The sequence below is a fragment of the Muntiacus reevesi genome, chromosome 11 (assembly GCF_963930625.1).
Source record: "Muntiacus reevesi chromosome 11, mMunRee1.1, whole genome shotgun sequence".
In the NCBI taxonomy this organism is placed as follows: Eukaryota; Metazoa; Chordata; class Mammalia; order Artiodactyla; family Cervidae; genus Muntiacus; species Muntiacus reevesi.
Window position 1 is genome coordinate 11,785,615 of NC_089259.1, and position 72,089 is coordinate 11,857,703.

A 72,089-nucleotide genomic window follows, 5' to 3' on the forward strand; every position below is an offset into this window, starting at 1 on the left:
TTCTTCCAGCCCAGCATTTCTCATGATGTACTCTGCATAGAAGTTAAGTAAGCAGGGTGACAGTATACAGCCCTGACATACTCCTTTTCCTATTTGGAACCAGTCTGTTGTTCCATGTCTGGTTCTAACTGTTGCTTCCTGACCTGCATACAGGTTTCTCAAGAGGCAGGTCAGGTGTTCTGGTATTCCCATCTCTTGGAGAATTTTCCACAGTTTATTGTGATCCACACAGTCAAAGGCTTTGGCATAGTCAATAAAGCAGAAACAGATGTTTTTCTGGAACTCTTTTGCTTTTTCAATGATCCAGTGGATGTTGGCAATTTGATCTCTGGTTCCTCTACCTTATCTAACACCAGCTTTAACATATGGAAGTTCACAGTTCATGTATTGCTGGAATCTGGTTTGGAGAATTTTAATGTGGGAGGCCTGGGTTCAATCCCTGGTTTGGGAAGATCCTCTGGAGAAGGGCATGGCAACCCACTCCAGTATTCTAACCCGCTCCAGTATTCTTGCCTGAAGAATCCCCATGGACAAGAGGAGACTGGTGGACTACAGTCCATGAGGTTGCAAAGAGTCAGACACTACTAAGCGACTAAGGCTTTCACAGGGACAAAATTTTAACTTTAGGGAGGTGGAATCCTAGTACTGAAAGCACTGGAAGTTCTTCAAGAGCATCACAGATGTTTTCATGTTTTATTTTTTAATTGCACCCACAGAAGTTTTACAACAGCCTACTTTCTACTTTGACTAAATTCACGTAGTTCAATTCAGTTCAGTGAGTTCAGTCACTCAGTCGTGTCCGACTCTTTGCCACCCCATGGACTTCAGCACGCCAAGCCTCCCTGTCCATCACCAACTCCCGGAGTTTACTCAAACTCATGTCCGTTGAGTTGAGTTGGTGATGTTATCCAACCATCTCATTCTCTGTCGTCCCCTTCTCCTCCAACCTTCAATCCTTCCCAGCATCACAGTGTTTTCAAATGAGTCAGTTCTTTGCATCAGGTGGCTAAAGTATTTATATATTCATGGAAAACTCACTAAAGAGGTGAAATAAGATTACCTTTTTAACGGCTGAGTAATATTCCATGGTGTATATGTACCACAGCTTCCTTACTCAGCCGTTAAAAAGAATTCATTTGAATCAGTTCTAATGAGATGGATGAAACTGGAGCTCATTATACAGAGTGAGGTGAGCCAGAAAGATAAAGAACATTACAGTATACTAACACATATATACGGAATTTAGAAAGATGGTAACGATGGCCCTATATGCAGGGCAGAAGAAGAGACGCAAAAGTACAGAACAGACTTTTGAACTCTGTGGGAGAAGGTGAGGGTGGGATGTTTCGAAAGAACAGCATGTATATTATCTAGGGTGAAACAGACCACCAGCCCAGGTGGGAGGCATGAGTCAAGTGCTCGGGCCTGTTGGGCTGGGAAGATCCAGAGGAATCGGGTGGAGAGGGAGGTGGGATGGGAGACCGGGATGGGGAATTCGTGTAACTCTATGGCTGATTCACATCAATGTATGACAAAACCCACTGAAAAATTAAAAAAAAAAAAAAAAAAAAAAAGATTATCTTTTTGTTACAGGGCTTTTTAGGCTTTTTTAAAAATAGAAGCACACTAGCACATCCCTCCTGCCTGTTTTAATTGAAGTATAGTTGATTCACAATATTGTGTGTTAGGCGTGAGGCAGTGATTCAGTCATACATACATATATTTATGTATTCTTTCTCACATTCTTTTCCTTTATGAGTTATTAAGAGATACTGAATACAGTTCTCTGTGTTATAAAATAAATCCTTATTGATTATCTATTTTATATATAGTTGTGTATATCTGTTAGTCCCAAACTCCTAATATATCCTTCCCCTTTCCCATTTGGTAACCATAAGTTTATCTTCTATGTCTGTGAGTCTATTCTGTTTTGTATCATTTTTTCAGATTCCACATATAAGTGACATCATATGTTTGTCTTTGTCTGACTTACTTCACTTTGTATAATAATCTCCAGGACTGTCCATGTCACTGCAAATGGCATTATTTCATTCTTTTTTTAAGGACTGAGTAGTATTCCATTGTGTATATATACCACATCTTCTTTATCCACTCAGCTGTCGATGGACATTTAGGCTGGTACCTCTCTTTTTGAACATCCTAAAGGCATCTGCATATGGGAGCTTGTATTTGGGAAGAAGGAAAGACTTGAAGCAATTATTTTCCTCCTAGTATTCCTTCATTTTTCTTCATATTTATCTATGGATTTATTTTTAATTTACAGAAAGTATTCAATACACATTTTACGGTACCTCATTATTTTCATTTAACAATTCTGTCCATATGAACATATATAACTCTATGTTATTATTTTTGATGGTTATAGAGTTGTCTACTATATAGCTAATCACCAGTTGTTAGACCCAAGAGAACTAAAAAGATACGTTCATACAAAAACTCATACATGAATATTCATAACAGCATTTTCATAATAGCCAAAAAGTGGAAACCACACTAATGACCATCAACCGACAAACAGGTAAACAAAATGTATAATATCTATACAATGCAAAATCATCTGCCTCAGAATAAAAAAAAGGACAAAGTACCAATACACCCTGCAACATAGAAGAACCTTGAAAACTTCATGCTAACTGAAGGAACCCAGACACAAAGACCACATATTTTAATGATTTCAAATTTACATGAGAGGCAAATCTGTAGTGACAGAAAAGAGATTAGCCTGCCTCACTCTTCACCCTGGTGGCTCAGATAGTGAAGAATTTGTCCACAGTGCAGCAGACCAGGGTCCAATCCCTGGGTTGGAAAGATCCCCTGGAGAAGGGCATGGCAACCCACTCCAGTATTCTTGCCTAGAGAATTCCATGGACAGAGGAGCCTGGTGGGCTAGAGTCCATGGGGTTTGAAAGAGTCGGACACAGTTGAGCAACTAACACTTTTACTTCACTTTTCACTCTTAGAAGGCCCACCTTTCTCGGCTTCCACAATAGCATTCTCTTCTGGATCTCCTTGCCTCTCCGACTGACTGGTTTCAAGTATGTCAGCCACCACCAGCTCCTTATGCACTATGGTCCTCGGCGACCCTTGTATTCTCTCAATATGCTCTCTTGCACAGAGCTCAGAACTTCTGCCACAAGTTTGCTGACACTGTGACTTCCAGATCTATTCCTCCTGCCTTTTCCTCCTCCCAAACTCTAGACCCTCTTGCCATCCACCTACTAAGCACTTCTCCTTAGATGTTCCTCAGGTTCAAAACAGACTTCATCAGTTCCCAAACCATGTCTTTATGCTTTTGCATATGCTTTTTCGTCCACCAGAAACACCTTTCCCACTTCTCTGCCATGTGAATTCCTACTTATTTTTCAAGACTTAGCTTCAATTTTACTTCCTCCTGAAAGCCTTCATGGGTTACTTGGTTTCGATAATTAGCTGCCCTCTGGGTTCCCAAGCACTTTACAGATGACTTTTTTGCACATTTGCCACATTGTGTTTAATTATTTTGTCCGATTGATCTCCTCAACAGGCCGCCATTTTGTTTTATTTTTGTATCTAGCAGTTAGCACATTTGCATGGGAGAAAATAATAACAATCACAGCTGACACTTCTATTGTGCTTACTAGACACCAGACACCAACTTCAGTAATTTTATTCATATTAATTCACTTAAGCTTCCCATTTGCCCTTTGAAGCAGGCATGTTTCTATGCCCATTTCTCAAACGGATAAACTGGATTATGAGTTTAATGAATTTTCCATGGTTGCATGGATACCAAATAGCAGACCTGGGGTTATGCCTGAGACACTCTTGCAACAAAGTCTACGTTCTCAACTGTTATTGTAAACTGACAGGGAGAGGAGACTTGGGTATTCCATTCTCCTCTCCCAAGTCCTCAAAAATCTCCAAATTGCTGAGATCTTTCTTTCACTCTATCTACAGAAAATTACTTTCTTCAAGGTTGTTATAAATCGTTTATTGCTTATGCAAATTGACTGTACTGCCTAAACCTGACCTTTTACACAGGTAAGTATTGCTCTCATGTGAATTCATTCACAAACCTTAATTGCGTTCCTTCTCTGTCTCTGTGCCAGGCAGTCTTAGGCATTGAAGATAGATTGGCGAGTCACACAGGAACCCTGTCTTCTTTAGGCAGAGCTTGGGAACAAGGACTTGTCTACTTTCTGTCTAATAATTACCTTTTGGTTAAAGGAGAGTTGAGAGAAATCTGAGAATGCTGCTTCTATTAGGCAGGGTTCTCCAGAAGAGAGAACCAATAAGACAGTAGGATATGTGTCTGGGGCAGGGGGCAGGGGGTCAGGAGAATAGAGACAGATTTCTTTAAAGGAACAGGCTCACCCAACTATGGGCACTGGCAGTTCTGAAATTGACAGGGCAGGCTTAGCAGGCTAGAAATTTGGTGAGGAGTTGTTGTATTCCTGAGTCCGAAATCCACAGGGCAGACTGCTGTGCTGTGCTTAGTCGCTTGGTCATGTCCAACCCTTTGCCGCCCCAAGGACTGCAGCCTGCCAGGCTCCTCTGTCCCTGGGGACTCTCCAGGCAAGAACTAGCAGGCTGGAAACTCAAGCAGAGTTTCTATTTCACAGTCTTAAGGAAAACTCCCTTTTATGGGAAAGGTCAGCCTCTGCTCTTAAGACCTCCTGATTGGAAGAGAGCCCCCCTCCCCGCCCCAAATCATGGAGGATAATGTGCTTTTCTTTAAGTCTACTGACTGTAAATGTTAATCATTTCAGGAAAATATTTCAGTATGAAAAACACTCTCATAGCAACATCTAGAGTAGTGTTTGACCAACAACTGGACACCAGAGCTCAGCCAAGTTTGAGATTAACTCTCACACTGACTGCAGTCATAGGTGTCCAAGGTTGGGAAGCCTCAGAGACTGAATATATAAGCAACCTCCAGCTGAGGAAAACTTTTAACTTAGGGGCCACGGTGCATGCCATGGTCTGAATTTACTGAGAACATGCTTAAAGCTGCCTTGCGTGCATGCATGCTCAGCCGTGTTCATCTCTCTGCAGCCCTGTGAGCTGTAGCCCTCCAGGCTCCTCTGTCCATGAGATTCTTCAGGCAAGAATACTGGAGTGGGTTGCCATGTCCTCCTCCAAGGGATCTTCCCCACCCAGAAATTGAACCCAAGACTCCTGGGTTGGCAGGCAGATTTTTTTTTTTTTTTTTTTTTTACCACTGAGCCACCTGAGATGCCCACTTTTCTTCCATAGAGGGTCACCATAGATTCTGATTTGTCTGAGAAAGTCTGTTTTCCCAGAGTAATGATTAATAGAAATCTTATCACTGTTAAGAGTTCCCCAGTTGGGACCGTAAATTATCTGGTCACCCATTTTCTAAGTTTCTTTTGCTCAATATCTATGCTTACAGAATATAGAGTGCATATGATTTCCACCATTTGCGTATTTCAAACCAAGGGGGAAAAGTCGTGTCCCAGAAGGCTTTCCTGCACCGTACGTCAGAATTCCATGACTTGTGAATTTGTTTTTCTTCCTTACGACACGACAGGCACTTGGCAAGGGCCTTTGGGTCCAGCCCTCCCAAGACGTGGGACCCTGGGAAAAAGTGCTCACTGTTTGTTTTGTGGTAACCGGCAAACTCACTTGGATGATTAAAAGCTGAATGGAAAAATACCTCCTGGATGATTTTCCCACTTCCTACTCTCACAGAATCAGTGTCTGAATATACAGTTCCTGAGTCCAGGGGCAGCTCCTGGAGTGAACTTGTGAGCCTAACTATAAGCAAAGGCCTGTCTGAAGACACTGCAGAAGGAGGGTGATGGCCCCAAACTGCAGATCCACCACCTGCTGTTCATCCAGTCTGCTTGCAGCTCCCCTCGAAAGACGACATTCCTGGAGGCTTCAAAATCAGCCTGAGTTACCACCTTCTATAGTGGCCTTTGTTCCTTTATTGAGCCTCTAAATAAATATTCATTAAGCGCCTACTATGTGGCAAGACAGGATTATTTGGCAACTGAAATTAATTAGTCTGTAGCTCTTAGTCCCTGACTAAAAGAAAAAGGGGAGGTGTTAATGGAAATTGGAGGGATAAAATGTTGGGTCTTGTTTTCTTTTTTTTGTTTTAACAATTGATTCAGAACATAACATCCTATGTCTACAAAAGGGAAAAAGAGACAGGGAGTAAACAGGAACCACTAAAGCCAGCTCCCTGCACACCTCTTTCAAGTTTTTGCTTGAAGGATGTTGGCTCACCGAGTCTTCTTGGCCACTCTATTTAAAACTGCAACTCACCCTCTCACCCAGAACTCTAAATCTCTGTTCTCCTTTATTCTATCCACTACACTTATCTTATAATATATGATACAATTCACCTGGCTATGCTGTTTATTGTCTTTCTTCCTCCATTAGACTGTGTGCCTGATAAATTCGTTGAATAAATGGCTCAGGCCTGAAGAGTGATGTCAGACAGGCAAAATTCTAGAATGAGCTGAAACTTAAAAACAGTGTCAGAACCACAGAAAGGGATTTTTAAACTGTGAGACAAGAAGAGTAAGAATCAGATAAGCACACAGACTGTTGGGAAATGCTGAGTACAATTTAGCAGATGACAGAGAATAAAATTATTCAACTCTTATTTTGCTTCTGTCTTGTCCAATAAACAAAAGAAAATGGTAACTTGAAAGGGTAGGACAGGAGAGAATTGCAATTCAGGAAAAAAAAATCAGAAACATTCAGATAAAAGGGGGTAATTGCAATTCAGAGCATGTACTTGTATGTACTCATATCTCCAGACCCAGATGACTGTCATTCCAGGTACTAAAGGGACATAAGATCAACATCAGGACCACTATTGGCACTCTTGAACAGGAAATGAGAAAGATAAAAAAAGCATCCTAATTTTCAAACAGTAATAAGAGTGGACTACTTACCAGGCATGCATAACGTGGTGCAAAATTTTGACACAAAGTTGAACAAGACAGCTTCACCCAATACAGATCTGTTATCTTCCTCTATAGAGACATCATCTAGGTTGACCTAAAGTCTTTTTCATCAGCAGTTTTTGGATACAGATATTCATTGAACTATGAATTCCCCTAAGACATACTGTCCTACAGATCCTACTTCACATCTTTATTCACAGCAATATCATCAGAGCTTTTGTCAAGTACCCTGAAGAAATTTGTATATGGCTTTTCTCTGAGTCAATGACTCTCTGAAAGGAAATGAGGTTAGCCTGGAGGGCTCATGATGGCTGTGAATGATCATTATGGTTTTTTTTTTCTGTTTGTTTTTCTTTAGTTGGAACTCTAAACTTCTTTCATTCTGACCAAGAAGGGGAGTTTGGGGTACATCCTTGGATATTAATGATTGCTATTTATGTTTGCCACAACTTATAATAATTGTAGCTTTTTGGGGGGTGTTGGTTAACACACGCTAGGCAAGATGCCCAGGACTTTATACATATTATCTAATTTAGTCCTCACATAATTATTATGCCCATTTTATAGATAAGGGCACTCACGTTTAGAAAGGTGAAGTGAGTGACTGAAGGAACTGAGGAGGTCCTCCAACTTAACTCTGTGTGATGGCCCAAACCCACATTTTTTTAAAAAATTGAGGTGTAACTGACATATAACATTATATTAGTTTCAGGTATACAACATACTGATTCAATACTGGTGTATATTGCTAAGTGATAACCACCATAAATCTAGCTAATATCTGTCATCATATATAGTAATGAAATTTTTTTTCTTGTGATGAGAACTTTTAAGATATACTCATTTAGCAACTTTGGAATATACAATACAGTATTATTAACTATAGTTACCATGCTATACATTACATCCCATGACTTATTTACTTTATAATTAGAAGCTTTTTTTTTCCTTTTGGTCTCCTTAACCCATCTTCTTTTTTAAGATGCTAATGACCTAGTTGTGTGCCACGAAAGTCTAGATTTTTGCTTAGAACCTATACCACATACATAAGAATGTCAGATAATGTAAACATTTGAAAGTACCTAATATAAAAGACAATATAATGCATAATCAAAATTATTTTGACAGAGTTGAAAGCAAGTGTAAAATTAACAAGGAGATTTAGCAGGGTTGAAAGTAGCCTATGTGGCTCAGTGGTAAAGAATTCACCTGCCAATGCAGGAAACATGGGTTTGATGATCCCCTGGGTTGCAAAGATCCCCTGGAGAAGGAAATGGCAGCCCACTCCAGTACTCTTGGCTGGGAAATTTCACAGACAGAGGAGCCTGGGGCTATAGACCATAGGGTCGCAAAAGAGTTGGACATGACTCAGCCACTGAACAACAAAATAACAACAAAAAAGGTAGCAAAGTATCTATTTAACCACTATAGAAAGATGGTGGTCATCCTTGGGAAATTATCTTTGATTGCGAACTTGGTATGATTCAACGTGGTTAATCTAGATGTAGCTTCTAAGGGAACAAACGCGTCCTAGGGAGGTAAAAAGAGGAGTATAATATCTGGGTCATTGGAAGTAGCTGGGCTTGTCAGAATCTACTGTGGTCATTTAGGTGGTATCTAGTTCAAGTATTTCAAATGGCCCCTGACAAACCAAGGTAGACCAGAAGACCACAATGAGGGTTAGAAAGAATTTAGAAACCTCAGAGAGCCTGTCTTTAACCAGCCATAACCTAGAAGCATGTCAGGTTATGTGTTGCCAGGTGCTAAAGCTAAATTAGAGGCATGGAGTGACAGAGGAAGTTCCTAGTGAGGTAGAGATGAAGGAGAGAGCGGGGTGTCACAAGCAAGGCAGAGGGAAGAGGATGAAACTTTATCTTCTGCACAGAGAAGGAGAAAGGGGAGCCCATGCTGGTGACAAAAGAAAGCAGGATGAATGAATTCATGCAGAAACGGGAGTGTCAGTCTTTTTCCAGGTTCGTCTCTCAAGGTTATGTACTAACACCCTTGGTCAGAGTTAGTCATGAAGAGTCAGCATAGCATGGCAGTCAACAGGACCAACTCTGGAGTCAGCCAGCCCGAGTTTAAATCCTGGGACTATTACTAATAACCACATAACTTTGAGCTGTTAAACCTCTCTGTGCCTCTGTTAAACCTCATCTGTTAAGTGGGACTATAGTACTTAGCTCATGGGATTGATGTGAGGATTAAAGAGGATGATGTATGTAAAGTTTGTAAACTCATGTTTGACAAGTGAAGCACTATGCAAGTTGGTCATAGACCAGATACTTGCTGTATCTCAAGCTACTTTATCTCATTTAATGGTCAGAACAACCCAAATATATAGACTCTATTGAAACAGATTATAAATGTGGAAGCTAAAACTTTGAAAGGTTAGAGAACCAGTCCAAAGTTACAAGGTAGAATGCTGTGGAACCATTCTGCCAACACAGTTTTTCCTGACTCAGGTATCAGAGATGTTAATCTCTGGGCTTAAATTGATCTCAGAATAACTAGGGAGCCCAGAACACATCTGGACAAACCACCAAACTAGAGAAGGTGGTATTACCTGTGGGCTTTGGAGGAGCTGAAGATAATACCCAGTAGGTCTAATCTCCAACATCAGAAAGAGTGGGAGGCCACAGTTTTGATGATCCTGTCGGCAGTTAAGGATCAGAGTGCTGGGGAGAAGATAGAGGAACAACTATAAAGGGCAACATCATAAAAGATTTCCAGGACAGCTTCATCAAGGTGAGCTGTTTGGATAGAACTTGATCACTAGATCCAAATGCAGCAATGTCAGGGAGGCATGTGATTGTGAAAAGCTCTTCCTCGTTGCCTGCAAGAAAAAAGATAATAAAGCTGGGTCTCATGAAGCTCCCCTTCTTCAGGGTGCATATTGCATAACTGACAAAGGGTTATGAGACCAAAACAAAGGATAGAAAAGCAGAAGAGTCTCTTGATGAAAGTGAAAGAGGAGAGTGAAGAAGCTGGCTTAAAACTGAACATTAAAAAAACTAAGATCATGGCATCTGGTTCCATCACCTCATGGCAAATAGATGGGGAAACAATGGAAACTGTGACAGGCTATTTTCTTGGGATCCAAACACTGGAGATGGTGTCTGTAGCTATGAAATTAAAAGACATTTGCTCCTTGAAAGAAAAGCTATGACCAACCTAGACAGCATATTAAAAAGCAGAGACATTACTTTGCCAACAAAGGTCCATCTCGTCAAAGCTATGGTTTTTCCAGTAGTCATGTATGGATGTGAAAATTGGACCATAAAGAAAGATGAGCACAGAAGAACTGATGTTTTGAACTGTGGTGTTGGAGAAGACTCTTGAGAGTTCCTTGGACTGCAAGGAGATCCAACCAGTCCATCCTCAAAGAAATCAGTCATGAATATTCATTGGAAGGACTGATGCTGAAGCTGAAATTCCAATGCTTTGGCCACCTGATGTGAAGAACTGACTCACTGGAAAAGACTCTGAAGCTGGGAAAGACTGAAAGCAGGAGGAAAAGGGGTCAACAGAGGATGAGATGGTTGGATGGCATCACCAACTCTATGGACATGAGTTTGAGCAAGCTCCAGGGGTTGGTGATGGACAGGGAGGCCTGGCATACTGCAGTGCGTGGGGTTGCAAAGAGTCAGACATGAATGAGCCACTGAACTGAACTGTACTGCTAAAGTGAGAAAGAAGGAAAATAAGCAACAGACTTGATGGGACGTTTGATGGTAAAATAAGATTTCTGTCTAGTACATCTGCAACCTGGGCTGCAAGGGACATTCCTTAGGCCTTTGTTAGCAATTCCAAGAAACATATTTTAATGGGAGTTCTCTGAACCAGTTTTATTTTTGTGGGATCTCCTGATTAACAAATGGTGTCCTCAGTTCTACTGTATACTTTTCAAGTCTGTTGAGTATTGCATTTGTTAATTGCAATCTCATTGCATGATTTTATTAAGCATTACACATACTGATTCTACAAGAACTAAGTAGAATGCTTAGAAAGCATTAATAAATGAGCCACCAAAAAAAAAAAGTGCTGTCTGGTTAGATATGGGTAAGACAAGAGGCAATGATAAAAAAAAAAAAAAAAAAAAAGCTAGGAGGATTCTGTATCCCATATGCTTCACAAATGTTTTCTAAGAACTCCCTCAAGTTTAAAGAAACAAGATTGGAAATCATAGATACTTTATTAGGAGCTTGCTTTATTTGAGTTAACATACAAGTCCATCAGCTAAATGACCCAAATCTTCTCAACAGGAGTCTTACTGACAACTTAGGTTAAGAGGTTGTCTTTTGCCAGACTACACAGCGTGAGACATTCAGCATCTCTGATTCACACCCACTAAATCAGCAGTTCCCAACCTTTTTGGCATGAGGGACCAATTTTGTAGAAGACAAATTCTCCACAGACCTGGGGGTGGGGAGATGGTTTCAGGATGATTCAAGTGCATTACATTTTTTGTGCACTTAATTTCTATTATTATTGCATCAGCTCCACCTCAGATAAACAGGCAATAGATCCCGGCGACTGCGGACCTCTGCACTAAATGCTCTGGTGACCCTCAGTCATTGTACCATTGAAGGGCCCTCCGTGCAGTTTCAAATGCTCCTTAAAATAAACATAAGAGTTTCAGTGCCCCCACCAAGAATTGCTGCTTGTATTAAAATGAAGGGCCTTGGCTCTACCGCAGAAAGTTAGAATGTACTTATATATTTTAAATTTAAGAATATATATGTTTAGGGCTTCCCTAGTGGTTCAGCAGTAAAGAATCTGCCTGCAATGTAGGAGATATGGGTTCAATCCCTGGGTCAGGAAGATCCCCTGGAGGAGGGCAAGGCAACCCACTCCAGTACTCTTGCCTGGAGGATCCCATGGACAGAGAAGCCCGGTGGGCTACAGCCCACGGGGTCACAGAGTCTGACCACTAAAGCTGCTGAGCACAGCACACAGTGTATATACATTTAGACACGTGTCATTTTTAGATGATTGTTTTATTTCAATTGCCTTCCTCTGATTAGCCAGGCAGCCCTCAGTCCTGACCGTTTTGGTAAGAGTTTTTCTTCTACCTTTGACTGCCTAGGGGCCTTCTGAAAAAATGGGACTATTACAGGGCTTACACATATAATAAAAGGAATTATTGAAGGAACTATTTTTTAACCTGGAGAGGCAATGACTTTAGAGAGACAGAATTATTGATTCTACACATATAAAGAACTATCTTGTTTGAGGATAATTAAGTTTCCTCTATGAGATGCCACACAGAATATTCTAGAAATAGCTCTAAACAAATTGAACAAAATGTAGAAAAGACAACACACTATAATAGAAAAACTTTATAGCCTTAGTGCCAAACAAACCTGGGCATAAATCCTCACTCCCCCTTGCATGATATATATAAATTGTCAAGTTACTCCTCAAAGCTTCATTTTTTTCCTCCATAAACTATGTTAATAATACTTATCTCAAAGCATTAGGAAGAATAAATAAAATAGTCTATATTAAATTCCTAGCACTGTTTTTGGTGTATATTAGACATGTAATAAATGAGTTTCCCTCCCCATCTTCTTCCCCATCCCTGAAAGTGTGAAGCAGAAAAAGACAATCTGTTTAAACACGCTACCTCTGAATACTTTGATAGTTTAAATTGTGGATAGAACTATAAAAATTCCTTCTGGATCAAATCCTCTCTTTTGTGGCAGACACATTGCCTATCTATTGATAAAGACCACTTACATTTTTTCTTTCTGGATAGCAGCCCTCCATACATGCTGAAGATTGGATATATATCTTTCAGCTTCCAGGAAGGTAATCTCAGCCCATGGTCTAGGAGTTGGCCTAAATCCAGACATTTTATGGCAGATCACATAACCTTTCATCAAATATTCACTCCTGCTCCATGACCTCCTTGAGAAAAGTATCCTTTCCTGACTCAGTGATATTGGACTTGGAATGTGGCAGAAGGAAGAATGTGCCAATTCCAAGCCAAGGCTTGCCTCTCAGGAGCTTCTGCCACAAGGGGATATGTCATGGATAGCCTGAGTCTCATAAGGAGAGATGCACAGAACAGCTGCCCTGGTTGATGAGAGAGCGGTCAGTGTGTGTTACTGTGTGTCACTGAGATGATGTTCGGTTGTTTGTTCAGCAGTAATTGAAGCAGCTGATTGATAACAGCTGACTTACGTGGTATTAGGCAAGATTAGCAGAGAAGCTTCTGAGAAGGAGTTTTCTTCTCTGATAAGAAAAAGGTGCAGGAAGATCAACCTCCACCTCAGTGCCACATCTCGACTCTGATTGAAGTAGGCAGCTTATGGCCACAAGGGGAAGGCCCAGAGAATCACAGACACTGGCCTAGAATTCCTAAACCAGTGCCACCAACCATCTTGATTCACTTCTTGCAAAGTAACAAGAATAAATCTTTGTTTGTTTATACTAAGATTTATTGGGCATCTCTGTTACCTGCCATTGAATGTATCCTAAGTGATACTTAACTCTAAGATTTCTAGCTTTTGTAACATAAGCTAACATATTTGACATTCCCAGAATGATTTCTGGTTTGTGAATGGATGTCATGCATTACATTGCTATTTGTGAGTTTGGTGGCTCAGTGGTAAAGAATCTACCTGCCAATGCAGGAAACACAGGAGAAGCAGGTTCAGTCCCGGGGTGGAAAAGATCCCCAGGAGGAGGAAATGGCAACCCGCTCCAGCATTCCTGCCTGGAAAACCCCATGGACAGAGGAGCCTTGTGGGTTACAGTCTGTGGGGCCACAAAGAATTGGACATGATTGAGCACACACTGGTACTGGTTGTGAGTTGGGTAGCTCATACAGCCAGCATTACCAGCTAATTCATCCGATGCCCAAGCATTTAGGATGCCCCTCTAGAGAACCGTATTCCCCATAACCACACTGATGGGTACAGAGCTTCATTTACCTCAGAGAACCTTCCTTCACTCTCAGCATACACCTACTCTCCACAGTGAAATATTCCATGTGTAGTAGAAGTTACTTTTTGATTTGGCCACCTTCCGAGAGTGCTCATGACCTCCTTTCTCCTTACCAGCCAAGATGGAAAGCAGTATGGAGGACCTTTAAAAATTAAAAATAGAGCTACCATATGATCCAGCAGTTCCACTTTTGGGTATTAATCCAAAGGAAACAAAAATACTAACTTGAAAATCTACCTGCACCCCCCATATCCACTAAAGCATTATTTACAATAGCTAAGACATGAAAATAATCTACATGTTCATTGACAGAATAGATAAAGAAGTTGTGATACACACACACATACACACACACACATATGCAATGTAATATTATTCAGTCAAAAAACACAAGGAAACTTTGCCATTTGAGACAAAATGGATGGACTTCAACAGTATTACAATTAGTGAAATCAGTCAGATAGAGAAAGACAAATACTGTATAACCTCACTTATATGTGGAATCTGAAAATAAAACAAAAACACGGTAACAGAAAATACCAATCAAATGCATAGAAAAAGAGATCAGATTTGTGTACTAGAGGCTGGGGGTGTAGGTAGGGGGGATTGGAGAAAAGTGGTCCAAAGGTACCAACTTCCTATTACAAGGTAAAGAAATACTAGAGATGTAAAATACAGCGTGATGACCACTGTTAACACTGCTCTACGGTACATGTGAAAATTGGTAAGAGAATAAACCCTAAACGATCTCAACACAAGAAAAAAAAATTTTTTTTTGCTTTCTCTTTTTATTATATTTTTGTGAGATGATGATGCTAACTAAACTTACTGCAGAACTGTTTCATAATACACCTAAGTCAAACCATTTTTACAGTGATGTATGTCAATTATACCTCAATAAAACCAGAATTTTTTTTAACGTGTGAGCCCTTCAAATATTTTATGCGGCATTATTGATGGAGCCCACAATCTCCCTAGTAGCCTCATTCTGCAATATTTTCCTATGCGTAAACTGCTACTAAGCTCCAAATTTCACTTCTGTATTCTTCCAACTAGAAATGAAACTGATGCAGAATATAACTTTCATTGCTATTCCATCATTTTAAAGTCAATCCACATGTTAACTTGTCAAGATCTTTTTGTGTCCTGATTCTGCCATCCACTATGTTCTTCATCCCACCTCTATTTCTGTCATTTGAAAACTAAATCTTTGTCATCTGAAAACTTAACAAGCTTGCCTACTATGTCTTCATACAAGACCTTGGTAAAACTGTGGAACAGATCAGGGTATGCCACCAAAGTCCTATCCAGGTTGTCACTGACCCTTTAATTGGCACCTCTAGCATTAATTTTTAACAAGTTTCAAGTTTTGTCCATGAGAATTTTACAAGGCACCTTGTCAATTTCAGAAATACCAGGTCTACAACATCTAAAAGCCACAGAACTCTATCCCTAGTAATAACAGAAAAAGAATTGACTATTTCAAGACATAGCTGTCAGTATTGATCTTTTAAATGTTTATAAATATTTACAAGGACAGATATTAACTAGACTTATTGTTGTGATTATTTTCCAAAATATACAAATACTGAATCTAAATTATGTCAGTTATATCTCAATAAATAAGTTGCTCCACTAAGCCATTGTCAAGTGGCAGATGGTATTTTTATTCAGTTCACTTAAAAAAAAAAAAATCAGAATACATGCAGAGAGTATTTTCATGGGTAAGGACCTAAGCTTTACATTCACATTTTCTGTGAATTGGGAAATGCCTGGGAAATTTATGAACTGATGGGAATGACCTGTTAGACACTTGCTTGCACAAAGCCTTCTCAGGAGCCTTGTCAGAAGGTCAGTGACTTGGTATAATAAGACCCATCTACTCCAGAATTATGACCATGAGTCTTTGTGAAACTAAAGACTCCCTTGCGCAACTAAGCAGTATTCTGGATGGAAATGAAGCGTACCCCAGTGACAGAAATCATCAAGATGCATGAATTCTGTGTGCCTATAATGGCTCCCTAAGAGGGGCAATTTTCTATTACAGCAACAGGTATGTTGCTTGAATTCCTTTTTAGTTCCAGAGTCTAAGGGGAGAAATCATAGACTTTGGGTTTGAGTCCTGGCTCTAGAATTACCTTTGCCATAGGATCTGTTTTCAGAGGACCAGCACTAATTCCCAGTGAAAAATACTTTTTAGTAAATTCTTACAGTTTTAAAAAATAATCTGCCCTTGAATCTAGAATTACTTACAAGTACCCAGGGCACTAGCTCTATTGCCTTCTGACATCTTACCTTTTTATTCCATAGAGTAATTTGAGATTATAGAGTCAAAGTTAAATCTCTGGGCATTTGAGTTATATTCCATTTTAGACTATTTTCTGAACTTCAGGAACCTGTTTTCCAAAGTCTTTGGCACATATATGACCTACTGAGCTTTCCCTTTGCTACTAATCACTGCTTTTAAGTGTCTAAAGTAGGATTAAAACTGGGATTCTTCGATTTCTCACTTTTGAGATGAGTGATCCTTAAGGGGTTGGTATGTGTAGAGCTTTTGTTTGGGGAATCTTGAAGAAACAGGAATTTTCTGTGAAGAGATGTGAGAGAGAAAAAAAGAGAAGATAACAGAGGAATAATTAGACTCCTGGTCCAACCCCACCGAACAGGATAGAGCCTGATGAACTCTACAGCTCTTTGTGAAAGTCCAACAAAGACTGAAAGCTCTGGGACGTCCCTGGTCGTGCGGATCGGAGTCTGCTTGCCAATGCAGGGGACATGGGTTCAATCCCTGGTCCAGGAAAATTCCACGTGTCTCCGAGCAACCGAGCACCGGAACTACCAAGCCCACGCGCTAGAGCCCGAGGGCGGCAATTGCTGAGTGTGCGTGCTGCGACCGCCGACGCCCCTGCGCCTGGAGCCTGTGCTCCTCGAGAATGCAGAGTTACCCCATGGAAAGCTCCTCGGCTCAGAGGGTCCTAGAGCAGAGCATTGTTGCTCAGCCACTCAGTTGACTGCTTTCAAACCCACGGACTGCGGCACGCCGGGCTTCCCTGTCCTTCACCAACTTCCGGAGTTTGCTCAAATTCAAGCAGAAAGACACGAGTGCATAATTTCTTCCTGGGTTCACAGTTTTCTAGGCAAGTACTTATCTCTATGATATACAGTGAGACTCTTATTCTAGCAGACTGTATTCTTTAAATTACGGTTTAATCTCATTGTGGATTCCAATCATGGGTCGCTTTTTCTCATTTGGTAATGCCCATGAGGTCATGTACACCCTGCTGCTGCTGCTAAGTCACTTCAGTCGTGTCCGACTCTGCGACCCCATAGACGGCAGCCCACCAGGCTCCCCCGTCCCTGGGATTCTCCAGGCAAGAACCCTGGAGTGGGTTGCCGTTTCCTTCTCCAATGCTTGAAAGTGAAAAGTGAAAGTGAAGTCGCTCAGTCTGTCCGACTCTTCACGACCCCATGGACTGCAGCCTACCAGGCTCCACTGTCCATGGGATTTTCCAGGCAAGAGTACTGGAGTGGGGAGCCATTGCCTCTCTGCATGTATACCCTACTATCCTATAAAAAAGTTTATGATCCATGTTCTGAGAATGGAACTTAAACATACCAATGTCTTAAGCATTGAGCCCCATTGATGTACTGATGTTTCAACTATGAAATAGTCTGCATCTTCATCAATAGTCAAAATGATATTTTCTACAGTAATTTGATGATGAGGTTTTTTTTTTTTTTTTTGTAGTTAATTTAATAAATTCTCTTTGAAAAGTCTAGCTGTCATTGGGAAACATTTTCTTTGTCCAAAAGTGATACTATACATTTTTATAATTCCTAATTCTTATTGTCCCAAAATGTATCTCTCATTCTTTAATACCATCTACTGTTGCTGTTTTAGTCACTAAGTCATGTCTGACTCATGTTGTGACCCCATGGTCTGTGGCCCACTAAGCTCCTCCATCCATGGGATTTCCCAGACAAAAATACTGAAGTGGGTTTCCATTTCTCTGTCCAGGGGATCTTCCCAACCCAGGAATCGAATCTGAGTCTCCTGCTTTGCAGGTGGATTCTTTACTGCTAAGTCACCAGGGAAACCCCAATACCATCTACAGAGCTAAGTAATCATCTTTTATTGTCTCTTCTTATAAAATTCCAAACTTCAGTGGTATTAGGCAAACACTGGCTGTATGTCAAAGTCCTTCATCCTTCTACCAGACTTCATAGATCCCCGAGGTACCTCTTAAATTTTTGTTGACGGCATTCTCATATGCAGGGGTGTCTTTTATCTCTCAGTTTCATGCTTACCCTTCTACACCCTTCTCTTTACTACAGCGAAAGTGAAAATGTTAGTTGCTCAGTCGTGTCCAACTCTTTGCGATTCCCTGGACTGCAGCCCGCCAGGCTCCTCTGTCCATGGGATTCTGCAGGCAAGAATACTGGAGTGGGTGGCCATGCCCTTCTCCAGGGGATCTTCCCAACCCAGAAATTGAACCCAGGTCTCCTGCACTGTAGGCAGATTCCTTACCATCTGAGATACCAGGGAAACTCTTACCACAGTAGTGAGAAGACTGCAAAATACATTTTGGAATTCCTCACCAGTTGGCATCCACTGGGATGCAGGAGATGGAAATCTGGGGGAAAGGATAAGGGGAATGACTGCTGCTTGCAACCGTAACAGCGGCAGCTTTAGTGACCATGTTAGCAAAAGTAGCAGCCAAGCCAGTGACAGTAGTGACAGCAACAGTAATAAAGTTTCAGAAAGAACATAGAAGCAAGACTAGCAGGTGAGTACCAGGTCCTGGGGTGCTGTTTCGGCAGCAATGGCCCAACAGAAGCAGCCACTGTGGCCCAGTGTTCATGGGCTCTGGCTGAAATCATTTTTCCCTTGGACCCCCAGCTCTAGGTGCAGTAGTAGCTTAATGCAATTGCCAGTCTTTGGATTAGCTAACCTTTCTTGTTTTGCTACCATGCAGGCCATTCCCAAACTTTTCTATTTCTTATGTTCAGTTCCCTCTCAGTCAAATGCCTAGATCTGTCTCTGTTTTCCTTACCTGGCAGGGAGTGATGCATGCTGTTATGAATCAGCATGTGTATGTAACTGTCAGCAGATGTGGTGAGCCCTAGAAGGCATTTCATCACATCCTGGAAAAACATTCAAGGGAGACTCAACAGACAGTGTCAACTCTGCAGACAACTGATCTTTCTCTCTCAGTAGAGAATCATCTCTCCGACCTGGATCTGAGAGGTTTAGGGGTATTCACCGGCATTTATGGACTCTTGCTTATATCATGTTTATTCCCCAGAAGGTCTGCACTTAAATTATTGTGGGAAAATGCAAACTATTTCTGTGTGTTGAGTCTTTTCTCTTTTAAGCTATACAATTCATCACTTTTATGTCCCTATATTTTTCTTCCCCTTAGTCTCTGAAGAATCTTGAATTTGTGGTTTCCTTTTTTGCTATTTTTTCTTCCATTTTCCCTTGGAACTCTTCATTTTTGCAGACAATCTGAAAGAAAGTAGTCTGTAGTCAAAACGGTAGCCCAGAGGAAGTGATAAGATTGATCTCATGAGTCAGGTTACAATGGGAGGCTCACGCTGATGACGTCAGTGTGGGCAAGAATCTTGTGCCATAAGTTCTCCATCATGTGGCCTCAAGTCAAGATCAAACATGGAGAATAGCACATTCCTCCAAAAACTGAGAATGGAACATTATCTTAACATATGGGACCACTCCATAGATTGCCACAAGTTTATGCCTGTACCTCTATCTTTAGGAATTATTCCTTCATCCTTCTGAGCAACAGGGATGGGGGTTACTGATTCCAAATCTGAGAACTACACATGCAACTGGCTATTGCCCTGATGGATTTCTTAACCTTTAATATTCAGTCTGTCTCCAAGTACTTGTCTCACCAGTGTCTGCATTGAATGCAGATATGGTAGATTTAGAAGTTGACACTTAATTAGATATAAAATTTGGGGGGAAAAAAAGATAAAAGATTAAACTGTGCAACTGCATGCTGCCTAGAAGCAGGGAAAGGCGAGCAGCCAAATCTCCCAGCTCTTTGTTTCATCACATGATGTCGCTTGGATATCAGCTTATCAACAAACAGGACTGTACCGTCACCACCCCATGAAGACAGAGACCTTGCAGGAAAACTACACGGAATATGAATGCCAGCTTTTTAAAGAGGGGAGATTACAATACAGGGTAAGTTTCTTTTAAGCAAATCTGTCTTTTTGTTTCAGATGTAAGTTTTTGGGTAGATATTTACTCCCTGAGCTCTGCAAGCATTTTAAACAAACTTTATCAAGTGGAGACCACTTGATTAGGTAAGATGGATTTCCTTAGCAATAGCCCAAGGAAAGCACACATAAATTGCTGCCCTAAGAAAGATTGTCAGTCATTTCCTGATGCTATTTGAGGAAAGAAAAAAAAAATCTTTCCAGCTTTGAAGAATATTTATGTTCTGCTCTACAGACCTGGAAAATGGGAGGAGAGATTTGGAGGTGATTTGATTACAGGATAGAGTGAAGGCGTCTATCACCATCAATATTAAAAGAGTGTATCTTGGTTGGGATACCTTCCAGAGAGCACATGGAAGGAAAGCAGTATTTAATAAAATACTCATAGTTTAAAGTATAAGTTTATACTGAGGAAACAAGACACACAAAGATGCCAACATTTCCTTAGTAACTTTCTCTTCTGGAAGATCTGAGCCTTAGCTCTGTAAACTTGGAACCAGAGATTTCTCACATGTTAAAATTCTTAAGTGCGTGTACTGTGGTGCACATGTGTGTGAACATACAACAGGGTAGAGGAGAGAGGAGGAACTGGCCTAAAGTGAGAGCATTCTATTTTCAAATCTCAACTAGTCATATTATATATAGAATGGATAAACAACAAGGTCCTACTCTATAGCATAGGGAACTATACCCAACACTCTGTAATAAACCATAATAGAAAAGTATATGAAAAGGAATGTATATATGTGTACAACTGAATCACTGTACTGTAAATCAACTATACTTCAGTAAAATGAATTTTTAAAAAATTTCAGGTAATCAAGTAAACCAATGAGGTAGACACTGTTGACAAGGGCAAAGGAGGGAAGAGAGGAGAAATGCTGGGATTTCTACTCTGGCATGTCAACCCTGCTCCAATATGTTTATTCTTTCTTGATGGTTAATTTTTAAATTATTCTATACACCTCAGATTCTAAACCCTGAATTGCGTGGAAACAAAATGAAACTTTATCATAGCAGCTGTGGCTCCTGCATTCTGTATCTTTGTCAGGTTAGAAACATGGCCAGATTTAACAGCTTCTTTTATAGTACAAGGTTGGAAAAACAGCAAATCTGAATGTGCAAGAAATGGAAAATGATGTAAAGATATATATACTGCCATGATAAATCATATTTTCAAAGGTTATTAAATGTGCTGGGAAGGTGCATAACATATAGTGATCTCCCTGTTCTAATGTCACAGTGGATGTACACAGGAAAAAAATAGTAAAATGAAATCAAATGGCAACAATAGTTATGCACTGTTAAATTATGGATGATCTTATTTCCTCTTCTATTTTTAAATTTTCAAAAATGATATATATTACTTATAGAATCAGATAAAGTAATAACTATTATTTATAGTTATCAAGAAATAACTGTTAAGACCTAGTGTGGTTTTACGACCCACCTGTTCCAAATGATGCTTTTGAACTGTGGTGCTGGAGAAGACTCTTGAGAGTCCCTTAGACTGCAAGGAGATCTAACCAGTCCATCCTAAAGGAGATCAGTCCTGGGTGTTCATTGGAAGGACTGATGTTGAAGCTGAAACTCCAATACTTTGGCCACCTCATTCGAAGAGTTGACTCATTGGAAAAGACCCTAATGCTGGGAAGGATTGGGGGCAGGAGGAGTAGGGGATGACAGAGGATGAGATGGCTGGATGGCATCACCAACTCTATGGACATGGGTTTGGGTAGACTCCGGGAGTTAGTGATGGACAGGGAGGCCTGGCGTGCTGCGATTCATGGGGTCTCAAAGAGTGGGACATGACTGAGCGACTGAACTGAACTGAACTAAACTGTTCCGAATGCAGAGTAAGCAGAAAGACAAAGGACTCCGATTTATTCCCTCGGGCTGGGTCCCGTGACTTCATGGCAAATAGATGGGAACAAGTGGAATCAGTGAAAGATTTTATTTTCTTGGGCTCCAAAATGACTGCGATGGTGACTGCAGCACTAAATTAAAAGACGCTTGCTCCTTGGAAGAAAAGCTATGATAAACCTAGACAACATATTAAAAAGCAGAGACAACGCTTTGCTGACAAAGGTCTGTATAGTGAAAGCTATGGTTTTTCCAATAGTCACGTAAAGATGTGAGAAGTGGACCATAAAGAAGGCTTAGCACCAAAGAATTGATGCTTTCAAACTGTAATGCTGGAGAAGACTCATGAGAGTCCCTTGGATAGCCAGGAGATTAAGCCAGGCAATCTGAAAGGAAATCAATCCTGAATATTTACTGGAAGGACTGATACTGAAGCTGAAGCTCTAATACTTTGGCCACCTAATGTGACAAGCCGACTCACTGGAAAAGACCCTGATGCTAGGAAATATTGAGGGCAGGAGAAGGGGGCGACAAAGGAAGAGACATTTGTATGTCATCACCGACTCAGTGGACCTGAGTCTGAGCAAACTCTGAGAGATAGTGAAGGACCGGAAGCCTAGCGTGCTGTCGTCCCTGGAGACAGCAAAGAGTCAGACATGGCTTAGCGACAGAACAAGTAAGGGATGAGAATTGGGAAAAGTGCAGAATTAAGAAGTCTGTTGAGGCCCAGTTCCATGGAAACATTTGAGAAAATGTCTTTTCCCTTGAAATACATAGCATCTGTCTGTTTACTTATTTACTTGATTGCTTACTTACTTAGGTACATCCCCCAAAACTGTTTGAACAACATGAAAATTTATGTTGCGCTTTGTTGTTCCTTCGAGGTACAGAATAAAGATGGGAGAAAAATGGAAAAGACAACAAAAGCTGTGGCATGTGCCACATATCCCTTGCATCCGAGTCCCTCGCTCTGCCTCTGACACGCCATTGTTGAAGGTACAGCATGCTATTCACAGATGGAGGAGCCTTCTCTGTCTCTTCTTCAGGGCGTGGGGGTTTCTTGGGTCCTTGTTTACCTGGCATTAGGGAGAACATAGGGCTCGATGCACACCCTCGGTGTATGTTGACAGTGTGTCTGAGAGAATGAAGGAGCACTCGGATGGTCTAATCCTACATCCGTCCCCCTTTAGGAACTCTTCCTTCCCCTCAAGGAAAGCTAAGCAATAGGGTAACAATATCAAAAATGTCATCTGCTATCTCATGGACTTAGAGAACGAACTTATGGTTGCCAGGGGGAAAGGATGGGGGGAAGGGATAGGGAGGGTGTTTGAGACGGGCAGGTACACACTGCTGTATTTCAGATGGGTAACCAACAAGGATCACTGTACAACACAGGGAACTCTGCTCAACCTAATGGGGCAGCCTGGATGGGAGCGGAGTTTGGGGGAGAATGGGTACATGCATATGTGTGGCCAAGTCCCTTCCCTGTTCACCAGAAACTATCACAACATCCTTAATGGGCTATACTCCAGTATTAAAAAAAAAAAAAATTTTTTTTAAACCCACACCTCTGTGTTCTGGGCTGTGTTGGCTATACCTCAATACAAAATAAAAAGTTTAAAATAAAATCAGAAAAAAAAAAGCATTATCTATTACTTCTCATTTAGGAAGATGGTATTCTCCTAAGGAAAAGAACTATGCTTTTTTTTTCCCCCTTGTAAAATAAAACTATAACTTTTAAGGTTTTATCTTATATAATGGAAACTCCCATTGCACTTTGGAGCTTTGCTCTTGAAACGGCTTGCAATTTTTATGTTATATAGTTCTCAATCATTTGAAAAGGCTTAATTAGGGATCTATTCTCTTCTTCAAATATATTATCTTTTAAAACATCTAATTCGGAAACTGTAAAACTGAAATAATATCTCAAAGTGTGAAGTACTTGGCTCAGCTACTTTCTCTCTGAATATATTTTTAATATCAAGTTTAAGGTCTCTAGATCTTAAAAAAAACCTGACAGATTTCAATGCCACACAAAATGTTTTTGCAGATAAAATTCACTTAGCTTATATATAAGTATCTTAAGTTTATTTTTTACTACATGGTTATCAACTGGTTTTGAAATTATGTCATTGCTTTGAATTTTTTAGCCAAGGGTGAAATTATTTTGAGTTTTGCAGGTGGCATTAGTGATAAAGAACCTGCCTGCCAATGCAGAAGATGTAAGAGACATGGGTTCCATCCCTGGGTCGGGAAGATCCCCTGCATAAGGAAATGGCAACTCATTCCACTATTCTTGCCTGGAGAATCCCATGGATAGAAGTACCTGGCAGGCTACAGTCTATGGGGTCACAGAGTTGGACATGACTGGGCAACTTAGCACACACACAGACACACACACAGACACACACACACACACACACACAAACTTATTTTATCTTGATTTTTCTAAAACGTTGATGCCACTTTCTCTGTTTCCTCATCTCTATATATCAGGCAGGTATATAAAAGTAATTGTAGTGCAGCTCTTCTTGTTCTTCCCTCCAACTAGATGGTAGCTTTCCAAACGGTCCCCTTACCAGCGGTCTGTCTTCCCTTAAGGCCATTTTCCATAGCAGGTCCAGAGTGGTCTCTCTATAATGCAGATCCACTCAGCTTAAAGAATGGCATTCGGGCCTGGGTAATTCTTGTCTGGGGGCACTGGGAGGCTGTCTCGTGCTCTGTAGTATGTTCAGCATCCCTGGCCTCGAACTCCTGAATGCCAGTGGCATCTGTCTTTCTTCCCACCATCTCTGACAACCAAGAATTTCTTCAGACACTGCCTAATGTCCCTTGAGGGTCAAAATCACTCCTGTTGAGAACCACTGCCTTGAAGAAAGACCAGTGTTTCTTCATAGTAAAGATAGTCTTTAATCTCTTAGTGTAGCATAAAAGGCTCCCGTGATCTTCCGCTGTCCCACTCTAAAGGCTTTTCCAGCTCAGACTCTATATCCTGGTTAAAGTAATTTTTTTGCAATTGCACTGGAAGTGTTAGTCGCTTAGTTGTGTCCTACTCTTTGTGACCCCATGGACTGTAGCCTGCCAGGCTCCTCTGTCCATGGAATTTTCCAGGCAAGAATAGTGGAGTGGCTTGCCATTTCCTTCCCCAGGGAATCTTCCCAACCCAAGGCTTGAACCCGAGTCTCTTGCACTGCAGGCAGATTCTTATCTGAGCCACCAGGTTAAAGTAAAAAAAAAAAATGCCAAAAGTCTGGTTCCCAATATATATTCAGATATTTTGTACCCCAGAAGAAAATCTGTACCACTTTCTCTCTCTAATCAGCCTTTCTTTTTCTTCTGGTTCAGTGGTTCCCAAATTTTACAGCACGAGTGTCAAAAACCACCCAGAGGTCACCAGAGTCCTGGGTCCCAACCCCCTCCCCAGTGTCTGATTCTGTAGGTCTGGGTGAGGCCCAGGAATCTGCATTTCTCGCAGATTCCTAAGCGATGCTGATGCCCTTTGAGAATCCATATTCTAGCCCCTTTAGGGACTCTCTCCTGACAAGGCAGACTCAGACGTGTTGGTCTCTTTCAGGAAGCTTCCTTGACTCCTTAACACGAGCTTATATTCCTTCTCTGTTTTCATAGCACTTTTTCACTAATGACCTCAAATGCTTATCACATATCCATCCACTCATCTACCTTCTCTGCTTAAGCTGAGAGCTCTGAATGGAAAGTTCTTTTCTCTCCAGAGGCCTGGCACACCTCAGGCCCTGTGCAGATTCTGTTTACCTTCCTTAACAAGGATTACAACTGATCAGTACACATTGTTGTGGTTTAGTCGCTAAGTCGTGTCTGACTCTTTGTGACCCCATGGACTGTACCAGGCCAAACCTCCCTCTCCTTCACCATCTCCCGGAGCTTACTCAAACTCATGTCCATTGAGTCAGTGATGCCATCCAACCATCTCATCCTCTGTCATCCCCTTCTCCTCCTGCCCTCAATCTTTCCCAGCATCAGAGTTTTTTTCAATGAGTCAGTTCTTTGCATCATGTGGCCAAAGTATTGGAGCTTCAACTTCAGGATCAGATACTGAAAATCCTTGGATCTCCCTCAGCCTAATACCGTGACCTACTTACCCAGAATCTTTTCTTTTTTTAACTCATTTTCACCATTACAGTTGCCAGTGGAAGACGGTTTAAGTAAACTAAGGGAGGTGAAAGGAAACTCATTGAGAGAGGGACAGGGGAGGGCAACAGTGGGAGAAGCATCTTATTTCTGTACAAGTCAGCTTTGAATACATCACACTCTGATCCTCAAGTCCAGCAGCTCACCAGAGTCTCCCCCTCTGCTCTGGCAGGACCTAAGCCCAGGGCAGCAGCGCTGTTTTTACAGCATCATGAGGATTTACAGTCCCAGGCCCCAGTGGGAGGCCCTGCAGACCCGCTACATCCACAGCCTTCAGCACCAGCAGCTGCTTGGTGAGTTTAACCACCTGACATGAACCAGGCGCCTCAGGAAGGCGGACACCTATGCTACAGCTGGAAGTCGGGTTTCCAGATAAATAATTCAAGAAGAATGGCCTCCTGTCAGCCTGCTGTTTTATCAACACGGTTGACAGGTCAATTTAAAAATGATTTTCTCTGACAATAAAAAGCAAGGCTTTATGGGGAAATTAAGAGGGCTTAAAGAAATTGGAGTAGGGTTTGTTATCAAATGTCAACAACTCTCTGAGATTTATGAGCACTTGATCTAGTAGAAGCGGCAATGGGCTTGGGCAGACGATCCAGGCTCAACCCACCGTTCAGTCCATCGCTGGTCGTGCAGACTCACTGGCTTGTTTGAGTCACAGCAATAATGCTTATGTTCATTAAGTATCTATGGTGTTTCCAACACTGTGCTATGAGCTCTACACAGAACATCTCATTTTCACCCCCACTCTAATGCTGTGGCAAACTGTAGCTCAGACAGGTTATAGGACTCGACCAAGATCACACAGAGAGTAAACATCAATGAGGAGCATCACACCAAAGATCACGCATCTTCACCCCAAGGTCTGCCATCTCTCTTCGTCCACCAACCACATGGGATTTTATGAACCAAAAAGAATGGCTGTGAAAAACCTTCATATATTGTAAGCAACAGTCTTTGGAAAGGTAGTTATTATTAAAATCCTTTTCTTCCAGGAGATGTTCTCAGTCTCTGGCTCCTACTTATTACACTCTCCTCCTAACTCCAACAGAGACTTTCTTCTGTAACACTCACTTGTGTTTAGCACATCTACCTTATTAGTGTTGTTCCTATATTTGCACAAAGGGAAAGCATGGTTTTTGCAAATGATTTACAATCAAGAATAACCAACAATAGCGTTTTCCTTTTGTGCAAATACAGAAACAACACTAATAAGGAAGAAGTGCTAAAGACAAGTGAGTGTTTACAGGAGATCTTTTATTAGCTGCCCAGATAGCTCAGTTAGTAGAGCATGAGACTCTTAATCTCAGGGTCGTGGGTTCATGCCCCATGTTGGGCAACATTTTGTTTCCCAGGTGGCGTTAGTGGTAAAGAACCCACCTGCCAATGCAGGAGACATAAGAGACACAGGATCAACCCCTGGTTTGAGAAGATCCCCTGGAGAAGGAAATGTCAACCTGCTCCAGTATTCTTGCCTGGGAAATCCCATAGACAGAGGAGCATGGTTGGCTATAGTCCATAGGATTGCAAAGAGTTGGACACATGAGTAAGTTAAACAACTTGACCAGGGTCATGCAACTAGTAAATGGCAGAGCCAGAATTCAGCCTGATCCCCATGCTTGACTGAAAGCATGAGGATTATCATCTGGTAGCCTTATTTGTAGAGTAAAACTGCACAGAAGCCAATGACACCAGAAACAGAGATATGCAATGTTTAGTGCACATGAGACACTTGTCTATGTTATTAAAATACAGTCTTCCAGGGATTTCCCTGGTGGTCCACTGGTTAAGACTTTGAGCTTCCAATGGAGGGGGCATGGGTTCGATCCCTGGTCTAGAAACTAAGATCATACATACCTTGTGGTGGGACCAAATAAAATATAGACTTCCAAGCCTAATCTTCTGTGTTTCTGACTCAGAAGTTCTTTGAAATAATGTCAGAAACCTGCATGTTTAAAGAGCATTATTATTGTGGTCTCAACCAAACGATTTTGTTGTGCAGGGTCTGCAGACTGCACTTTAAAAACACTGAGACTGAATGTATCTGTTTCTATCTGAAGCAAGTTTGCTATTAAAGATAAGCAACTCTTGTGAAGATTTCTCATGGCTCAAGTCCCTCTCCAAATATTTGTCTATTTGTCAATAATTACAGACTATTATTTATTTAATTAATTTATTAACTTATTGAATGAGAAATGTACCAGAAGAAAAACATACCTCATAGCCTGAAAAACTGTACAATCTGAGAATGCTGAACATAATTGTTTCTACCCTACAAAGTAGAAGGTATTTTGTGCCTATGTGAATATTTGCAGAATTGTTTGCTTTGTAAAGCTGTTGACTTTGAAGTTTATCTCCTTTCTTCCCTTCAGGCTACATTACTCAACGGGAGGCCTTGGCCTGTGCGGCTGTACTAAGAGATTCAATCAAAAGAGCCTCAGCCAAGGCATGTCCTCATAGAACCATCCCCCAGAGAGCCGCGGGCAGAACAAGAACTCAGCCCTCAGCACGACCTGTGTGTGTGATTCCACTCAGGGCCCAAAGCACAAGGCTGCCATCCCCCTGGTCCAGGGCTGCGCAAAAGCTCTGAACACGTGGGCGCCCATGTTTCCCTGGCATCTAGTGAGTATTTTGTACATATCTGTTGAATAGGAATAAATAAAAGAATAACATCTAACACAAACCCCACACCTGGAAATAATCTCTCCCATTCACATCCATTTTACCAGCAAGAACAAGCAGAAAGGTTTAAGAGCAACGGAGCTACGAGGAAGCGAGCCTACAGTGGGAGAAGGAAAGAGTGCGATGAATGGAGAAAGCAGCGTCCACGTATACACACTACCATGTACAAAACAGACAGCTGGTGAGGAGTCGCTGTATCACACAGGGAGCCTGGCCTGGCGTTCTGTGATCACCCAGATGGGAGGGGCGGGAGGGAAGCTCAAGAGGAAGGGGATAAATGTACAGTTATGGCTGATTCGCACTGTACGGCAGAAACCAACACAACGCTTGGTAAAGCAAGTTTCCTCCAATTGAAAAAAAAAATTTTTAAAGAGTAAGCAAGGCTTTCATTCCAAATATAATCTGTAGAATAAAATGACTCTTAAAGCTTTTGGAGTAAAAGCTTCCTTTGAATTAGAACATTCCAGAGAAATCCCAAGAACACTGGAAGAGGGGACCAGAGGGTTCAGGTCCCCTGTGACCGGGTGGACATATTTTGCAAACCCCCTGCTGTGCACACTGGCGGTGGGGAGGGGGGGGGGAATAAGCAGATTGACACAGAGGGAACACTGGGCTTGCAGGGCTTCTGGACCACGTCGTCTCAGCAGTGGCTGGGCTGTGCCTTTCCATGGGCGCCTTCCTCTAGACTTCCCCATCAAACAACAGCATTCAACCTGGCCCCAAAGCCTCTGGTTCTTGCCTCACTCAGTCACTTTGTATCCTTTTGAAACTTATCAACCTGCTACAGCTGGGTTCCTTCTACACAGCTGTAATTGACCTTGGCGAGGGTAAGAGGATTCCTGCACATATCTTCCCCTGGCAGCTGAAGATAGTCTCAGTAGCAGAAGAAATAACCCCAAAGAATGGACCTCAAGTCAAACCTTTTTATGGCCTTAATGGTGTTAAAACTACTGTTGTTCAGTCACCAAGTCGTGTCTGACTCTTTGCGACCCCATGGACTGCAACCTGCCCAGCTTCCCTGTCCTTCACTATCTCCCAGAGTTTGCCCAAGTTCATGTCCACTGAGGAGAAGGAAATGGCAACCCACTTCAATATTCCTGCCTGGAGAATCCCATGGACAGAGGAGCCTGGCAGGCTATAGTACATGGGGGTCACAAAAAGCTGGACATGACTGAAGTGACTTAACAAGCATGCATGCCTGTCCATTGAGTAGGTGATGCTATCCAGCTAGTTAAGACTACACAAATAAGCAAAAAACGAGATAACAATGAGTCAGATCACTATACAAATGGCAAAGTATTTTGTTAGTGACATTTAATAGTTACATCACTAGTGATTTTTTTGTGTTAAAACTAAGTCAGCAGTGCTCACAGAAAGTCAAAATGTAAAAATGCCTTTCTTCATCTAATTTCTAAATGCTCAACCTCTTTCTTGCTTTCAAATCATTCAATGACATTGTCAAGCCTATAAAAAGGAGTTGGTAGAGATGGAGTATTAACTTGCTTGACAAGGAATTTGCTAACATTGATCTGAAAAGAAGATGCTGCAATCTCAATAGAAAAAACTCATTGACGATTATTATCATCTTCATCCTACAACTGTTAACATAGAAGATGTAAAAGTTCTTATGAGATTCTGATGACTCCCAGTACTGGTTCTGAGATCTGATCTACTTTTCTTTGGGAGGGACGAGGGTCCATGGTTGAAAGTCTTGGGGAAGCCAGTGCTGACTGTGCTGGGTTCCTACACTTAGTCACAAAGAAGCTTCTTGATCTCTGTAAATCCAGGCCCCAATTCATGTACTCTCAGGAGCTCTATGTTTCTAGGTTAAGAATTGTCATGAAAGTGAAAGTTACTCAGTTGTGTCTGACTATTTACAACTCCACGGACAGTAGCTCCCAGACTCCTCTATATGGGATTCTCCAGGCAAGAATACCGGAGAAAGTTGCCATTTCCTTCTCCAGGGGATCTTCCCAACCCAAGGATTGAACCCAGGTCTCCTGCATTGCAGGCAGATTCCTTACTGCCTGAACCACCAGGGAAGCCCTTTAGGTGGGCTTAAAAGGAGGAGAGAAAAAAAATCAAATGGAACTGGGGTGGGCTATATAGGGTAGCCCTCTTAAGGCACAGAGGTTTGTGGTCGACCTAACTTGGCCTGTATTAACCATCAAAGGAGCATTTATCCTTTTGAAACTCTTGCAGGCACTTTCAGCTTAGACCTTTTTTGATGGGCACAGATATTTGCTATGAAAACCTTAGCTAGTGATGCAGAATATCAAGGAGGCCACTTATAATTCTGAGCAGCATTCCTGTATCAAAAACTTCAGAAGGGCAGCAATGGAGAAACAGACATAGAGAACAGACTTACAGACATGGGGAGAGGGGAGGAGAGGGTGAGATGCATGGAGAGAGTAACAGGGAAACTTACATTATCATATGTAAAATAGCCAACGGAAATTCGCTATATGTCTCAGGAAACTCAGGAGCCCCTCGTGGCTCAGACGGTAAAGAGGCTGCCTGCAGTGCAGGAGACCTGGGTTCAATCCCTGTGTCAGGAAGATCCCCTGGAGAAAGAAATGGCAACCCACTCTAGTATTCTTGCCTGGAGAATCCCATGAACAGAGGAGCCTGACGGGCTATCGTCCACGGGGTGGCAAAGGGTCAGACACAACTGAGTGACTTCACTTTTTCCCTTTCTCAGGAAACTCAAACAGGGACTCTGAATCAACCTAGAGCGGTGGGATGGGGAGGGAGATGGGAGGGAGGTTCGAGAGAGGGGATATATGTATACCTATGGCTGATTCAAGGAGAAGGCAATGGTGACCCACTCCAGTATTCTTGCCTGGAAAATACCAGGGACGGAGAGCCTTGTAGGCTGCCGTCTATGGGGTTGCACAGAGTCGGACACGACTGATGCGACTGAGCAGCAGCAGCAGCATGGCTGATTCATATGGAGATTTGATAGAAAACAACAAAATTCTGTAAAGCAATTATCCTTCAATTAAAAATAAATTAATTAAAAGAAAATTTCAGAAGCACCTTGTTTCTGATAGTGAATTGTGAAAGCTAATTATCAAGTGGATGGTACAAGGCACAAAAGAACAAATAAATCGAAGTTGGTGCAGAAGGTCCCACTTGCTGGATCTCTCTTCTGAGAAGGATAATGCCACACCTATTGAGCCCCACACCCGAAGCTTATGAGGAATATGATTGGATGTGATACTGGCAAAAGGTGATCACCTGGGGGGATGCTGAGAAAGATGATCGAGAGGAAACAACAGGCAAACTGTAACTTCTAGAAAGGTCTACAGTGCTGACCTGTTGGAGACTCTATTGCTTGTCTTACAGTGTCAATGGACATCATCAGAATTCAAAGTCCTTGAGATTACTGACGTTTTCAGTGAAGTGACTAGCACCACAGACCAGGTGCTGGTACCCAGAACTAGCACCTGGTCTGTGGTCAGTAATCAACAATGCTTGTTAATAATCATAAAACATTGAAAGATTTGGCAAATCAGACTGGCCTATGAATTTGTGCTGTTATTTCTAGGGTTCCAGGAGGCCACAGCTACTAGTGAGGAGTAGCAGGAGTTTGTGAAGAACAGTGCATAGGAGCAGTTCATCCAGATGCCACGGATAGGGGTACATTGTCTGAAAAGGATTTTAAAACAATAATAAAGCTGATTAAATGTTGGTCTGCATTCTATCATCACTATAAGCCAGTGATTCTAAACAATATGAATGACAAAATATTCCTTTACCAAAAATATTTTTGTTGGCCTGAGGTCTAAACAATGGCTGAACTTACTGTTGAGTTTTAATAATATATATGTAAGCTTGAAAGCAACATATTTTTATTGCTTTTCCTTTAATAATCATTTTATTTCTGCAAAGAAAGTAATTCTGAGAATTCCAAAACCATATCAGTTCACATTTTTCCAACCACTTTGGTACTGTGTAGTCTTGCATTTAAACAAAAGGTTTTGAATGAACAATGATTAATTATTACACCATGATCAAAAAGACAAAAGAAAAAAGAACTTGAATTACTTCAATTCTTTACTTTACGTGGCCACTTAGCCTTTTGTTCTTTTAAACAATTTTACTGAAGTATAATTTATGTGCAGTAAATGTACTCAAAGTTCAATGAGTCTTGACAAATGAATACAGTCATGAAACCACCACCACAATCATGATATAGGACAGTCTGTTACCCTAAAGGTTTCTTTGTGTACTTCCATAAACAATCTCCTCCCTCAAAGTCTGGCCCATGATAATCACTGACCTGCTTTCTATCACCATAGTTTTGCCTTTTCTAGAATTCTCATAATCAGAATCAGGGTAGACAGTTCTTTGTATCCAGCTTCTCTCACTTAGCATGATGCTCTTGTGGTTCACTGTGTTGCCTTGTAGCATTCTATTGTATAGATACACCACAATTGCTTGTCCATTCACTAGTTGATGAACATCTGGATTGTTTCTAGCTTTGGACCATTACAAATACAGCTGCTATAAACGGTTTAGTGTAAACTTTCATGTGAACATAAGTTTTTATTTCTCCTGTTGTTCAGTTGCCTGGTCATCTCCAACTCTTTTCTACCCCATGGACTGCAGCATGTCAGGCCTCCCTGTCCCTCACCATCTCCGGGAGTTTGCCTAAGTTCATGTCCACTGCATAGGTGATGCCACCAGCCATCTCATCCTCTGATGCCCTCTTCTCCTTCTGCCCTCAATCTTTTCCAGCATCAGGAACTTTTCCAGTGAGTTGACTGTACGAACAGTCAACAAAATACTGGAGCTCCAGCTTCAGCATCAGTCCTTCCAGTGAGTATTTACTTATTTCTCTTGAGTAGATACTTAAAAATATGGCTCCTGGGTCATATTTAGGTTTCCCTTTATAAGATAGTGCCATAGTGTTTTCCAAGGTGGTGACACCATTTTGCCTTCCCACTAGCAAGGTATGACTTCTAGTTGCTCTATACCCTTGCAGTGTCAGACATTTTAACTTCTGTATTTTAGTGACTGTTGCTGCTGAGCAGAAGAGAACTTGGACAAGTGGAAGATGTTGTCACTATCAGTTACAGCCACAATCTTACTGGAAACCATGGCAAATTTCAGGGAAAGAAGTCATGATAAACATGAGGGTGGTGATGGCAACAGTCATGAAGATTTAATAGGAGAAATTTCAAAGTTTAAGAGTCAATCCTGATAAGGCAACTCTCCAGGTTATTTTTAGAGAAAGAAGGGTTTGGAGGGGATGAGGAAGAAGTAAAAGAAGGAACCCCTGTAGAAAAGACCACCCTGGGCAAAACTATGATGCGGTTCAGTGTATCCTCAGTACGTTTTCATTTTCCTTATTTGCATTGATCTTCAGGTTCAGCAGCCAACATCACCCCCACCACCACAACCACCCAAATCTTTAAGGACTGTATTAGTTACCTATTCCTGCAGAAAACATACTCCAAAACTTAGTGACTTAAAACAATAACATTTACTATCTCACAGTTTCCACAGTCAGGAATCTAGGAATGGCTTAGCTGGGGCTTCTGGCTCAGTGTCTCTAACAGATTGTAGTCAGGGTGTCAGCTGAGGCTGTGGTCTTATCTGAAGATTCAACTGGAAAAGTATCTACTTCCAAGCTCACGCTTGGAAGAACAGCTTCCTGGGTGCTGCTGGACTCAGAGCTTCTGTTACTTGTTGGAAGTTTTCTGAAGGCCACCCTCAGTTTTCGGCTACTTAGGCCCCTCAATAGGGTAGAAATATCAGTACATCTCAAGAAGTCACAAATGGCAACTTATTTCATCAGAATCAGAAAATGAAAGAGAGCAAAAAAGAATGGTGTGTAAGGTGGAAGTCAGTCATTTATAACCTGATCTTGGAAGTGACATGCCAACATCTTTGCTATGTTCTACTACTTCCAAATAAGTAACCAGGTCCGGGCCACACACAAGAGTAGGGGATTACCCAAGGGCATGTATACCAGAACTGGGCTGGGTGTAGGGGGGAATCACTGGGAACTATTTAAGAAGTTATCTACCAAAGCCAAAACTAGGGTAAACTGAGTAAGGTGCCTCGGGTCCAAAGCGGAAATAAGCACTCATTTTTGCATGATTCCAAGTGTGAACCTCCTGCAGTCCCTTCCCAGACACCTCACTGCTGCACTTTAGTCTTGGCTCCGCTGTCTCCCACACGCACCCTCTACGATGACTCTGGTCACCCGGTCAGGGCCCTTGTGCATAGACATCCAGTCTGAGCCTGTCTTCTCAGATGACTGTCCCAGGCTGCAGACAATCTTCAGCTTCCTGTGTGCTGCCCACAAGCCTGTAGACTCAAGACCAGCTGATCCCAGAAGACTGATGGTATTGACCCTTGATCACCTCACCACCAACCAGTCAGAAAATGTCTACGCCACAACTCCCCTGCCTCACCCTGTATTTAAAAACCTTTCCCTGAAAACCATCAGGGAGTTCAGGTCTTTTGAACACTAGCTCCCTGGACTCCTCACTTGAAATCCTGTAATAAATGATGTACCTTCCTTCACTGCAACCTGGTGTCAGTAAATTGAATTTACTGCACGTGGGCAAGTGGACCTAAGTCTGGTTCAGTGACAAAACTCACTGAAGTGAGTTCAAATCCTCCAATACGCTGTTGAGGAAAAAGGAATTTCAGATAAGCCTAAGAGATTCAATAATTAATACTAGTTCATACATAATCTATACATTTGGAGCAGTATTGATCAAAATACAATCCATATACCAGACTCACTGAGGATGCTTAAGGTCAAATTCCTGGGTCCTGAAAGGCCTGGGAAGACGCCGCAATTCTTGGCCTCTAGAGAAGAATTCAATCTGGGGCCAGAGATGAGGCCTGATCACTCAGAGCTTTTGTGAAATAAAGTTTTATTAAAGTATAAAAGAGATAGAGAAATCTTCTGACATAGACATCAGAGGGGGGCAGAAAGAGTGCCCCCTTCGCTAGTGTTAGCAAGGGAGTTATATACTTTTTAATTAGTTATTACAATGAATCAAAAGAATGTCTGGAGGTAGTAAAGATCTTACTGGACCCACTCCCATAATTTACATTTTAAGATAACAGGGTTAGCCAGAAGGTTTTCAGGAAGGGAAACTATCCTCAGGCAGGCTACACTGTTGTTACATAATCCTTAGTACAGAGTTTAAACTGAGTTGTTTGTTGTGTAATCATCAGTTCAAGGCTTAAAGATAAGAACGTTTTATGTGACTAAGACTAAGGAATGTAGAGGAAAATACAATGTTTGTCCTTTCCTCCTCCTTGAGAATTCCACACCCCTCTCTCCTTGAGGACCCCCGGACTTCTGATCAACCTGCCTAGGAATCAGCCCTCTCAGTCCCATCCTAGACCCAGTGAATCAGAATCTGAACAACGGCGCCCCAGGGGATACTTGTGATTGCCAACATATAGGGACTTCCCTGGTGGTCAAGTGTCTAAGATTAAACAGAGTTCAGTCCCGGTCAGGGAACTAGATTTCACACACTGCAATTAAGAGTTCAAACACCACAGAAAGATCCTGCATGCCAGAACTAAGACTCAGGCAGCCAAATAAATAAAGAAATATCTTTAAACTATATATATAACTGCCCTTTGCATTTGCTGAATGACCTCAGTAGACATTATGGGCTCACTTACTCAGTCGTGCCCAACTCTTTTGCAACCCCATGGCCTGCAGCCCACCAGGCTCCTCTGTCCACAGGATTTTCCGAACAAGAATACCGCAGTCAGTTGCCATTTCCTACTCGAGGGGATTTTCCCAACCCAATGCAGGGATCAAACCTCCGTCTCTTGCATCTCCTGCATTGACAGGCGGGTTCTTAACCACAAATGCCACCTGGGTGCTTTAACCTTAATAAACTGAATTTTTGTTTGTCAAATTCAGCAAAAATTTAGGGGCAATGCTCCATGATGAGAGAGGTTTTCCGGGAGGGGAAAGCATCTCCTTAGGATTCTTCAGGAACTCGTGTAAAATAAACTGCTTATTGTTCTTACTCAGAGTCAGGTCAAATCAATGGTATGTTATAATGGGTACTTGCATCAACTTTGATGATTTATTCTTACTAGACTTTGCATTACTATATATGCGTTACAATTCCAACAAAATGAATCCTGACTTGGTTTTCCCTCCCATTTCCTATTTTGTGATAAAGGCTATGGGAACCTGTCAAAGAGTCTTACACCCTCTCAATTAAAATGAGTTGCTGATTACATCGATGCTGTAGAAGAAACCATCATACCAGCCTTCAGACCCTTACAGTCCGTTGCCTGAAGTGTAGTCAATCCCTATGTTAGAAATCAATCCTTTGTTTGCCCCCAGAGAACTGACCTTCAGTGTTTTCTGCATTAGGGTTTTCATACTGTGCAGGTTACACGATGGATTTTATCAGGTCAGAAGTAGGGGAAACCCCTGTTGCTTTGAAAATCACAGGTGTCAGAGGCAATTCCCCAACTGTAAGCAAGCCAAACACTGAGATGTGACGTGGTGTGAGCTCCCAAGCATCCTCCTGGCTCACAGAGCAGCACAGACCCAGGGGGAAATGAGTACCTGTTTATAAACTGGAGGGTCTAGAGAAAGAAATGTCCTAATTTAAAAATAATCAAATGAGTCCAGAAGAATGATCAAATTGACCTGACAAGGTATTATAGACAGTCAGTGATGTTTGGGAAGCCCAGTTTTGTATAAGGAAAACAAACAACAAAAAAACACGCCACTGTAAATATATTTATTTAAATTCAATCAGCTATTATAGCATGTGTTGCAGTATGTAAATAAGGAAAGATCAGAGAGTAAAGCTCCATAAGTCAGGGGGTCTGTTTGAAGCACATCTAAGACTGGGTCGGGCCAGGGGGAGTGAAGCCGGGGAGGCCAGATTGTGGGTAGAAGTCAGGGGCTAGGTGTGAAATGAGGCTCCACTTCCTAACTGAGTGGTCTAAGAGCTGAGAAAGCTGAGAAGTACGTCAAATGGGTTATGGCCAAAATGATGGAGGGATTATGAAACCAGATAAGAAGTTAATTAATACCAAAAGAATTTATGCATGATCTATGTAGGGCTTCCCTGGTGGCTCAGAGGTAAGGAATCTGCCTGCCACTGCAGGAGATTCGAGGTTTGACCCCCAGGTCAGGGAAGATACTCTGGAGAAGGAAATGGCAGGCCACTCCACTATTCTTGCCTGGGAAATCCCACGGAAAGAGAAGCCAGGCGGGCTACAGTCCATGGGGTCACAGTGTCAGACGTGACTTAGTGACTGAGGACGCACACACACACACAATCTATGGAAGTTAAGTGACCTTTCATTTCAGGAGAGAAAGTCAGGTGTTACCATTCAAGCTGTCAGGCACTTTTCCAAAAGAAGGAAAAGGGTATTCCAATTCAGCTTCCAGTTCCAACGTGTGGGATTTCCCCCCAGACCAAGCAATTCTCAGACACCAGCTGGAATTTGTCCCACACATTCAGCTCTGATGCTTTCTACCTGGAGTTAGCATCAGGTTCCACAGGTTGAGGACTCAGTCCTACAAGACTGTCCACACTTCGGATGCCAGTTCCAAGGCATCTAGGTTGTTAGCTGCTCATCTGACCAACTGGCTATAAATCAGAGGTTCTAATGAACCCCCTCACTGGGTTCCATTAATTTGCTAAAGCAGCTCACAGAACTCAGGAAAGTGTTTACATAGCTAGATTACTGGCTTATTATAAAAGGATACAGTCCAGGAAGAGCTATACAGAAGAGATGCATAGAGCCAGGCATCCAGGAAGGGGCTCGGAGCTCCCGTGTCCCCTCCAGGTGCCCCTGTTCCTGCCTCTCCACCTGCTCACCAACTGGAGGCTCTCTGAATCCTCTCCTTTGAGGTTTTTATAAGAATTTCATTAAGTAGGCATAATATATTAAATCATGGGCCACTGGTGACTGAATTCAATCCCCAGCCACTCTCCCTTCCCTTCCTGGAGGACGGGTGGGTGGAACTGAAAGCCCCAATCCTCTAAACACAATGTTGGCTCCAAAGGTTCTTTGGGTACTTTCCAAAAATCACCTCTTTAACATAATCAAAGATACCTTTACTGCTCTCATCACAGGAAATTCCAAGGGCATTAGGAACTCTGTGCCAGAAACAGGATGAGAACCAAATGTACATTCCTTATTATAAATCACATTACAGGCATACATGAAAAAAGAAAGTTATTTTAGAATTGAACATAATTCTTAAGATAACGTACATAATTGAAACAAGAATTAAAAAAAAACCTTACATATTATTTCAAAATTAAAATGTTATGATTAATATCTCACAGTGAGATGGGCTACATAAAGCAGTTCTTACATGCTATTTAGTCATTCACTTATTTGCAGTGCCTGAGAGCGAGTGGGAATAACATCTATTAACAATTATATCTATAAGCGATTAGGTGTGGATGAAGCACACATATACACAAGTAGTTGGAAATAAGTCCAGGAAGAAATTACAGCCCAGTCGTAGATAAATTTAACTAGCAGACAATAGGGAATCATTGGAGTTGTTTTTAGAAGGACACCTGTTGCATTCTGCATATGTGCTCACTTGCTAAGTTGTGTCCGACTCTTTGGGACCCCATGGACTGTACCTCACCAGGCTCCTCTGTCCATGGAATTTTCCAGGCAAGAGTACTGGAGTGGGTTGCCATTTCCTCCTCCAGGGGATCTCCCCCACCCAGGGATCAAACCTGTGTCTCCTGAGGTTCTGCATCGGCAGGTGGGTTCTTTCCGCTGAGCCACCTGGGAAGCCCGAGAAAGTGTTAGGATGACCAATGCTCCATACTGAGTAGGATGAGTCAGAGAGGAAGAGGAAGGAATCAGAGCAACAATTCAGGAGTGCGTTCCAATATTCCAGGAGCAGAAATGAGGAGGGCTACGCTCAGGAATGAAACACAGGGGAGGAAAACAAAAGACGTGGTGACAGAAGAATCAGTGACTTGGCCGGGTGTGACAGAAGAGACTGGGGGCATCACAGGGGAAATCCAAGTGTCCCCCGAGGGCAAGTAGCCCTCCGAGGAAGAGCTGATTTGAGTGACGGTAAAATATTATCTAGTTGTGGGCAAGTTTGAGGTCCCTGCATTTCCGGAACACTGGCATGGAGTGAGAGGTCAGCTCTGGGGGTGGTGAAGAGTAGAGAAGAGGAGAAAGGCCCAGGGATGGAGGGCAGAGGTGCAAGCAGAGAGCCAGGGGCAGACCCTTCCAGTGGGACAGGCAGGCGTGAGCATCATCTGCCCTAGGGGACGGCAGCGGCTGGAAAAGGATCCTTCAGAAAGAGGTCCAGAGAAGAGGGAAACTGGACAAGGAAGAGCTGATGCCTGCATGGGGAAGATGGAAGCTAAGGCAGAGCCAGTGGGGCGGTCAGGGAGGAGCCTGCGGTGACCCTACCCAAGGCAGTGTCATTCGGCACCAGGGGGGTAGCTAGACTGATATTTGGAAAGTACAAAGAGCTGCAGAATGAATTCAGATTTTTAAGCACTGTCCAAAAAATGCTTGGTCAGCATCCATTCAAGTTTCTGCACTTTTTCATTCTACTCAGCCCTCCTAGAAATTCCTATTTGAATCCCATTTTCTCCATTCACTTACATAGAGTATTTCCCTTCCACCACAATGGAAAGCACTTTCAAAAGCTGATACCAGCTGAATGTGTTAATGGAGTCTCAGGATGAAATTCTATCAGGCAGAGCACAATGTTATTGCAATATATTTTATGACTCTATTAGTACATGTTATAAAATATATACTTATGAACAATTACTACCACAATTTGATATACCCAATCGTTGATGTAGGAATTTGGAGCAACAGTGTCATTTTTAGTGAAGAAATTGAGATGAATAAAAAGGTGAAATTCAAGATTCTATAGCATGTGTGAAATGAAATGATCCATTTTAAAGACTGGATATAACTATGCTACCATAGATATACTTCCATTTAGGACAAACTATTCCACTTATAACTGTTAGGAATACATTAAAACTAGAGAATTAAAGTCAGACAAAAATCTCTTAACAAAATGTCAACTGTTTCATCCACAAAGAACAGCAGGAAGCTTTTTTTAAGCCTCTTCTTTTTTGACTAATGGTTTAAAACCCATGCTAATTTTCAATAAATGCAAGGGATGATTGCAGTCAGCAGTTTAAAAACGAGAAAATGAATGATTTAGGAGGCAGTCTGTATTAAAAAACATCTAGTCCCTGTTGAAATTATCAGAGCCAACACAGATATGGGCAGGGGAGGGAATGAAAAGGACAATAAAAGTTGGTGCAGAACAGACATACTGGGAAAATTTTATAGGGAGAAAAAGATAAATCAATTAAAGCAGGAACCACGCTGCTTATTGTGATAAATCATATTAATAGAATTCTTCCGAACAAGATATTCAATTGAAGGAAATTTTATTTATTTATATAAATAAATCAGGGTTTTAATTGACTGCCTTCGCTTTTGGATGCAAAAAGACAATGCTGCACATTCATGGCTGGGTCTGTATCACCGCAAACACACGCTTTGGCAGGGAGCCCCACATGCAGCCTTGTTTATGAACATGCCCACAGCAGGTTCCGAAGAATACAATATTTCCAAAGAGGAGGGAAGCATGGAAATCAGAGCTTTGCTCAGAATGACATTCTAATTACTCTCAATTAACATAAAGAGGGTGCAGCTTTATAAAGTCTAATGAAAGCAGCTCCATATTTTCTTGAGTGCCAGGGAGGGAGCTGGTCCTAGGGAAGGCACTAAAGATTGTGGATGGAATAAAATGCTTCTGGTTAGGTTGTCTTTGCTGTTTACCTTCTGGGTTTGTGGCCCCCACTCTCTGACTATGGGCTGTGACCAAGCCCAAGGTGACCTTCTCCACAGGTGTGGGGACGGCAGCTTCTGCTTATGTGAGCACTCAGTGAGGGCACCTTCTGAACCACTCTACCTGTGCAGGACTCAGTCCAGCATGAGAACAAAGGGAAGAATCCGACCACGCTGCAGAGGAGCCCACCTACTAGTCCTTTCTCTGCCTCAACACAGTGATGGTGGCTGTACAGACAAGTTTGCTTCTGATCAGAGCTAGGTATCATATGATCTTGCGAACATAATTAAGAAACAGGCTTCTTAATCAGAAGTCTGTTTTACCTTTTCTCTCCATGTTTGTTTTTAGTCAAGGTACGTATGTTAGTTGCTCAGTCGTGTCCGACTCTTTGTGATCCCATGGACTATAGCCTGCCATTCTCCTCTGTCCATGGAATTCTCCAGGCAAGAATACTGGAGTGGGTAGCCATCCCCTTCGCCAAGAGACTCTTCCTGACTCAGGGATTGAACCCAGGTCTCCTGCACTGCAGTCGGATTCTTCACCATCTGAGCCATATCAAGAACACAACTAAGGAGTCTGATCATCTGGGCTGAATTCTAGTTACAGCTCTTACCAGCTGTGTGACCACAGGTGAAGGATTGCACCTCTGTGCCTCAGTCTTCTCTGTAAAATGGTGAGAGTAACAGCCCCTACTTTGTAGAGCTTTGGACCAATTAGCACTAAATCCTCGACATTATATGCATTTATTCATGTTAGTTAACTAGTTACCTAATTAGTTAATTGTTAACTAATTAACTATTCATGTTAGTTAACTAATGTATTCATGTTAGTTAACTAATTACTAACTAATTACCTTGGTTTTAAAAGTATAATAATTCTGGCAACAGGACAACTAATACTCAATATTTTTAATTGTTTACCATTTACTTGGCACCTTTTAAAGTATCATACTTTAAAAGGTGAAGTGAAAGTGAAAGTGTTAGTTGCTCAGTCCTGTTTGACTATTTGCAACCCCAGGGACTATAGCCTGCCAGGCTCCTCTGTCCATGGGATTCTCCAGGCAAGAATACTGGAGTGGGTAGCCATTCCCTTCTCCAAAGGATCTTCCCAACCCAGCGATTGAACCCAGGTCTTCTACGTTGCCGGCAGATTCTTTACCACTGAGCTACCATGGAAGCCCCAATTAAAAGGTAAGTTCAGTTAAATGAGTTGTTTGTAAAAAATTGATTTCAGAGAAAGCTTGTAATGGCTATCAGTAGGCAAACTCTCATCCTCTCCTCTTTCAAATACTGTTATATTTTAGAAAATACATTACAAAGGAAGAGTAACAGGGGTGACTGGAGAAATAGGGTGTGGGGAAGCTCCAAACTGGAAAAACCTCAACTGTCCTTCAACTATAGAACAGATAATGGGGGTTCATTCAGACTGTAGAATATTACACAGCAGTGAAAATGAATGAAATCCAGCACACAAAACTATAGTGAATTATAAAAACATAACACTGGGTCAAAGAAATCAGACACAAAAAATACATATGATATGACATAGATACAACATGATTTCATTTATAAAAATTTTCAAAAGTTAGTATTTAGGGTTGCATGATGACTACCGTACAAGTGAAGGATAGGACCTGTTCTCTTGGGCTCAGCCTATCGATAGTAATGCTTTTGGCTAGAGCTGCCTGAGTACTTGCCTGGGTGTTACAACTTGTGGGAATCCCCAGCGACATTTTCCAATCAGAGACAATGCGGCAACTGGAACAGTCCTTGTGGTTCTTATTATGATTGCAAAACATACCTCAACAACAACAAAAAAATCAGGGAACTTTGAAGAACAAGATTTATTACTCATAGTTCCTAAAGGGTATATGGCATGCCCAAGGACCACATGGAGAGATTATGGGGGCTGAGAGACGGGGAGGAGTGAAGACCTGCAGCTCTGCCGTTACTGGGATCCAAGGGATGGGTACTTACTCTTTTTTTTTTTTCCTTAATGTGTGTGTGCCCAATTATCAATGCATCTTTTTAACATTTCTTTACTGAATTTGTTACCACATTGCTTCTGTTATTTATGTTCTGATTTTCTGGCTATGAGGCTTGTGGGATCTCATCTCCCTGACCAAGGATCGAATCCTCATCCCGTGCATTGGAAGATGAAGTCTTAACTAGTGGACCACCAGGGAAGTCCCATCACTGGTTCACTCTTTATCAGCAAATTCAAAGCATAGGAGGGACAATTAGGACACAGGATAAAAAAAGTGGAGTGATTCAAGTGGTCAATTATCTAGGTTACCCAGAGCCTTCTAAAAGAGAACTTCATGAGTAGGGAGGCCTGGCTCTGCATCTAGTTGTGTAGCTGGCAATGTGTTTATTCAAGATGGGAGTCTTTGAGATGGATGCTTTGCGATCAGAAGCTCAATGTCAGGCACTGAGACTCTGTGACTACCACAGGATGAAAGAGTTGTTGACGGGAAGGGGCATGTGGGTATGTAAGGGTTGTTTCTGGAATTTTGTCAATATCTTATTTCTTGGTGTGTGTGGTGGCTCCTGTGTTTAAGTATTTGCTCATAACAATGTGTCATACTATGTATTTATATTTTGAAATTTTTTCTATGTACCACAGTTTACCAAAGATGGCCGCAAAATCCAGATGTAAGTTTGGAATTTTTTAATAAATGGAAATAAAAACTTTATGAGAAAAGACCTTAGGAACCTAAGCTGGATGTGAGTGAAGTAAATCTCTTTGTTACATGCATACGCCCCACTCTTAGCATCATTTTCTGTATGTACTTCTCTAAATCTTTTGTTCCCTTCACCAATTCAATTCCCAGCATCTCCAATCATAAAAGATTGAAGGATAAGTATAAATAATCCAGCCTACTGCAGCGCCTAAGGATATTCTCACAGCATGCATAAGGGATCTGATTCTTAGATGTAGTGAAAGAAAATTCATATTTCATGGCAAGATGAGAAAAACTTAAACATAAAATTGTTCTTTGCCTGTTTGGGCCTCCTCCCTCCCCTTTGTGTGTGTTGCGTATCTACATTAACCAGACCTCCTCAGAAGATAACTCTCCTTCTTAATCTCATCAAGGGTCACAACTCCTTAGGAGATAAGCTTCCTTCTTAAGCCTATAAGGGGCTGTGATGACCCCTGACCCACTGCTCTCTTTGTTCATGTAGATCTGGACTGTGTAAACCATCAATAACATGTCACTTAATGTACAGCCCTCTGTCTCAAAAACATAAACCTATAAGGGAGAAGAGTCTGAAGAAGAACAGATAGATAACTGAGTTACTCTGCTGCATACCTGAGACTAACACAACTTGGTAAATCAACTACACTTCATTACAAACAAAACGAGGGAGGTGGGACGGAGATTCAAGAGGGAGGGGATATAGGTATACTTATGGCTGATTCATGTTGATATTTGGCAGAAAACAACACAATACTGTAAAGCAGTTAACCTTCAATTAAAAATAAGCTTTAAAAAAGAAATACTTAGAGATAAATGGAAAAAAACAACAACAAAACAATGTACAACTGTGCTCTGACCTCTGACAGGTACAACAATTCTCAGAGCTGTCTGAGAAGCTATCCATATGTTATAATCCTCAATTTGGCTGGAATAAAAATTTCCATTTACTTCTTAGATGAACTGATTAATTTTTTCATGGACAGATAAAAAGAATAAAATCTGGATTTCAAGATGAAATGTACTCTTGAGAGATGCTCTTTTTGAGAAGAAAACTGACAAATGCAAGTTCTGATTTGGAAAATCTGCTCCTCTCCTGTTTCAGACTCTAAGTATACTTAGCTCACCTTTTTACAGAGACAGGAATAAGTCCTGGATAACCCCTCAAGGGTTCGGGGCCAGTTCATTCTGCTGATCTGTCTGTAACATTTTGAACAAGAAAAGCTTTTTCTGGCCTAAACTGAGTGGCACTGAAAATACCTGCGCTATAATGTTGACTTAATTCAGAAATCTTAAATGCATACATCTAGAAGAATGATGTTAACAAAGTCCACACAACAAGAGAAGAAAACTGTCACTTTAAACACACCATCAGTAAGGTCATTGTTTACTTGATCAGCCTACTCTAGGAAGCAGAATGACATATAGGTTCTACCTGGGGCAGAATTTCTCTGTCACAGCCCTTGGAAGAGTTACTGATCTAGGGACTTTATGAAGATGACAGATGAGTTGAGGATGACTGACCTGTATAAAACTGCTCTGATACAGCTTTGCTTTCACATGACCCTTCCAAGAGCCAAAGAAGAAACAGCTTAGTGAAAGTCATTTTATTTGTTATGGGGATATACTTGGAGAAACTGCTCACCACATAACATGGGAAACTCAAATTTCAGTACCAAAACCAATTGGTTTCCCCTAAATACTTAATAAATTCTATAGACTCAAGTCACTACCTCATTCTATGTATGGAGCCTAAGGAATTTCAGTGCAAATCTTGAAGTCTACTGTTAGTATAGGTAGTCTTTGGTTTGATTTTATATCTGAGATTCACATTTTGAACTTCCCTTGATTTCTGTATTTGCTTGTTTTGGTCTTGTAACCTAGGATGTAACAGAGGGTAAAAGTGAAAGTGTTACTCACTCAGCTGTGTCTGACTCTTTTGTGACCCCATGGACAGTAGTGTGCCAGGCTCTTCTGTCCATGGGATTCTTCAGGCAAGAATACTGGAGTGGGGAGCCATTCCCTTCTCCAGGGGGTCTTCCTGACTCAGGGATTGAACCCGGGTCTTCTGCATTGCAGGCAGATTCTTTACCATCAGAGTCACCAGGGAAGCCCCAACAGAGTGTAAATATTTCCCCAACTGCAGCATCTTAAGCAAATAGGTCTGTAGTTCTAGTCCAGATTCTCTCCCAAGCAACAAACATAAACAGACATAAACATCCATCTGCATTGTGGACTTCACATGGATTTTCTGTGAGTCAAATGCATATCCAGTTCCCCTACACCTAATCCTTCTATATTCCATAATCTGTCTTGGTAAGTGCCCCATGTACTTGGCCACCCAGGTCAGAATCCTGAGTACCATACTGGATTCTTCTTTCTTCCTACACAATTTGCTTCCAGTTGACCTCCAATTCTTATTATCTTGACTTCCAAAGATCTCTTGAGTCTATTCCTTTTTGTCTTTCCCCACACTGGTAACTAATTCAGGCCCCCCATCTCCCTTGCCTAAATATATGATAATCCTTAACAGCCTCCCAGCTCTCTCCTCTAACTCCCCTCCAGTCAACAGCACACACTCCTGCAGGAGGGATCTCTTTCAACACTCAAATCTGATTATGTCCCTGCCTGGTGCCATTTTTTTTCTCAATGGCTCCCTTGTTGAGATAAAACAAAATCCTTTAGAATGACTTGTAAATGGTTTTTTATCATCTGAACTTTTAAGCCATGACCTCTCTGCTCCTTAAGCACCTGTGTGTTCCAAACATGCCAAACTCTCTTATTTTGTATTTCTATGCACTGGGCTTCCCCAGTGGCTCAGCGGTTAAAAACTCTGCCTGCAATGCAGGAGATGCAGCAGGAGCTACAGATTCAATCCCTGGGTCAGGAAGATCCCCTGGGGAAGAAAATGGCAACCCACTCCAGTATTCTTGCCTGGGAAATCCCATGGACAGAGGACTGCCTGGCGGGTTATAGTCCATGGGGTCACAAAGAGTCAGACAGGACTTAGCAACTAAACCCATTTTTATGCATACTGTTTCCTTAAATTCCCTTCCCTTAAATATCCTTCCCTCAATGCTGAACCAGGGATTCTTCTGTTCATCCTCAGGTCCCAGCATAAGCCTTGCTTTTGAGAAATCTTTCCTTGGAATTCTTTTCTGTGTGTTCCTACAGAGTCTGTTAAATATATCTATTATCATGCTGCTTGGAAATTACTTCCTTATATATAATATCTCCTCAAGACAATGACTTCCCTATATGTTCAATCACTATGGCTCACTTTCCTTTGTATCCCAGAACCTAGCATAGAACACACTCAGTTAAATAAATTTATTCGTGAAAAGTGAAAGCATTAAGTTGCTCAGTCAGGTGGACTCGTGGACTCTTTGTAACCCCATGGACAGTAGCCTGCCAGGCTCCTCTGTCTATGGAATTCTCTAGGCAAGGATACTGGAGTGGGTTGCCATTCCCTTCTCCAGGGGATCTTCCTAACCCAGGGATCAAACCTGGGTCTCTTGCATTGCAGGCAGATTGTTCACTATCTGAGCCACCAGGGTAGACTCTTTATCAGTGAAAAGTAGATAGAATTGTTATGATTAATGACATCAGATGCTAACTTCAGAAGACTGTACTTTTAAAACCACAGACTAGAGCAGGGATCAGTAAACTATGGTCAAGGTCAAATCTGACCCATAGCCTGTTTTAAAAAACAATGTTTCATTGAGAAACAATGACACCTGTTTGCTTACATACTGTTTAGGCTGCTTTCATGCTCCAACATCAGAGTTGAGTAGATTGGCAGAGACTGTATGACCTTCAAAGGCTAAAATATTTACTATCTGTCCCTGTACAGAAAATGTTTGCTCATCTCTGAACTAGAGACACACTTACGGGCCAGATTCGGGGACCCTGGAGTGTGTCCTGCTGCACTTCAATGCCAGTAATACTCCACATACAACTTTCCTTTCCTATTCCAACATACCTGGCTTCTATAATCTGAATTCAGATTATCCCTTGAATTCTGCATAACCTATCCAAGCTCACTTATTGAAGACCTTTTGCCTGTCGGACTATGGTATCTAACTAAGAGTGCAGAGACTGACTGTTCCTCAGTTTGCAGTTCTCTCTTCTTTCTGTTAGTATGCTACTATTATGCCCCTAATTAGTTATTAGTATGTCCCTAAGCTTTGATTGGGCACAGGACTGCCTGCTTAGAGACAATGGTGCCCAGGCTCCCTTGCAGCTAATATGGCCAACTGATGATGCGCTGGCAAATGGAATGTGAGCAGAGTGATGTGTGCAATTCAGTTTCTGCTCTAGAAACTCAGTGATCTTAAAACTTTAAGTGATCTTAAAACTCAGTGATCTCACTTCCTCTACCCTCCCTCCACTGGGTTGGAATATGGATGTAGAGGAGATGGGCCAACTTGGATCACACGGACAAGGACAATGTGTGTGGGAGCAAAAATACAACAGGAACCTGGGCCACATTTTCAACCTCATAAACACCCCTCTCCTCATGGACTGCTTTCAACTCAGACTTCTCTGTGAAAGAAGTAAGCCCTCCATATTTTTCACACTACAATTATTTGGGTCACTGTTAAAGCAGTCAGTCCAACACCAGCACAGTTAAACTCAGCTTTTCTCCATGTCTTGCTTTTCCTGAATACTCAGCTTAGATTTCCTCTTCCAGAATCTGCCCTCAGCCAATCTCTATTCATCTCCAACCACTTGCCCTAAACCCTAAGTGCTACTCTGAAACTTCACCCTTTTTAAAGAACTTCATCTTTCCACTCTCTCCCCGCTTCTTTCCATCTCTGTTTTTTTTTTTTTTTTTTTTTTTCCTCTTTTCCACAAAAGAAAAACACTTTTCCAGCCCTTCGGATGCATTCCTTTTCCTCCATTTTCTAATTTTCTTTCTTTGTTGTCCCAGTAAGGAATTAAGCTATTGAGGACACAGTATTTCTCAGGGGACAGAAGAAAGTGAGAAGCAGAGTTTAAAAAGACATTTCTCTTTAGTGTGAAAGCGGGTGAGTCCATAAATACAGCTATTGATGTTTAACAGTTTCACAACTGCAGGAGTTAAGAATCTGAAATATGATGTACCTAATATATAAAAGTGCTATTGGCTCACCAGGAGGGCCACTGAGCACTGAGTGGTGAGTTTAGGGGAAGTATTCAGGATGTAGAAAACCACTGAATTGCAAGGTTTTGACTCAAAGTCAAGAGACCAGCTGTTATTGTTTAGTTGCTAACTCGTGTCTGACCCTTTGCAACCCCATGGACTGTAGCCCACCGGGATATTCGGTCCATGAGATTTCCCAGGCAAGAATACTGGAGCAGGTTGCCACTTCCTTCTCCAGGGGACCTTCCCAACCCAGGGATCGAACCTGCATCTCCTGCATTCACAGGTGAATTCTTTCCCACTGAGCCATGTGGAGAGCCCAAGAGGCCAGTTAGGAGGTGAGAAATCCCCAGTCTAGGATGATAGTGAAAATAAAAACTAAAGGAGCATATTCACCAATGTTTTTTTAATACATATTTTAAAATTTTAATACAAAATTTTAAAGACTATTTTCCCTATACAGTTACAAAATATTGGCTATACTTCCCATGTTGTACAATATATCCTCAAGCCTCCACCAGATGTTCAAAGGAAGAAAAGTTTTGATGGCAGATTGGATATAGAAGCTCCAGAGTTGTCAACATTTTCCTCAATATTTGGTCAGCAACATTATCAAAGGACTGTAGAGGGGGAAAGAAATTTAAAAGAAGAAAGAATAGAAATAAGTAAATATATTCCCAGAGTGCAGCACAGTAAAATATATGCAAATGAAATCACAAGTATGCAAATAAGTGAACCTGGATGAAATGTCACAGCTTACATAAAATGGTTAACACAGTTTCCAAAGGGCACGTCAGGTACATGCTGATGAATCAAATTCTGTTCTAGCATGAACAGCTTCGGATATGGGGCACTTCAGCAAATAGGTTAAGTTTAGCCTGCTTTTAGTTTCTGCAATCCTCTCTAAGTTCTTCTCCATGACACCAGGCCCTCAATGATTATTAAATCAATCTAATGAAATAAAAGCCTTTCCTCATCCAGCTAATGTTGTGTGAATCATCCCTAACCTTTTGTCTCCTGGAAGCTTTCTTCATGATCCAGCATAGTTGAAACCAGAATCCTCACAATTTAAAAAGAAAATATTTTTTTACTCTATTTCTGCAAACACATGTTCAATCCCTGAGTTGGGAAGATTCCCTAGAGTAGAAAATGGCAACCCATTCTAATATTCTTGCCTGGAAAATTTCATGGACAGAGGAGCCTGGCAGGCTACAGTACATGCAATCGCACACAACTGAGCGACTAACACTTTCTGCACATTGAGTCTTACTTATAAACAAAAGCAATGTGGATTGGTGAATAGGATGCTGGCCCTGCCTCAGAAGACCTGAGCTTAAGTCTGGTCCCACCATCTGCCAGCCATATGTAATCCAAATATTACCAGGTCCCATGTGCTCAGGGCTGCAGAAAAGCCAAAACACTGCACACAATTCCAGTCTTCACTCAAATCTCGTCAGAAAATTTTTAAAGTCTTAATATATTCTAAAGGTAAATTTAAACATCCTTTTCAGACATCTCTCTCCAGTCTGCGTGGAGAATAACAGAAAGTCTCTGCTTCTTCACATCACTGCCTCTTACCCATGCCTTCTCCCCTAAGTGGAGCTCAGCCCTTCCATGAGTGGCCCCTCTCACTGCTATTCTAGAGAATCAGCCCTCGAACTCCACTCCGCACACCAGATGGAATTCAAACCCCAGTCCTTGCTCTCCAAAGCCAGGCTGCCTCCACCGTGTCTTCAGACTTCCTGAGTTTAAATCTTGGCTTTGTCATTTACTTGCTGAGCTCAAATCCCCCGTTATGTAAGCTCTCTAACATCCATTTTCTCATCAGTGAAATGAGGCTAACAGCACAGAACTTTCGAAGTTGTTGTGAGGACGTGATTACAAAATGCTTGTAAACAACTCAGCAGAGTAGCTAACACACAGTAAGCCTCAATAAACATTACCATCACTTTTTAAACAGTATTTATTTGTCTACCTCAGGTCTTAGTTGCAACATGTGGTATCTTTCCTTGCGGCACATGGGACTCTCTAGTTGAGGAAAGTAGGCTCAGTAGTTGCAGCACAGAGGCTTAGTGGCCCCATGGTAGGGGGGATCTGTTTCCCAAACAGGGATCAAACTCGTGTCCCCTGCATTGCAAGGCAGATTCTTAACCCCTAGGCCACCAGGGAAGTGCCGCTACTATTGCTTTTTACTAATATGTTCAGTACTAAGTCTGTCTTGTCTGTCTATACACCCACCCCCTGGGCAGGCTCACATACACGTTGTTCCCATTAGCATCTACATGTGAAAAAGCCCCTCTCTCTACACCCAGTCTAGACGTCTCACCAAATGCTTGACCAGTCATTGGCTGGACTTCCTCTGTGTGATAACCCATGTAACACCTCACATGCAATAAACTCATGGCACATATCCTCATCCTCCTCCCCGAAACCGGCTTCCTCTCTGCATCCCCGAGGCTGGAGATGGACAGCGCTACACGAGCCATGAACCTGGGCTTTGTCCTTGACCCTCCTGCAGCACTCTTTGGCTTGTTTCACCAGTCATGTAACTCTTTCTCCTAAACAGCTTTTTGTCTCATTTGGCCTCACCTGGATGTTTTCCATGTTGCTGCTAATTCTGTCTTTATTTTAAAGTTTGATATCTTGTTCACCAAGATATCAATTTTCTGCACCCTATTAAAATATTATTGAGCTTGATTACTGGAGGCTTTGGTGCCCCTTACATTTTGCATCCAAGATAAGTGCCTAACACGCCTTACTCTGCTCCCAAGTCTTCCTCCAGGGCAGCCTCCCACAGTGTGCTACCAGAATGATATTGCTAAAACACAGGTCTACTCATGGCACACTCCTGCTTAAGTGCCTTCAGCAGTGGCCAAGCCTTTCAGTTCCACACTCCCTCCACTCCCGCCCCCAGGGACCCTGTGATTTACCAATACGAATCCATTTCTTTTCCCTACTTGCACATTTCTGTGCCTTTGGAAATGTGGCTAGTGACCTTTCTGGCAATGCTTTAGTTAACCTAGGATGGTTAGGAACTTGTTATACTTGCAAATAGCTGGATATTTATGCATTTGCTGATAAAACTTAAATTTCAAGTATATTTTATTAAAATCCTTCTAAAATTTATTATACTTCTCTGCAGTCTACCATATAATATATTCATAATTTAAGATATTCTCAATGGCTCAGCCTTATCATTCTAAGCACCAGTTGTGGCACTGTGCTATGATCCAGTGATGCCAACCTCAGGAGGCATTGAAATTTATATGTCATCTTGCCCTGAAACTCAATGCTCACATATAATTCACTCTTTTCCTTAATTTGTTGCAGTCTTCAATTTGGAGTGCCTTCTTGCTCCTCCCAATCTTTGCTCTCTGCTGTCACTAGTTCTGCTTCTTGTGATTCATTCCTAGTTACTTAGCCTTATTCCACTTCCTTTGTCCCCCCCTCACCTTAACCTTGCTCTCTGCCACCGTCTCCACTAATTCTGCTTTCCCATTACTTCTTGGACTTGGCACTCACGGAGCTTTGATAATTGTAACATTTGCCAGTCTACGACTATCCTCTTCTCTTCTGCTCTGCTAACTGACTCACCCATTTTACTCTTTTAATCTTTTATCTCCTTTTATGTCCTTTTACTCCTGAGTATGCCATTACTCTGGTTGAGAGGTGCTGAATATATATCTGATGGTGGCTATGCAATTCATGGGTTAACTCTCAAGCTATTTCTGCTATGGCATTTCTCCACAGAGAGGATCACGGGCAGAGGTTAAGAAAGAATTCTGATCCTGAGCATCTGCAGAACTTGACATCCTCAGTCCTAGCCCTGTGTCTCGTGCTCATCAGAGAACTCCAATGTTGAATTTTTTAGGTGGGGTGGGATGAAAAGACATGGAACTAACATGTGCAACTGAAGTGTGTGATTACTGAAGGGAATATTGAATCAATGGATCTTACGCATGTTTGAATAAATTCAGTATAAATTCTTTTGGTTCCTTGCTAAAACAGGAGAAGGCAGGGGATTACTCAGAACACCAATTACTCTCTATTTGGGGTGTATTAAAGGGTTTCAGTGCTTCACTGGTGGCTCAGTGGTAAAGAATCTGCCTGCCAATGCAGGAAACACGGATTCGATCCCTGGTTCAGGAAGATCCTCTGGAGAAGGGAATGGCAACCCACTCCAGTACTCCTGCCTGAAGAATCCCATGGACAGAGGAGCCTGACAACATACAGTCCATGGGACTGCAAAGAGCCAGACATGGCCTAGCAACTAAGCAACAACAAAGGGTTCCAGCAGGTGACGAGGTAATTTTTACTACTGAGTTCACTTGTAATAATGAAATTATAAAACACAGAACATAGCCATACTAATGAACAAATGGTAGAAACACTGAGCTCCTCAGCAATCTGCACTGAGACAGAAACTAGTCAGAACACAATTTTTAAGTAAATCCTTTCCTAGTGACAGAGATACTGGAGAAAAACAGGCGTGGAGCCGAACCCGAAAGGTACTGTGATTGCTCATTCTCCCGGTCATTATCTTCTTTAAAAAATAAAGCTGGGGTCATCGCAGAAGGAACAAGTCTTCTTGGATACTGAACACAAATAAGTCTTTGTTGTCTGTTTCTACAGTATTCCCCACCCCTACTCTCTCTGTCTTTGTAAACAAATGTGGCATAATGGAAATAACAAGAGCTTAGGAGGCAGAAAGATCCAGTGTGACCTCAGACTCATCACTTATTCTCCGGGTGGCTTGAGGCATGTCACTTTAACATAGCAAGCCAACAAAGGGCTCCTAAAGGGCACACCAGAGGATGACTTTGGGGACTGAAGGAGAGAACGTGCTTGGGACCTTTAGCTCAGTGCCTGGCACACGATGGAAACTCAGAGAACATCAGATGCCCTCACAACTTCTTCCTCTTCACTTTCACATCGCCTGTGTCAGGGGCCAGAGCCTGGTGTCGAGGTAGTTACCTCCATCCCGTACTAACACTTGCCTTCAAGGATGGAACTAAGGAATGTTCTGTGTTTCTTCACGACGTCAAAATAATGGCCCAGTGAAAGAAAGAAACTTCCAAGATCTCAGTGGTATGGGATGACTATCAGGTCCAGATACTTGTGGTAGTTTCTTTTGAAAACTTTGTTTATTAATATTAACAGTTATTTTCCCCACCTTACTGTTAGTTTCGGATAGGACTGGGATGTTTGGGGGAGCAATGAGGCATTTAGCTGGCACAGACTTACCCACGGGGACATAAAGAGATGTCAGACTGAAATGCAATGGAGGCCATTTGAGGAAGACTTGAAACTAAGCAGAGAAATCTGTCACACTTTGGGAGATGAGGAGGAAGCAGCCGCGTGTGTAAGACGGAGAGGGCGTTCAGAGCCAAACTGCAGGGCCGTTTCTCTCACTGTGATATGTGTATAATAATGAGGCGCGTTTGCCAACCTTGGATATCTGAAAGCAAGGAGCAGGAACCAACCAACAAGGCTTGTGGCTGCCTGGGTGCTGTGCTGTGCTGCGCTTATTCACTCAGTCGTGTCCAACTCTTTGCGACCCCATGGACTGTAGCCCACCAGGCTCCTCTGTCCATGGGGATTCTCCAGGCGAGAGTACTGGAGTGGGTTGCCATGCCCTCCTCCAGGGGATCTTCCCAACCCAAGAATCAAACCAGGGTCTCCTGCTTTGCAGGCGGATTGTTTAACAGCTGAGCCACCAGAGAAGCCCCCAGCTGCCTGGACACAGAGGTATACGTCAAGGGCAGTTTACACATAAAAAATACCTGGGACTTTGAAACCTTTCAGTGCTCCAAGTCACCCTCTTCACCCCAGGACGGACTCACCATTGTGCAGAGCTCAGCTCTCTTCTTCCTGGCACAAAGTCCAAGTTCCAGCTTGTCTGGGAGGGTGCCCATTGCCCGGAGGCATTCGTGGTGTTCATTCATCTACTCTTGGATCAGTATCTAGATCCAGAGACTTCCCTCCTTTCAAAATTGTTTAAGGGAAAAACTGGAAGGAAGAAGCAGGAAGAGTCCATGGCAAACATGTGGTTAAACTCTCTCTGAAGAAACAGCAAGGCTCTGTGCTCTGAACATACCTGCAGTGTTCTTCAAAGGCAGGCCAGTCAGGCCATAAATAATGGTCTATGCCCTTGTCCCACAGATGGGAAGGAGGGGGTCTTAGTACCCTGTGTGGTGGCTTCCTCAGCAAGAGCCCATGCAACCTTGCTGTTACCGTACATGACTGGCCCACTTCTCTAAGGCAGCCCCATACGCTTTTTATTATCCTTCTTTGAATCTCTTCCAATACTTTGAAGTCCTTGAAGTTAAAAACCTAAAAACTGCACACAGTGCAGCATGCACACAAAATACCTTTAGAAATTTCTGGTTTCCAAGGAATGTGGGCAAAGCCAAATCTCTCCACATGATTCTAACTATGTTCCTCTCATAGGATTTGTCCTGGTCATGTTACTGGACAAGTAACTACTACCATCATTATCTCCTCAGTTTTAAGAATCATAATAACTAGAAACTTAGCTTATTGTTTTTTGAGACAAGAAGTTTTGCTATCTAAAATAAATTGTGAAAACAAATCAGCTTATTAAAAAGTACAAGCATAGCCAATACATAGTACTAAACCAATGGGTTTTTTTTTTTTGGATGTATTTTTTTTGAGCCAGGATCCTTTTTGAGCATCCACTGATTCTACAGGGCATCCTTGACAAGCAGACAATGTGATCCCTCCCTTGGATTGCTATAACAGCCCTCTACACGCTGCGGTGGCGGGCAGCTGAAAAATTGGACAGGGTGGCTGAGTCTCTGAAAGGTGGATGGGTCAACCTTTTTAATTTAGTAAGTCACTGTGATTTAGGTCCTCACTGAGCACAGCTTGTTCTATAATGGGAAGAAACTCTGGAATTTCTTGCCTCTGCTCTGCCACTACTTTGGGGGGGTAGCTACAGGTTATTAGTGAGATAAACTAAAGTCAGATCCTTCAAATTGGGACATAAAGAATGTGCTGGAGGGTGTCACAGACAGTTCCCTGGGGGCAGGGTTCATCTCTACAGTAATGCTGAATTTAATTTTTAAGATGGCTTTCTTAAAAACATGTCTAAAGGATACCAAAACAACAAGCATGCGTTATGCACTGAAATACCCACCACGTTTAGAGGTAAATTTATATACTTACACAAACACGATTCTGCTCTCATAATCGCACTCCCAGCTGTTTGGTTGTCACTCATGGACAGACACTTCCAGGGAGAACATCTGGCAGCCTCCGTCCAGTGAGTTTTTTCTCCACAAGACTCCTCACACCTTTGTTCTCACGATGATTAAATTTTCAGTTACTGAAGAGGTCATGCTCTCTTTCCATTCCAAACTTGCCTCAAATGGCCTGCACTACCTGAAATGCCTGCTCTGCCCTGATTGCTCCTTAACCTCGCTAGCTCTCCCCATCTGCTGCTGAGAGCTCCAGTGACTTCTTCCTGCTCCCTCCCCCAGCTCTCTCTCACACACACACACATACACACAGCATCTATGTACTTGACTACCACCCCGATGCTTACTTCTCCCGTAGCACTGAATACCCTTTATTGAGTGATCTGGTTACTCATCTGTCCTCTATCACCACTGGAATCAATCAGACCCCTAGGGGCCTTCCAAGGACAGATCCCCACCTCACCCCCCATGTCCTCTGCCTGCCTCTTGTCTATAGAAAAATTTCAGCCTACTAGGCCTTCCCAGAGTGCCAAAGAATAAGTTTAATCAGAGAAGTGAGAAAATGCAGAAACAAAGGAAAACAGTCAGGTAAGACAAAATAACAATAGTTTTAGCCATTAAAATCAAGGACTTTTAGTCCATCCTCGAGGGCTAGAGATAGTATTCTGAGCCATGTCCTTTAAGCTGTTTTGTAGATATCTACTGAAACCCTCACTGGTTGGAAGAAGTTAACTATATGCTGACCACAAGCACAGAGATCCCAAACTGCTTGGAACTAGAAGGTTGTTGATGTGGGCTCTTGGTTATCTCAGAAGAATGTGCATGAGTCGATCATGCACACCACAGTCCTCTCCACCTTGTCTTTAAAAACCTTTCCCTGAAAGCCATTAGGGAATTCAGGTTTTCTGAGCACTAGCTGCCCAGACTCCTGGCTTGGCACCAGCAATAAATGCTATACTTTCCTTCACTACAACCTGGTGTCAGTGCATTGGTTCTGCTACGGTGGGCAAGCAGACCCAAGTTTGTTTGTAATACCACCCCCACCTCAGAGTGTCAGCTCCACCAGGACAAAGCTGGTGTCCTTTTCACTGGGTGCTCCCATTCCTAACATGGTGCCTGAAAGACGGGTAAGTAAATACTGAGTGAGTGAGTGAACGAATGCAATAAGTGAGTGAGTGAATTCTTGCTCTGACCATTTAGTGAAAAGTTACCTCACATACTACTTCTAATCCCATCCCACCCTGAAATCTGGAATTGAAGGCTGGTGGGTGGAGAATTTGGTCTCCATGTTCCCAGGGCAACATGCCATCCACAGTCCACCTGGATGAGAAAAAGCCCCTCGGTGGGTAGTTTTTCTTTTCCTAGAGGCTTTCATCACAGTTTGTGGCTCATTTTATCAAGTCTAGGCACTTTTTTTTTTTTTTCATGTGCTGTGGAGTCTCAGTCCCTGTGACACAAATCATTAGTCTTTCTGGTGGAATTTGATAGGGGTCATATAAAATCCTTCTCCTCATCTGCTAATAGTAATTTATGGACACTTACTTTGAGCAATATACATTGCAAAAGACTAGAAAACTCACCCTCTGGTTATGATTCAGCACTGTAACGCAATAGCTGGGAAACTAGACTGATAGTTTAATCAGTGGTATGTGATCCTTATTTGTGGTTGGCTGCCTCATCAATTTTCATTTGGGAGTTGAAATGGACTCTGAGGCAGATATGGCATTAATTACGGGGGAAATTGGTTGCAATATGCCTCGAGGTAAAACCCTTCTGATGGGAATCTGAGATTGAAAGAAAGCCAAATTATAAAAGGATGATTTACTGGAAAAGGCAAATGTATGCATTACCATCACTGCTTAGCAAAGAAAAAGGAGCTGATAAACCAGAAAGATTGTGGAATGACTGAAAAGTGAAAAAAAAAAAAAAATTCCTGGGTCTAACTCACTCAAAAAAAGATTTATTCTTTTGCTGAATGCATTATATTTCCCCAGATACACACGACATTTTCCAAGAGTGCGCTTCAATTAAAAGGCAAGTGAGCATTAATAACAGTTGGCATGGACCCTATTTTCTTCTAGATTGAAAATATATTTTACTAAGAGCTGGATAGGGAGCATACAGGGACACCAAAGTTAAAATTCATTTTACCACTTATGGTATCTGCTGTGCATCAATTTTCTTCTTATAATATCACACAGATTTTTTTTCCTAAAGCTTCCAAACACCTTCTTAGATAATGCCTTCTTTCTCATATCACCAAATATTGATGAAGGACATAGAGGCAAAATCACAGTTGGATGACTATCCCCAATTTAATATGAGAAAACTAAGATATGAGGACCTTAAGTTAATGCAGTTTTCAAAGCAATATATTGTTTTTCACTAGGTATATAACAGTGGGTTAGAAAGAAAAATTTTGAGAATTAATATTTCTTCCCTCATTGTCTACAGGCTTCCATGTGTGGCTCAGTGGAAAGAACCTGCCTGCCAATGCAGGAGACTGGGTTCGATCCCAGAGTCAGGAAAAATCAATCCCTGGAAAAGGAAATGGCAACCCACTCCACTATTCTTACCTGGGAAATCCCATGGACAGAGGAGTCTGGCAGGCTACAGTCCATGGGGTTGCAAAAGAGTTGGTCACAACTTAGCAATTAGACAATATTAATAACCTTCATTGTACCCCGGAAAAGAAGAGCAGCACTTTATTTTTTAAAGCTGGGGTGTGTTTACTTATACCTAGGGGTGAGCAGAAGTGTGGAGCCTCTGTGTCACAGACCAAGAGCAACACAGTAGAGCAGTCAGGGACAGGGACTGAAGCCAGGCCATCCACACCCAAACTCTGCCTCTGCTGCTTACCAGCCGGGCGACTTGAGCCCTGGCCTCCATGCCTCTGTTTCCTCAGCTATATGACGGGATAGCACAAAAGAGTTTATTACTCCAAGAATTAAGCTGGGTCCCCTCTTTAAATGGAGGAGTTGCAGGAACCACTTGAACTGGACAACACAGAAGTTTCCGGATCCCCAGAGACGTGCAAGAGTTCTGAGACCAAGTGTGGAGGTAGGGTTTCACAGGTTTCCGTTGGAGCAGGGAGAGCAGGTGGTGCCCAGGTGGGAGACTGAAGGACCCCGAACCTGAAGCTCGGCACCTTGGCCAGGAGACCAGGGACCAAGAACTCCGTGGGCAAGTCTGTGGCCATGGTGGGTATCTCTAAGTCAGTCTGGAGTTGAGTGCCCACCAACACATCTGAAGCTAAAGGGAGTTTCCTTTCTCCATACAGTGCCTGGAAGATAGGTAAATTAAGTACAGAGCAGCATGGGCTGCTCCTCTAAGTAGGGTGCTTGAAGATAGGACTGAAGAATCTTTTCTGGTTTGTTTTTAGAACGTAGCACAGCAAGAAAAGGAGATAAAAGTAAGGAAGAAAGAGGGGATCAGAGACATGGAGGGCAGATTGAAAAAATGTCTACAACATATTTAATTGGCATTTCAAAAGAAGCAGAAATGAATTTGAAAGAGGCGATAATTGAAGAAATAATGAGAACTTTCTAGAATTAATGAAATACATAGATTCTTAAATTCAAGAAATATTACTAATCCTGTACAGAACAGGAAAAAAAAAAAAGAAATCTACACTTAGACTAATCAGAGTTAAAATCTGCTAATTGTCAGAGACAAAGGAAACAATTTTAAAAGTAGTCAACAAGAAGACAAATCATCTACATAGGCACAACAATTAATCTGACAGCTGACTTCTCAACACCAAGGATGGAAACCAGAAGACAAATCGATAATACCATCAAAGTACCAAAAACAAAAATCTGTCAGCTAAATATGGTACCTAGCTAAGCAAACATTTTCTTCAAATCAAAATAAATCATTTCCAGCTCCCCAAAAAACTTGAGAGAGAGAACTTACTACCACTATAGACTCTATAAAGGACATTCTGAAGATTATACTTAGGAATAAGAAATATGGTCCTAGAGGTGAGGTCTCCTACGCAAAAGAAATGCTGGCAAAATAAGTGTATCAATGAATCTTAACAATTATTAATTATGCAAAATAATAGGGAAGTGGCTAACAGGGTTAAAATTTTAAATTCAATACGGGATAGCAACAACTTTTAAGTAGAAAAACACCAACTTGACTCTCTCTGATGATTCTGTTAGGTAGTTAGAATAGGGAAAAAGAGTCCAAAATGGCGGTGGCTAAAAGACCTGGAAGGGAAAGCCCACGAAAATAGAACAAAGGAAGGTCCCCGACCGACCGACCGACCAGAGTGAGAACCTCAGGTTAAACAAACAACACTCCTGGCCGGCCCAATTTACATAAGACAGGCCCAGGGACAGAGAAACATATAAAAAGAGGAGCCAAAGCCCCCTTTTCTCTCTCTCTCTCCCCCATGCGATGGGGCGCTCTTCTGTTCGCATTTTTGGATCCACGTGCCCTCACACCTTGAAGATGGATTTTCCTGCTATTATCTAAATAAATAGAGCTGTAACACTGAGCTATAACACTGATTTATTTAAGAGCTATAACACGGTCTGTCCTCCGAGAGCTGTGACCTGCCAAGGGGCTTTAATGTCCGTCACTCCAAATTTTTGTTGTGACGAGACAAAACCGAGGAGCATACACTCACGTGACAATTCTATTCTATGATCATCATATTCTATTCTCTCTGATCATCTATTCTATGATTCCTATTCTATGGCATTGGGTTTGCACTATACATACAGGTAACTTGACAACTACTAACTTCTTTATGACACATCATTTTCCTAAGAATACTGCATACCTTTTGAGTTGTTTAAGTCACCATATTTATGTCCCTCAAGGGTCTTACAAAGTTTTCTTTGCATGGAAATTATACACTTCTTGAGCTCATTCTTGGAAATTTATATTGAATGAGATCTTCCATTATTATCTAATTGGTTTTTGTCTGTAGATATCAAAGTTAATTATTTAAGTATATAACTCTGTAGCCGTCGTCTTTCTGAATTATCTTGTTGTTTGTAGTAATTTTTCCATTGATCACTGGTTTCAGAGGTTTACAAATCACATTGTATGCAAAGATTTTACTTCCTCTTTTTTCCATGTGTATTTCCCTTGCCTATTTGCATTATCTATTACATCAGTCTAAACATCCTTAAACAATAATGGTGTTTGTGGACATTCTCTCATTTCTGACTTTAATGGAAATGTTATCTCTAGTGTTTATCCACTAAGTATGATGCTGTTTTGTGAACTGAGATGGGCAATTTTTTTACCATATTAAAGAAGAATCTATACATTCCTATTTAATTAATTTTAATAGATCTCAAACTTAATCAAATGCCTTTTTAGTATTCATAAAAATTATCATAGTATTTTTCCTATGTACAACTACTAGTATGATGAAATCCATTATGACATATTTTTATACCATGTGTCCATGCATGCTCAGTCATGTCCAACTCTTTGTGACCCCATGGACTGTAGCCCACCAGGCTCTGGGATTTCCCAGGCAAGAAGAGTGAAGTGGATTGCTGTTTCCTTCTCCAGGGGATCTTCCTGACCCAGGGATGAAATCCGCATCTCCTGCATTAGTAGGCAAGTTCTTTTCCACTTTGCCAACTGGGAAGTGCATTTTTATATCAAATCAACTATATAGCCTCCAAATACATTCACAAGGATGGTGTATTATCTTCTAAAGTGCTACTGGATTCTGTGTAAGTTTCATTTTATTTAGGGTACTTGTCTCACTATTAAAATAAAAATCTGTGGCTCTGTTTTAGTGCAATTTTTTCAGTATTTGGTGACAATACTTTATTTACTTCATTAACAAAAAATTCCTTTGGAGAATTTCTTTTCTATGTCCTATAAAGTTGAAAATGCATAGCAATTATCCTAAATGCCAGATAACAACTTTTTTAATGAAGAAAGAACTTTCTTACCCCTTATTTCTTTTTTCTGCCAACTACAATTCTGGAGGAGAGTAAGTGGTAGAGTGAAGCAGGTGTGTGAAGATTAAGCACAAATGGAAAATATGGAAGTTGATATCCTCTCTTCTCCTCTCCTTAGCTTCCCATTCCAAAGCAGGAGTAGTAGTTGGGAGAGGGGGAAATCTCAAACTTTAAATGAAGTTCAGAGTTTTTATTATTAAATTGGGCTGCACCTTTAAATTGCTGAACTGAGATTTTTCTTATGACTTGCAGTGATTGAGAACTTTTGATAGCCTAAGAGTTACTAGAAAAATCTAGGAGACTTAAGCAAGCACAATGAGTTGGTCTGAAGAGCCACAGGAGGAATGACCATACCCTGTGAAGTCCATCTTTTGCTATGTGACAGTTACATCTGCCTAGGACACTATAAAGAATGATGAATAAAAGCAGCTCAGGCTGTTTAAAGGAGTACAAAAATGAAACAAGCAAAAAAAAAAACTTGATTTCCTCCCAGTGACTATCCAACACGGAGTTCTTTCCTTCTCTTTCCATTAAAAGTTTTTAAACCCTACCTAGAAGAGACTCTTCTATTTCAAAAAGGTTTTTGGCTAATGGAACATCATCTCGGTCAAAACAGACAGCCATCCAGGCTCCCAGGAGTTGGAAAGAAATGGCTGGTGGAAGGTGAGATGCATGAGACAAGTGCTCGGGCCTGGTGCACTGGGAGGACCCAAAGGAGTCGGGTGGAGAGGGAGGTGGGAGGGGGGATCGGGATGGGGAATACGTGTAACTCTATGGCTGATTCATGTCAATATATGACAAAACCCACTGAAATGTTGTGAAGTAATTAGCCTCCAACTAATAAAATAAAATTAAAAAATAAAAAATAAAGAATAAAACCATTATGAACATTCTTGAACAAAAAATAAATAAATAAATAAATAAAAATAAATTAGAAAATAAAAAAAAAGAAAAGAAAAGAAATGGCTGGTGGAGATAACACATTGGTCAAAGTGGTGTCACTGTGCAGTCTAGGAGTGGAGACATCCCTCCAAGAGTGGCTTAATGTAAAAGCAAAACAACTTGGCTCTTTCTTCTCTTGCTCTCTGATATTTATAATTCAGCTGCATCTCCCGAGGAACAACCGGAGCCACAAAGCAATAATTCTCTGACTGCTGCAATTACTAAGGAGGAGAGATTTGATAATTCAATATCTACAAGTATCCAGGAGAGTTACTGCACAATATTGACAAAGCTCATGCTTTTACCTCCTTCAGGAGTTTGCTCAAATGTTACTTTTTCAAAAAAGCTTCATCGGAACACCCTAAAACTCTCAGCCCCCAATAGTTCATATCTCTTTTCACTGCTTTTTTTATTTATCTATAATATTGTATACTTTACCTATTTATCTTGTCTATTTTCTCCAGTAGACTCCACAAGGGTAGGAATTTTTGTCTAGTTTGTTCACTATTGAATCCCTAGTACCTAGACCAGTGTGTGGTAGATGGTAGGCATTCAAAAAAAAAAAAAAAATACTTGCTCAATGAATAAGTGAATGAACTGAAGAACTGAAAACATAGTAAGTCTATTAATGGTGATTTTTTTTTTCCAAAATAAATTATGGTAGATCCATAAGACGGAAGTATAGAACAAGGACTCTAAAATCAGATTAACTCAGGACTTCCCTGAGGCGGTCTGGTGGTTAAGACTCCAAGCTCCCATTGTGGGGGGCATGGGTTTGACCTCTGGTTGGGGAACCAAGAGCCCAGATGTCATACCGCCCACCAAAAAAAAAAAAAAAAAATCAGATTATCAGGAATAAAATTTTGTTTCTGACACTTGTTATCTTTGTGTTATTGAGAAATTTACCTAACCTCTTAATGTCTCAGTATTCTCATCTCCAAAATGGGGATTATAAACGTACCTACCCTTAGGAGTGGCATAACTATTAAGAAAGTCATATTAAGATATTTAGCACAGCTCTTGACATACAGCAAACATGTAAATAATGTTAACTATTATTACAGTGGAATACCATGCAACTGTGAAAAGCATGAGGCTGATTTACATATATGGACATGGCAAGATTATAGATGTTAAAGAAAAAAAGTTACCCCAAAACAAATACGTATTGTATGATCTTACTTATGTGGGTTTTTTGGGTTTTTTTTTTTTGAGCTTTATTGATTTATTTTTTACTTTTTGGCTTTGCCTCGAGGCATGTGGGATCTTAGTTCCCCCACCAGGGATTGAGTCAGTGCCCCCTGCAGTGGAAGCACAGAGTCCCAACCACTGGACCATCAGGGAAGTCCTGCACTTAGCATTTAAAAAAAAAAATCCCTCTATGTGTTATGCACATAGATTGAAATATATGAAAGAAATAAAATCAGACTTCTATCAGTGGCTGCCTATAATGAAAATGATATGGGTATCTGTGTAGGGGACTTTAACTTTCTGCTCTATGGGGCCAACATTTCTGTACTGTTTGAACTGTGTGACCAAATTATTTACAACAGGCACAAACTTATTCAGAGTTTCTGGTATATAAAACTTTTAAAATAGGGTGAAAAATTCCTTCTTGGCCTGTCTGCTGAGCCTGCCTCTGAAACAACTGCCCAGATCTGTGAGGTATGGTTTTAAGGGTGTTACAAAAGACTTCCGGCTAGACTTTTTATCCAAGTGTATTAATCTTTTAAAATCTGTTCCCCAGTTGATATGCAAATATTTAAGTTCCTTTTGATGAGTTGTATCTTTCCCAAGCATTAAATCAGATTTGTGTGAGAGTGAAGAATTTTAGATTTTTTTCAAACTATACTCACAGTCTCCCTCCTCTCCAAGGTTCTGAGTCGTTCTCTTAGATGCCACAGCCCTTGGTTTCTCTTCCTAACATGTGACTTAGTTACAATCAATGCAGCTGATTAATGAACTTAAACCAGTCCCAGTTTTTCTCATTTTTACCTCAATGTCACAGACACCTGATCAATGAGAGCAGAACATTTTCTTGAAGGGAACAGCTCTGCTGTGACCATCTCTTCTCCTGTTGATAACAAATAACTCTCCTCTGAGAACCCAAATTTTTTCTGATTCTTCTTTCCTTTCTTTTCTCACATTCAATCCATCTTTAATCTTCAGTAAGTCAACAAACACTTGTTGAAAACCTATCGTGTGCCCAGCACAGATCTTGGGGCTGTAGAGACACAACAGTCAATGGCTGTTGTCTTTGATGTGCTCACAGTCTAGTGGAGAAGTAGCGCGTGTGTGCATGTTAAGTCGCTTCAGTCCTGTTCGACTCTTTGCGACCCTGTGGAATGTAGCCCATCAGGCCCGTCTGTCCATGGGATTCTCCAGGCAAGAATACTGGAGTGTTTTGCCAGGCCCTCTTCCAGGGGATCCTCCCGACCCAGGGATCGAACCTGATCTCTTATGTCTCCTGCACTGGCTGGTGGGTTCTTTACCACAAGCGCCACCTGGGAAGCCCAGGGAAATAGAACTGAAAGCAAACAACACATTCTACAAAGAAGATCAGCCACTTGGCCCTGATAACATCTCTTGTATGCATTCCTTCTGCTGCCTCGCTTATCAAAGCCCTTCACCAGCAACATTCCCTAACTCATCTCTCTATTTTCAGTATCTCCCATTCTAACCCATCCTATGCAAGGCAGTTCAAGGAATCTTCTCAGATCATCATTTTTAGTTCACTCTATAATTTTACATGTTCTTACTTTACTCCAATGCTCAAAAATCTTCTTTGTTTCTCATTACCAACATGGCAACATGCAAAATACATTACTTCAGGGTCTCAGTAAGTAGCTGTGTCCTCTCAATAGGCAGCTGACGAACAAATAAATGCTGAATGAGTGAATCTGGACTGAAACTCCTATTCAGACGTTTATTGTACAATTGTATGGCTCTAATCATACTACTTTATTCACATGGATATAAATCCTGTTCCCAAAGGCACATCAGCACATTTCTGCCTCCGTCCCTTGCTAGTCCCACTTTTTCTGGGTTTCTGGGAAGCGCTTTCCAAGACCCTCCTATCTGCCAGCACTCTCAAACTCAGCTCTGGACTCACCTCTCCCCCAAACACCACTCTCTTCCAAAACTTGTCTGAGCCACTCATTTGCTGCTTTGGAAGATGCTACTGGGAATTGTTATCTTTTGATAAATATGCCCTGTCTCTCCAAATGGGATCCCCATAATTTATCAGCATCTCTAAAACGGGAACTACAACTGTTAGCTCTCATATAATAATTACTTAGAGGGCTGCAAGAATACACTTGGAAGAGAAAACACCATTTATTCCCAGTAGATGCGAATGACACATTTCTGTGTCTACCGCAATTGCAGACTGAACAAGGGATCTGACAGGAAATCACGAGGCAGCAGTCCGCGTGAGCATGATAATGAACTGGGAACGTACTGATCAACATCTTCTTTCCCATCAACACGACAGAATTACAAATCTATTTCCAGGGACAGCTCCATCAAATCCACCAGCTGTCGCTGGACATTTCATCATTTATTTGGTTTGATTATTAAAGATTCAGCCGTGTTTAAATTGGGAAGTAGGAGAAAAGGAAAAAGAGCCCTCCTGGGCTCTGTGCTAAATTGAAAAGCATCTCCCAGATACAACTCTCTGTGACCTTCAAGCTTTGGAAAAGAATCAAGCAGAAATATCCACATTTGTATCTCATTCCATAACATCGTCATCTATTCCACTCCAAAACTCAGGAGCCACCGGGCATAGAAATGGCCTATTTAATGTGTAACTACCAAGCAACTGAGAGGGGTCGGACCCACAGGCAAGTTGAGTTTTCCCAAGGCCTCCACCCATGCAGACTCGAAGCCCTCTGTGGCCAACTCCATGTCCACTCTGCACCACAGCACTCTGGGCTCTTCGTAGCAGGACACCTAACAGAACGGGCTCATACTGTATACACCTGTGCACCCCAAATGGAACAGCTCAGGCGTGGAATTCCTCAAGATCCGGGCTATAGCTTCATAATCTCAGTCCTCAGAACAGTGTCCAGCACAGAGCAGGCTTGTAATGTCTGATCTGAACAAAAACTAGTGGTTTCTTATGATTTTCCACTTCCAACTGTCCTAACCCCATCTCAGAAAACACAGGCTGCTAGCTACATCTTCCCACAGGAGAGCAGGATGCATGCTGCAGCTGTACTAGTCTAAACAATTCTGAACATCTCTCTTGTCAATTATCATAGAACACACTGAAGTAATCCTCACTGTAACCTGCGAGTTAGGTACCATTATTTCCATTTTACAAGTGAAATGACTGGGACTAATATTCATTGGAAGGACTGAAGCTGAAGCTGAAGTTCCAATATTCTGGCCACCTGAAGCGAAGAGCTGACTCACTGGAAAAGACCCTGATGCAGGGAAAGATTGAGGGCACAGGGAGAAGGGGGCGACAGAGGATGAGATGGTTGGATGGCGTCACTGACTCGGTGGACGTGAGTCTGAACAGACTGTGGGAAGTGGTGAAGGACAGGGAAGCCTGGTGTGCTGTAGATCATGGGATCGCAAGGAGTCAGACACGACTGAGCGACTGAACAACAAGAGAAGTCTGGTAGGCAGAATAGTTACCTTCAAAGATAGCAATTCCGCATCCCTGGAACCTATAAATGTTACCTTATAAGGACAAAGGATCTTTGCAGATACCATTAAATTAAGGATTGTGAGATGCACAGATTATCCTGGGTTTTCCAGTAGCCCCTAAATGTAATCAGAAGGGTCCTCATAAGACAGAAGCAGAGGGTGATTACACATACACACACACACACATACGTACACATACATATATATACACAAACTCACACACACACAATGTTCAATCTCCTTCCCACATCAACTTTCCCCCTTCCCAGAATTTCTTCGAAGGTTCCACAAGGTGTCTCTTCTGACTCAAGCAAGGTGCTATGAATCACCTTAGGAGTATTAAGGGGCTTCCCAGGTGCTAAGAGGGAAAGAATCTGCCTGCAGTGCTGGAGAGGCAGGAGGCATGGGTTTGATCCCTGGGTCAGGAAGATGCCCTGGAGGCGGGCACGGCAACGCACTCCAGTATTCTTCCCTGGAAAATCCCATGGCTAGAGGAGCCTGGCGGGCTATGGTCCATAGGTTCGCAGAGAGTCAGACACGGCTGAGTGAGCGAACACAGCACAGGCAGGAGTATTAAAGCCGAGGAGAGAGGGTGGAGTCAAGCGTTCTTTTCCTGTTTGACAAGCTAAGGTACAGGTCCCAGGTGATACAAACTAGGGAGAATAGAGGATTTTTGGTCCTTATGTCATCAGTGCAGTAAACGATTTCCTGGCTGGAGAGGAGAAAGGCAAGATCTCATGGACGGGAACCGAGGGCCACTGAGAGGCTGCCCAGCTCTGACCCCCAGGAGCTTCGTGACGGCCGAGCCAACACACAGGCTGCCGCGGTCTGGGAGCTCCCCCTCCACTGGCAAGCTCAGTTAAACTCGCGTGACCCCTTCTCCATCCCCTCAGAGCCATCTCATGTGCAGTCACCTCCCCTCCCCTCCCCTTCCATGGCGTGGGCCACTCACATGAGTAACCATAACCCCTGGAGAGGAGGATGGGGTGCTGACGTCTGGAGGGAGAGGGCAACGGGGCAGGGAGAGCCCCGGGGCCTGAGCCCAGGTGCCTGGTGGTCTCCCCTAGAGTCCCTGACTCCTCTCACCCCGGCCCCTCCCCTGTGGCAATCAGCAACCAACCCACTGAACAAAGAGGGCGTCCAGTGGGCTCATCGCTCGCCATGAGCTGCAGAGGAACCTGACCCAATGGGAGCCCTCTGTGGGGAATCTGTCACAGGAGGTGATGCTGGTTTGTGGTCAGTGTCTTCTACTTCTCTAAGGTACCCGGAGATTCTGACATTCAGTCTGTTACACACAGTACTCTGGGGCTCCTTGGGTCATGCTGCAGCTGTCTCTCCACCCTTTCATTCCTCTCTGACAAATGATTCATCAGCAAACCAATCACAGCACGGACTAACGCACGCTTTCAGCTGCCCTTCCGTTTACTCCACCAATGACACAGGTCCCTTCCACTTAGCCCAGTGCCAGGCCTTGCAACAATCTCAGAACTGGAAAGGGCAAAGTACCAATTACAGTACCTACTGCTTGGGCTGCTGGGTGAGGAGGAAATAGCAAGTTTGACCTTTTAGACTTATGCTAACATGTAGGTCACCAGGGTCCACTTAGTCAAAGACCTTTTCTGAACCATCTCAAATTAATATTGCCTACCATAAGCAAACGCCTATCTTTCTTTCAATCTACAAAACCAGACTCAAAGAATTTATATATTTATTTCTAAAATGCTAAAAAAATTGTATTTAATGGAGAAATTTGAGCCTCCAAAAAAGGTAAATAGCATAATATTCTACAAGAGGAAAACATGGAGCAACTAAGAAACCTATTGATCAGTTGGCTGATCGATCAGTTGACTGACTGATAGACATTTACATTTACATATATGTGTGTGTGCATACAGCTTCACAGGTGGCTCTAACGATAAAGAACCCAGCTGCCAAAGCAGGAGACATAAGAGACATGGGTTCATCCCTGGATCAGGAAGATCCCCTAGAGAAGGGCACGGCAACCCACTCCAGTATTCTTGCCTGGAAAATCCCATGGATTGAGAAGCCTGGCGGCAGACTATGGTCCATGGGATCGAAAAGAGTCAGCCACAACTGAAGCGACTTAGCATCCAAAGCATATATACATACTGAATATGTATAGTAAATATATATAAAACCAAACCCCCAGTTTGGGTAGTGTGGCATGGTGTTCACAACATATTCTTTTATTTACCACCACCTCACAAATATCTTGACCAATTTTCTATTGTATATGTTCAGCCCCAGACCAAGTACCAAAGAGAATATAATTTGTGTCACTGACTTTCTAGTAGCAACTGGCTCTCATTCTAATGCCCACCCAAGGGGCATTTGCTCTGCCAGAGTCACTCACATCTTCTTTTTAGATATTCCTGGAGCATTGGATCATGCCAGCTCTCAGACAAAACTCCTAAAGTGCTCCATTTCTGCCCTTTGGGATGGCACAGCTTAAAGCACATGGGAATCACTAAAATTTCTCAAGGAATATTGAGAAGAAACCATGAGCAACCAACAGCAGAGTCAGCCTTCATATTACTCCTCTCCTGCTCCCACCATGAGAATGCTCTTGCTCCTCTCTAAAACCCTCCCAGCTGGCTTTCAAAAAGCCCCTTCTACAGTCCTTTGGGTGAATCGCTCTTGTAGTTCTTATCATTATTTAATATTTACTAAGTGTCCACACTATATGAGGTCATGAAGTTGCTTGACATGTATTAATATATATTTGGCAGAGATATGCCAAGTATATTTAGTCATTGCCAATGTTCTTTCTGAGTTGGAAATACCGCTGAGGAAATATGTACTTGACCTGAACTCTCTAGTGTCGATTCTTTTAAGTAAGTGTAAACGAAGCAGAAATCTTCCATCAGAGAAGCATTTGCAAAAGGGGACTAAGAAAGAACGCAAGCAGCAGATGGGGCTTGAGAGCCATGAATGAGAAGCCCAGGATGCGTCCAAAGTCTGTAAATCATTATTGACTGAGCTCCGTGCCGTCTTAATGACTTTTACTACCTCTTGGTTCCAATTCGAAGTGCATATTAAAGCAAGCTACACTGCAAGGACCAGAGGGGCTAGAACAGTAAACTACTCGTAGCTTAGTAATTGTTATGCATTAATTATTCAGGAGCTGGAGCCACTCTTTGCAAACATTAAAACCAGTGACAGCAAAGAAATATGCCTTCCGTTGGGATGATAGAAAAGAGTACTGCTATTTGGGGTTGATGCTGGCACGATATTTAGCAGAGCATGACAGGTTTAGTAGATAAATAACGTGATGTAGTATCATGCAAACTGTTAGCAATGTATTGGAAGGCCCAAGTATTCCCTGTAGGGCATTTACATCGGATTTGCTATGATTGCAATATCTGCACAGTGATGCATTACGTGTTTTATTCTCTTTATTATATGTTTTCATTACTTTGTGTGTTAGAATGCAATAAAGAAAGCTGAAGCAATAAAGGCTGATTGATAATAATAATTCTGCAAAGATGCAACTTCCTTTCTAAAGCAGTTCCAGAGTCAGAAGAACCAATCGCACACAGTCATCTGTTCCTTTGTGAAGATTTTATCCTCCTTGCTGATGAAGGAATGGTAATTGCTTTGGAAGCAGCTTTTGGTGACAGCTGGCCCTGTGTGGTAAAGGGGGAGGAAGGTAGGGAAGACTGTGTTCCATTTAGATGCTGAATCCCGCATGCGCCTCAGTTCTCTGCTTCTCTCTTTTTCTTTCATATTCTTCAACTTAAATATTAGATGTCCTCTTTGAAAGAAAAAAACTGTAATTTTTCAGTAAT

At 41.9% G+C, this 72,089-nt stretch overlaps 1 protein-coding gene and 1 non-coding gene across 2 annotated transcripts; both read left to right on the plus strand.

The window, feature by feature from the left end:
• The first annotated feature begins 20,071 nt into the window (after nucleotides 1-20,071).
• On the plus strand, nucleotides 20,072-28,770 carry FAM216B (family with sequence similarity 216 member B). The gene is made up of 5 exons (XM_065901676.1): nucleotides 20,072-20,112; nucleotides 22,692-22,739; nucleotides 22,895-23,006; nucleotides 26,350-26,470; nucleotides 28,553-28,770. The coding sequence occupies exons 1-5, from the start codon at nucleotides 20,072-20,074 to the stop codon at nucleotides 28,768-28,770; spliced, it is 540 nt and encodes a 179-aa protein (XP_065757748.1).
• TRNAK-CUU (transfer RNA lysine (anticodon CUU)) lies at nucleotides 27,447-27,519 on the plus strand. The gene has a single exon. It is a non-coding gene; the product is annotated as a tRNA-Lys (tRNA).
• Nucleotides 28,771-72,089: the final 43,319 nt, after the last annotated feature.

Coding starts and splice junctions, on each gene's coding strand:
- FAM216B (XM_065901676.1), top strand. CDS start 20,072: ATGAATGCCAGCTTTTTAAAGAGGGGAGATTACAATACAGG. Junction 22,740..22,894: donor AAGAAGTCTGTTGAGGCCCA/GTTCCATGGAAA, acceptor TGTTCCTTCGAG/GTACAGAATAAAGATGGGAG. Junction 26,471..28,552: donor TCAGCACCAGCAGCTGCTTG/GTGAGTTTAACC, acceptor TCTTCCCTTCAG/GCTACATTACTCAACGGGAG.